At 35.9% G+C, this 72089-nt stretch overlaps 3 protein-coding genes across 3 annotated transcripts; all 3 read right to left on the minus strand.

Annotated features, from left to right (window-relative positions):
- Positions 1–15280: 15280 nt before the first annotated feature.
- On the minus strand, positions 15281–16219 carry LOC113896599 (olfactory receptor 2L8-like). The gene has a single exon (XM_027548829.1). The coding sequence runs from the start codon at positions 16217–16219 to the stop codon at positions 15281–15283; it is 939 nt and encodes a 312-aa protein (XP_027404630.1).
- An 18704-nt stretch (positions 16220–34923) lies between these two features.
- On the minus strand, positions 34924–35862 carry LOC113896600 (olfactory receptor 2L2-like). Its single transcript, XM_027548830.1, has one exon. It carries the CDS (start codon positions 35860–35862, stop codon positions 34924–34926), a length of 939 nt encoding a protein of 312 aa, XP_027404631.1.
- Positions 35863–53020: 17158 nt separating this feature from the next.
- On the minus strand, positions 53021–53977 carry LOC113896286 (olfactory receptor 2L2-like). The gene has a single exon (XM_027548524.1). It carries the CDS (start codon positions 53975–53977, stop codon positions 53021–53023), a length of 957 nt encoding a protein of 318 aa, XP_027404325.1.
- Between the last annotated feature and the right edge of the window lie 18112 nt (positions 53978–72089).

Raw genomic sequence — 72089 nt, forward strand, 5'->3', positions numbered from 1 at the left:
AAAATATGAATGTGAGCTTATACACATTGAAATTCTATGCTAATATGTCATAATGTTGTGTTTAACGAAAGTTTTACTACTGGTGTTTTACTAACACACTTAAGTTATTTCATGACTGGGATTATGTAGGAGTTAGTTTTAATGATTATAGGGGAAAAAAGGCTTAGAAGAGTCCCTCTCCCACAAATTCTCCATTTGCTGCCCAAGTTTAAGCTCCCAGGATCTTTTCCTGGTCTTTTTAAATTAAATTTCTTCTCAAGTGTTTAAATTTTAAATTAAATTTAAATTAAATTTCTTCTCAAGTGTTTTCATGACTCAAGTCCATTTCAATTATAAAATATATCCTACAATTTCCCAATCAAGTTAGTTTCCTAAAATATATATATATATATATATATATATATGAAAATGTCATTCCACAATCTTTGGTTTACTATTGTATTTACAAAACTTTCTAATCTCAAATTCAAGCTCAGGTGCTTTTAAAACGCATATCAAATCTACCTTTACCTGTGTCTAACATCCAGCCTACAGACTTAGTGCCAGAATTCCTTTAGACCTCCAGTTTGCCCTTGTAGCCGTCTATTCGTCTCCACGTCTGAAATTTAGCTTGGGTTATTTCCCACTTCTGGAAAGTTTTTCTTCACCCTTTAAAAATATGTTTATTTATTTGTTTTACTGTACTGGGTCTCCATTGCTGTGCAGGTGCTTTTTCTAGTTGCAGCAAGTGGGGGCTACTCTCTAATTTCAGTGTGCTGGCTTCTCATTGTGTTGGCTTCTTTTGTTACAGAGCACAGGCTCTAGAATTCAAGGGCTTCAATAGTTGTGGTGCATGGGCTTAGTTGCTTTGCAGCATGTGGTAACGTCCTAGACTAAGGATTGAACCAGTGTTCCCAGCATTGCAAGTCAGATTCTTAAACATTGGACCAGCAGGGAAGCCTTCAGATTTTTATTTATTTATTTATTTATTTTTGAAAAATTTTATTTTATTTTTAAACTTTACAATATTGTATTAGTTTTGTCAAATATCGAAATGAATCCGCCACAGGCATACATGTGTTCCCCATCCTGAACCCTCCTCCCTCCTCCCTCCCCATACCATCCCTCTGGGTCGTCCCAGTGCACCAGCCCCATGCATCCAGTATTGTGCATCGAACCTGGACTGGCAACTCGTTTCATACATGATATTATACATGTTTCAATGCCATTCTCCCAAATCTTCCCACCCTCTCCCTCTCCCACAGAGTCCATAAGACTGTTCTATACATCAGTGTCTCTTTTGCTGTCTCGTGTACAGGGTTATTGTTACCATCTTTCTAAATTCCATATATATGCATTAGTATACTGTATTGGTGTTTTTCTTTCTGGCTTACTTCACTCTGTATAATAGGCTCCAGTTTCATCCACCTCATTAGAACTGATTCAAATGTATTCTTTTTAATGGCTGAGTAATACTCCATTGTGTATATGTACCATAGCTTTCTTATCCATTCATCTGCTGATGGACATCTAGGTTGCTTCCATATCCTGGCTATTATAAACAGTGCTGCGATGAACATTGGGGTACAGATTTTTTTTTAAGACTGCCAATGTGAGTTACACTTTTATTTATATATAACACAACATTTTCTTCTCATCATCTTATTCAGTTAATATCTTCCTCTCCCACACCTGCGCTCCTATAGTGCTATGGAAGTACTTGTCAGTAGTGACTCTGTTTTGTATATCAGGACTCTGTCTGGTAAAATATGGAACTGTACTAACCCTGATAACTGGCAAATTAACATGTTACTTGCTGAGGAAGAGCCTTCTAAGAACTACTGTTGAGAAAGGTATTTCTGAGAACTGTACAAAAATGTGGTGTTCTTAATAATGAGGGAAATGTCTTCGCAAGGGAATAAGTTGTAAAAGAAAAAATAATAGCCTCCAGTTGTAGCTCTTGGCAAACAACTTGTGAAACCTATTGTACTCTATTTTTCCTTTAAAAAAAAAGAAAAAAAAAATCTTTGACTCCAAAACTGGACACTGTTTTGTTTACTGCTGAAATCTGTGTTCCCCAAATTGCTTTTCTAAGACCCCAAATAAGTGCATTTGTTTTAGAGACTGTCTTTTTTTTCTGATGGCAGTGCTTATGATAACATATTTTACTGAATCTTATTCTTGTCTGTGTCCATACTTGTGTCCTTTTAGATTTAAGCTCATTGAATATAGTAATATTTAAGAAAATAATGCCAGTTAATATTTAGCAATTACGACCCCTTCTGCAATACTATGATTCTGTTATTTTCTCCACTTTGAGTGAGCACAGGGAGGTTTGGGACAGCAATAAACTCTCCATCAGGTCATAGAGCTAGGAAGAGTAAGTCTCAATTTGGAAAATAGTTTTCTTTGAATCAGAGCTTTAAATTCGTTGCCTCTTCATTACCCTGCATGAATAAGAGTCTTGCCATTTTGATATGGGTTTTGGTAATTTTTTTATTTACAAAAAGATACATATATTTGATATTCATTTCCTCCATTCCTGGCACAGAGCCCGTAAAACACTTAGAGTTTCTTAAGGGACTAAAAATACAGTAGTCTTCTTTTGTGTAAATAAAGTTATGCAAAATAAAGCTATGTAAATAATGTTCTTGTTAAATAAAGTTTGTTATGTAAATGAGGCAACTTTGAAAAAGGCTCTAAGTATCTGGTTGCAAGGGGAATAAAACTTGTAATTAAAGGGTTGAAACATTCAGTCTTACTCCCTAGAGGCCCAGAATGAGGAGGTGAACGAGAGTTGATTCACCAATGACCAATGATTTCATTAACCATGCTGATGAAATGATGAGCTTACCTGATGGCTCAGATGGTAAAGAATCTGCTTGCAATGCAGGAGACCTGAGTTTGATCCCTGGGTCTAGAATATCCCCTAGAGAAGAAAATGGCAACCTACTCCAATATTCTTGTCTGAAGAATTCCATGGACAGAGGAGCCTGGTGGGCTACAGTCCATGGGGTTGTAAAGAGTTATACATGACTGAGCAATTAATACACACACTGATGAAATAAATATTCACATTTTCAGGCAAGACAAGAGAAGTTTAAACGTAGAATTTTTTTTCTTCACTTTGTCATTCTCTTGTACCCATCTCACATGCTAACAAAGTAATGCTCAAAATCCTCCAAGCCAGGCTTCAACGGTACGTGAACCATGAGCTTCCAGATATTCAAGCTGGATTTAGAAAAGGCAAAGGAACCAGAGATCAAATTGCCAACATCTGTTGGATCATAGAAAAAGCAAGAGAATTCCAGAAAAAAAAAATCTACTTCTGCTTTATTGACTATGCCAAAGCCTTTGTGTGGATCACAACAAACAGTGGAAAATTCTTAAAAAGATGGGTATACCAGACCACCTGACCTGCCTCCCGAGAAATCTGTATGCAGGTCAAGAAGCAACAGTTAACAACTGCACAAGGAACAGCAGACTGGTTCCAAGTCAGGAAAGGCGTACATCAAGGCTGTATATTGTCACCCTGTTTATTTAACTTACATTCAGAGTACATCATGAGACATGCCAGGCTGGATGAAGCACAAGCTGGAATCAAGATTGCTGGGAGAAATATCAATAAACTCAGATATGCAGATGATACCACCCTTATGGCAGAAAGCAAAGAAGATCTAAAGAACCTCTTGATGAAAATGAAAGAGGAGAGTGAAAAAGTTAGCTTTTTAAAACTCAACTTTCAGAAAACTAAGATCATGGCATTCAGTCCCATCACTTTTGGCCAATAGATGGGGAAACAATGGAAACAGTGAGAAGTTTTGTTTTGGGAGGCTCCAAAATCACTGCAGATGGTGACTGCAGCCATGAAATTAAAAGACACTTACTCCTTGGAAGAAAAGTTATGACCAACCTAGACAGCATATTGAAAAGCAGAGATATTGTTTTGCAACAAAGGTCCATCTAGTCAAAGCTACGGTTTTTCCAGTAGTCATGTATGGATGTGAGAGTTGGACTATAAAGAAAGTTGAGCACTGAAGAATTGGTGCTTTTGAACTGTGGTGTTGGAGAAGACTCTTGAGAGTCCCTAGGACTGCAAGGTGATCCAACCAGTCTATCCTCAAGGAAATCAGTCCTGAATATTCATTGGAAGGACTGATGCTGAAGCTAAAGCTCCAATATTTTGGCCATCTGATGTGAAAAACTAACTCATTTGAAAAGACCCTGATGCTGGGAAGGATTGAAAGCGGGAGGAGAAGGAGACGACTGAGGATGAGATAGTTGGATGGCATCACTGACTTGATGCACATAAGTTTGAGTAAGCCCCAGGAGTTGATGATGGACAGGGAAGCCTGGTGTGCTGCAGTCCACTGGGGTCAAAAGGAGTTGCACACGACAGAGTGACTGAACATAACTGAATTTCCTATACTGTGCCTTGTGCATCTGCATCATGAGTTAACCAGACCTCTCTAATGGCAGAAAAACCTGCTCAACCATAAAGATAAAATTTTCTCATTCTGGTGCCAGTCATGAAATTTCTTAAATAATAACATTCCTTTCTATATCCTGTAAGGGGTCTTGATCATCTTCACTCACCTTGTGCATGCAGGCATCTTTGTTGAACATGTATGTATAATGCCAGTATAGAATTTCCCTTAAAGACAGTGATTGGTGCAGAACAGACTGGTCAGACAACCTGAGGAGAGACTGAGTCACACTCAACAAGTTTCTTAGCTCAAATATTTACTTATTGACCATATTAATGTTACAATCTATATTATTTGCATTTATACCTATTGGACAAAAATATTGTTTCCTGCATTGGCAATAAGTCACTGAGCCTCAGAGAGAATTAATGATTAAGCAAGTTGAAACAATTGATCAAATATATAGTTATATAATGGGCTTTCCCCTGTGGCTCAGCTGTAAAGAATCCAACTGTAATGCAGGAGACATAGGAAATGTGAATTCAAACCCTGGATTGGGAAGATCCCATGGAAGAGGGCATGGCAACATACTATTCTTGTGAGAAAAATCCCATGGACAGAGGAGCCTGGTGAGTTATAGTCATGATAGACTATAGACTATAGAATTGGACATGACAGAGTGACTGAGCTTAGTTATATAATATCAGTGACAGTAACTGTGTAACTCTAGGTCTGGGAAGAAACAACAAGAGGGAACCATTTCCTAGATCATAACAGATATTAAGTAAGTTCCAGGCAGTTTGAAGGCTTTTGGTTACAGTTAACTGCAAGGAGATCCAACCAGTCCATTCTGAAGGAGATCAGACCTGGGATTTCTTTGGAAGGAATGATGCTAAAGCTGAAACTCCAGTACTTTGGCCACCTCATGCAAAGAGTTGACTCATTGGAAAATACTGTAATGCTGGGAGGGATTGGGGGCAGGAGGAGAAGGGGACGACAGAGGATGAGATGGCTGGATGGCATCACTGACTCAGTGGATGTGAGTCTGAGTGAACTCTGGGATTTGGTGATGGACAGGGAGGCCTGGCGTGCTGTGATTCATGGGGTCGCAAAGAGTCAGACATGATTGAGCAACTGAACTGAACTGAACAGGGCCTGGTCCAGTAATGGCACTTTGAGTGGCCTATCTGTGAAATCCTCCCCTCACCTGAGAATGAGCATTCCTAGTGCCATGGAATATATTTAGCACAAAATTCCTCCAAAACTTTGGTCAAAATGAGACTGAAAGGGAAGGGAATTGTTTAAAAAAATAAAAGGAAAAAGATGTTGTTCACCATTCAGATCTATAAGAATCATGACATCAGCCATTGCAGTTGCTGATCTACAGCATACCCTGGAAAGAATTTAGAGTGAAAATCAGGATGAAGCATTCCGTTCTCCCAGAAAATTGGCAGAACAGATCTTTGCATAGGTATTTTCAAGACTTTTTTTTTTTTTTTATGAACCTGAATCCTTGGATCTTCCCATACTTAGGAAAGCACTAATACCATTAACTAAGCTGTCTGTTCCTCATGACTAGTAGTAACCTTCTATCCAAATGTGTGTTTCACTTTTTTTTTTTCTCTTAAATTGTAGTGACTTAGAAGGATGGGATTGGAGGAGGGGGTGGGAGGGGGGCTCAAGAGGGAGATGATATATGTATACATGTGACTGACACACTTTGTGCTATGTCAGAAAGTAACATAGTATTGTAAAGCAGTTATACCCCAATTCTTAACAAACAAACAAACAAAAAAACACATTTTGATAGAAGCTTGCTTCTCCAAGGGATCTTCCTGACCCAGGGATCAAACTGGGGCCTCTTGAACTGCAGGCACATTCTTTACCAGCTGAGCTACCAGGGAAGCCAGACACAGTCCATAGGGTCACACAGAGTCAGACATGACTGAAGCGACTTAGCAGGCACCTGCACACCTTAGAGATGCAAGAGTTCTATCTGGTGTACTCTGTGAGCTCTAACCAAAACCTTCTCCAATTTATAAGAAAAAAACAAAACAGAAAACAAGCAAACAAAGAGGACAGAGGACTTTTAGAACACAAACTGGTAAGAGGACTCTCTTGCCTAAACTCTAATTAAAGATAGCCTCCTTGGGAATTCCCTGGTGGTTCAGTGCTTAGGACACAGCACTTTCACTGGCCTGGTTTCAATCCCTGGTTTGGGAACTGAGATCCCTCAAGCCACACAGAGTTGGGGTGGGGTGGGGGAGCAGGTGGGAGGGGAAGCAACTTACTTAAAATTGTTTGCCAAAGGCAAGTACAGATTTTAAAGTCCTCTCCAAAAATAATAAAAGAATCTGGCCATCTGCAAGTAGACTTAATTGGTTTCAGGTGTTATTTGTAACCTAGTGAGTGGTGTGTTGTACTTGATTCATGAATTAAAGTATGTGTGTGTGTCAGTCTTTCTGTACGTTCATATGTCTATATATGTACATTATAGATATGACATTTATATACCTCTAAAGACATTGCCAAATTTAATTTCTGAAAGAATTGTATCTAATTGACTTAAAGAAAATTAAGCACTTGTACAAATTCCCCAAAATTTAATAAGAACAGACTCAAATGTTAAGTCCATATGATCTTTACTAAGTAAAACCTAGTTTAAGTCTATTAGCTTAATCAACATGAACATGTCTTAGGAGTTATCAACATTAAATTCAGTTTGGTCGCTCAGTCATGTCCAACTCTTTGCAACCCCATGGACTGCAGCATGCCAGGCTTCCCTGTCCCTCACCAACTCACAGAGTTTACTCAAACTCATGTCCATTGAGTCGGTGATGCCATCCAATCATCTAATTCTCTGTTGTCCCCTTCTCCTCCCACCTTCAATCTTTCCCAGCATCAGGGTCTTTTCAAATGAGTCAGCTCTTTGCATCAGGTGCCAAAGATTTGGAGTTTCAACATCAGTCCTTCCAATGAACATTCAGGACTGACTTCCTTTAGGATGGACTGGTTGGATCTCTGTGCAGTCCAAGGGACTCTCAAGAGTCTTCTCTAACACCACAGTTCAAAAACATCAATTCTTCAGCACTCAGCCTTCTTTATAGTCCAACTCTCACATCCATACATGACTACTGGAAAAACCACTGTTGGCAAAGTACTGTCCTGCTTTTGAATATGCTGTCTAGGTTGGTCATAACTTTCCTTCCAAGGAGTAGGCATCTTTTAATTTCATGGCTGCAGTCACCATCTGCAGTGATTTTGGAGCCCCCCACATAAAGTCAGCCACTGTTTCCACTGTTTCTCCATCTATTTGTATTGAAGTGATGGAACCAGAAGCCATGATCTTTGTTTTCTGAATGTTGAGCTTTAAGCCAATTTTATCATTCTCCAATTTCAATTTCATCAAGAGGCCCTTTAGTTCTTCTTCACTTTCTGCCATAAGGGTATGTCATCTGCATATCTGAGGTTATTGATATTTTTCCCAGCCATCTTGATTCCAGCTTGTGCTTCATCCAGCCCAGTGCTTCTCATGATATACTCTGCATATAAGTTAAATATGCAGTGTGAGAATATACAGATTTGATGTCTCATTTTACTATTTGTTACCAGTCTACTGTTCCATGTCCAGCTCTAACCGTTGCTTCCTGACCTGTATACAGATTTCTCAAGAGGAAGGTCAGGGGATCTGGTATTTCCATCTCTTGAAGAATTTTCCACAGTTTATTGTGATTCACACAGTCAAAAGCTTTGGCGTAGTCAATAAAGCAGAAAAAGATGTTTTTCTGGAACTCTTGTTTTTTCAATGATACGGCAGATGTTGGAAATTTGATCTCTGGTTCCTGTGCCTATTCTAAAACCAGCTTGAATATCAGGAAGTTCATGGTTCACGTATTGCTGAAGCCTGGCTTGGAGAATTTTGAGCATTACTTTACTAGTGTGTGAAATGAGTGTAAATGTGTGGTAGTCTGAGCATTCTTTGGCATTGCCTTTCTTTGGGATTGGAATGAAAACTGACCTTTTCCAGTCCTGTGGCCCCTGCTGAGATTTCCAGATTTGCTGGCATATTGAGTGTAGCACTTTCACAGCATCATCTTTTAGTATTTGAAATAGCTCAACTGGAATTCCATCACCTCAAATAGCTTTGTTCGTAGTGATGCTTCCTAAGGCCCACTTGACTTCATACTCCAGGATGTCTGGCTCTAAGTGAGTGATCACACCATCATGATTATCTGGGTCCTGAATATCTTTTTTGTACAGTTCTTCTGTGTATTCTTGCCACCTCTTCTTAATATCTTCTACTTCTGTTAGGTCCATACCATCTCTGTCCTTTATCGAGCCCATCTTTGCATGAAACGTTCCCTTGGTATCTCTAATTTTCTTGAAGAGATCTCTAATCTTTCCCATTGTATTGTTTTCCTCTATTTCTTTGCACTGACCACTGAGGAAGGCTTTATTATCTCTCCCTGCTATTCTTTGGAACTCTGCACTCAGATGCTTATATCTTTCCTTTTCTCCTTTGCTTTTTGCTTCTCTTCTTTTCACAGCTATTTGTACGGCCTCCTCAGATGCCATTTGGCATATTTGTATTTATTTTTCTTGGGGACGGTGTTGCTCTCTGTACAATGTCATGAACCTCAGTCCGTAGTTCATCAGGCACTCTATCGTATCTAGTCCTTTTAATCTATTTCTCACTTCCATAGTATAGTCATTAGGACTTTGCCCTGCTTCATTCTGTACTCCAAGACCAAATTTGCCTGTTACTCCAGGTGTTTCTTGACTTCCTTCTTTTGTATTTCAGTCCCCTATAATGAAAAGGACATTTTTTTGGGGGTGTTAATTCTAGAAGATCTTGTAGATTTTCATAGAATCGTTCAACTTCAGCTTCTTCAGCATTATTGGTTGGGGCATAGACTTAGATTACTCTGATATTGAATGGTTTGCCTTGGAAAAGAACAGAGATCATTCTGTCATCATTGAGACTGCATCCAAGTACTGCATTTCAGACTCTTTTTTTGACTGTGATGGCTACTCTACTTCTTCTAAGTGATTCTTGCCCACAGTAGTAGATATAATGGTCATCTGAGTTAAATTCATCCATTCCAGTCCATTTAGTTCATTGATTCCTTAAATTTCAACCTTCACTCTTGCCATCTCCTGTTTGGTCACTTCTAATTTGTCTTGATTCATGGACCTAACATTCCAGGTTCCTATGAAATATTGCTCTTTACAGCACCGGACCTTTCTTCTATCACCAGTCACATCCACAACTGGGTGTCTTTTTAGCTTTGACTCCTTCTATTCATTCTTTCTGGAGTTATTTCTTCACTGATCTCCAGTAGCATATTGTGCACCTACAGACCGGGGGAGTTCATCTTTCAATGTCCTATCTTTTTGCCTTTTCATACTGTTCATGGGGTTCTCAAGGCAGGAATACTGAAGTGGTTTGCCATTCCCTTTTCCAGTGGGCCACATTTTGTCAGAACTCTCCACCATGACCCATTCATCTTCAGTGGCCCTACACGGCACGGCTCATAGTTTCATTGAGTTAGACAAGGCTGTGGTCCATGTGATTAGATTGGTTAACTTTCTGTAGTTGTGGTTTTCATTCTGTCCATCCACTGGAAGAAGCACAAGCTGGAATCAAGATTGCTGGGGGGAGAAATATCAATAACCTCAGATATGCTGATGACACCACCCTTATGGCAGAAAGTGAAGAAGAACTTAAAGCCTCTTGATGAAAGTGAAAGAGGAGAGTGAAAAAGTTGGCTTAAAGCTCAACATTCAGAAAATTAAGATAATGGCATCTGGTCGCATCACTTCATGGGAAATAGATGGGGAAACAGTGGAAACAGTGTCAGACTTTATTTTTGAGGGCTCCAAAATCACTGCAGATGGTGATCGCAGCCATGACATTAAAAGATGCTTACTCCTTAGAAGGAAAGTTATGACCAACCTAGATAGCATATTCAAAAGCAGAGATATTATTTTGCCAACAAAGGTCCGTCTAGTCAAGGCTATGGTTTTTTCAGTGGTCATGTATGGATGTGAGAGTTGGACTGTGAAGAAAGCTGAGCACTGAAGAATTGATGCTTTTGAACTGTGGTGTTGGAGAAGACTCTTGAGAGTCCCTTGGACTGCAAGGAGATCCAACCAGTCCACTCTAAAGGAGATCAGCCCTGGGTGTTCATTGGAAGGACTGATGCTGAAGCTGAAACTCCAATACTTTGGCCACCTCATGCAGAGTTGACTCATTGGAAAAGACCCTGATGCTGGGAGGTATTGGGGACAGGAGGAGAAGGGGATGACAGGGGATGAGATGTCTGGATGGCATCACCTACTCGATGGACATGAGTTTGAGTGAACTCTGGGAGTTGGTGATGGTCAGGGAGGCCTGGTGTGCTGCGATTCATTGGGTCATAGAGTGAGGCAGGACTGAGCAACTGAACTGAACTGAACTGATCCTATGCTGGAGAAGGATAAGAGACTTATGAAACCTTCCTGATGGAATAGACTGACTGAGGGGGAAACTGAGTCTTGTTCTTATCCGTGGGGCCATTCTCAGTAAATCTTTAATCCAATTTTCTCAGTCCTGAATGTTCATTGGAAGGACTGACATTGAAGCTGAAACTCTAATACTTTGGCCACCTGATAGGAAGAGCTGACTCATTTGAAAAGACCTGATGCTGGGAAAGATTGAAGGTGGGAGGAGAAGGGGACAACAGAGGATGAGATGGTTGGATGGCATCACTGACTCAATGGACATGAGTTTGAGTAAACCCCGGGAGTTGCTGATGGACACTGAGGCCTGGCATACTGCAGTCCATGGGGTGACAAAGAGTCTGACATGACTGAGTGACTGAACTGAACTGAATTGAAATTATGGTTGAGGTAATGAAGATAATGGTGACCTCCCTCAAAAGATATTAAATATAGTACTTAAATGAAGGTTGAAAGTGAAGTGAAGTTGCTCAGTCGTGTCTGACTCTTTGCGACCCACCCCATGGACTGCAGCCTGCCAGGCTCCTCTGTCCATGGGATTTTCCTGGCAACAATACTGGAGTGGCTTCCATGTCCTTCTCCAGGGGATCTTCCCAACCCAGGGATCAAACCCAGGTGTCCCACATTGTAGGCAGATGCTTTTACCATCTGAGCCACCAGGGAAGTCCCTTAAATGAAGGGACTTCCTTAAATGAAGGTTGAAAAGAAAGTGAAGTCGCTCAGTCGCGTCCGACTCTCTGTGACCCCATGAACACCAGGCTCCTCCGTCCATGGGATTTTCTAGGCAAGAGTACTGGAGTGGGTTGCCTTTTCCTTATCTAGGGAACTTCTCGACCCAGGGATCGAACCCAGGTCTCCTGCATTGTAGACAGACGCTTTACTCTCTGAGCTCAAATAACCTTGTACTCTCTCTTAAAAATTTTGGCAACCAGAAAAATCACTTAGGATAATGGTTGAGGTTTTCTAATGTCCAGTGAAGAGTTATTGACTTCTGGGGGGAAAAGATAATCTAAACATGGTTTTTTTTTTTTTTTTTTTCCTCTAATTTTATTTTATTTTTAAACTTTACATAATTGTTTTAGTTTTGCCAAATATCAAAATGAATCCGCCACAGGTATACATGTGTTCCCCATCCCGAACCCTCCTCCCTCCTCCCTCCCCATACCATCCCTCTGGGCCGTCCCAGTGCACCAGCCCCAAGCATCCAGCATCATGCATCGAATCTGTACTGGCAACTCGTTTCCTACATTACTAAAACATAAATAACGTTTTAGTGTAATTTTTAGCAGTAATAGTTTTATAGTACATCTAGTGTACTTATTTTCCCAATTATCTCTGGTTAACTTAAACTCTTAGATTTTAGTAAGTTAAGTTAAATATCAGTTAAGTTCCTTTAATATCTAGATTATTTCCTTAAAAGATGAAATAATGAAACATATATTACTGAACATGGGCTTCCTTTTACAGAGAAACTTAAGATATTTAGGACTATTAATAGATACTTTTGGTACCACAATGAGAAATTTTCTATGAGAAATCACATTCCAGAAATTATAAAAAGTGCAAGTTTGCCAATCTATAGAATGCTAATGTAAAGAAAGAGAAAGTAAAAACAGTTTATATTTCATACATTTTGGTTTTCTCCAGAAAGTAAAGTTTTCTTGAGGTTAAAAAAGTCCTAATATATGTGATTAAAGTTACTAGATAGATAAGAGAAGCATCTTCATATGCAAGGAAAGTAGGATGTATGTTTTCGGTAAGAGATTTATGGAAAAAGATTCTGGAAAGAAATGTTATGTGTGTCCAGAAATAGATATGATTGAAATGAATTTAATTAAGTTGATGATTTTTAATGTAAAAAGTAAACTGGTATAAAACTGGAGATTTTTTCTCTCTGTTAAAAGACAAAAAAAATTTATTTTCCTATTCACTTGGTCTTAATAATAAGAGATTATTGGAAGGAATGATGCTGAAGCTGAAAATCCAGTATTTGGCCACCTCACGTGAAGAGTTGAATCACTGGAAAAGACTCTGATGCTGGGAGGGATTGGGGGCAGGAGGAGAAGGGGATGACAGAGGATCAGATGGCTGGATGGCATCACCAACTCGATGGACATGAGTTTGAGTAAACTCCGGGAGTTGGTGATGGACAGGGAGGCCTGGAGTGCTATGATTCATGGGCTCGCAAAGAGTCAGTCACGACTGAGTAACTGTACTGAACTGAACTGAACTGATGAAAGGTTTTCCTTAAGCCAATCTGCCTAGTAATTAAGCTACCTAGAAAATAAACAAAACAAATGAAGATCTTCAGTATAGGAACCCAAGGGACTGGTTATTTGAAACAGGGGTCAAGGAAGGTGGTGATGACAACAGCTACTGTAGGTTCAACAACAATGGTGAATGGGTTACTGCCTAGGAGACACTAGGGACTTTGTCTGTTAGGAGCAATTATTTGTCAGTAAATTATTGCAAACTAAGAGTGCACAAATTATCATTCCAATAAAGCATATCAGGGAATTATCAGCATTCATCAAAGAGTAGAGAATATATGGCCTTAAAAACTACTGAAACTTCAAAAAGCAAATATCCATAAGCTTAGAAGTAGAAATGGTATTTAAAAATTATTTAAAGATATAAAATTAGTTATAGTGAAAAATTAGCGATGGAAAATAACACTTTTTTCCTGTAAAGTTTCAGAAAACAATTATTAACAAAAAAATTTAAAATCAACTTAATTTGTAAATAAAGCTATACTGATAAAATGTGTGAATTGGCATTTGAAACACAAAGCCACTTCTAGTTTCTTATACTAAGTTCACAAATTACCAGAAATTTGACAGAAATCAATAAAGAACCATTGATTAATTTATATTTAAAATTTAAACTTAGATTTACATTAAATTGACTCAGAATTGATGGGTTGAAAATGCTTCTTGAGATTAATCTTTTTATAAAAAAATTCTTCTTGAGAGTCATCAAATCTTTCTGTCTAAAAATATATATTTTGATTTAATTTATTAATTTTAGCTCAGTGTTTTCACAAACTATTAACATTCCGAATAGCTCCGATAACATAGGCAGAATGATTTTTTTTAAAACAAAACAAAACAAAAAAAGAAAATAATAAAAATGTAATCACAAGTGGCTGGAATCACTTTCAGTTATGTAGATAGATAATAAAGTTTCTAAATTATAAATTCAGATGAAAATTCAGGAAAAAGTGGACCCCCCCAAACCTTACAATCAATAAATATATCACATAAATAAATATCTATGTCATTAGATAAAAAATTCTGACACAAATGTGTTGTTTATAATTTTTATTGCATTTTATAATGCAACATGCATCCGCCACGGGTGTACACGTGTTCCCCATCCTGAACCCCGCTTCCGCCTCCCTCCCCACACCATCCCTCTGGGTCATCCCCAGTGCACCAGCCCCAGGCTTCCTGTAGAGCTGATGGATTTTTATTTAATATAGTGGGAAACCTGTTTAGGAAATTAACCTAATCGTAATATGAATGGCTAAATTTGATTCGAAAGTTAACTTTCTCCAACCTGGTTTGATAGAATTATGTGACAAAGTGAGTGGATAATAAAATCTCGTTTGAGAAACATTATCTAATATAAGAACAGTAGGAGCAACTTAGGAGGTAAAATATTCCAAGTGTGGGGATGCTTGCAAGAAGGACCTTGCTATTTTTAAGTTTCACTAATTAGACTAAATCATTGAAACCATTAATTCTATAATTAACTTCCATTTTCTCAGTCTCTATTGGCATATCCTCGTCCTTATTTTTGATCCCAGATATGCTGGATATTAAACCCACCACCCTAAAAGAAATATAAACTTGCCATTTTCCACTTACAGCAGTGCAAAGACTTGAGAATGTCTGTTTAAATCTCAGAAACAAAGTTTCCTCATATTGAAGGAAAAAAATAACTGTTACTGGTAATTACAGAAATACTATGAGAAGAACAAAAAGTCTTTTAATTTGATCAATACATTCAGAAAACATGTTTTAAAAATTTAGTAAAATAAATGGTAAACATAACTAATGCTGTTGAATAATAAGTTCAGTTAATTAAAATCATTTCCATTTTTATTACTTAATGACAAAGAAAAATTTTAATTGAAAACATAGGGAAGAAAAATATTAGAAACTGATGGGAAACAACACCATGGAGAATATAAAGATTAAGGCTTGATATTCTATATATGCAAGATAATTTTGTTGAAACATGATTGACTTTCTTCACCTCTATATTAATTTTATACTTGGCATTTAATTGAAAAATACTCTTTTAAATTATTGAATGCTGATGATAAATGGATTTATATGCAAGTACTAACATTCACACCAAAACTTTGTCTACATTTTTACAGAGCAGATTCTCTGAATTGCTCTTCTCAGGGCTTCCATCACCTCCTTGTTTTTCAGGCTATAGATAACAGGATTGAGCACTGGGGTCAGGATGGTATAGAAGACAGCCAGAACCTTGTCTTCTGTTGGAGATCTGAGATATCTTGGGCGTAGATAAGTGTAAACAAAGGGAGCATAGTAGAAAGTCACCACTGTGAGGTGGGTGCTGCAAGTTGAATAGGCCTTCTTCTTCCCTTCTGCTGAGTTCATGTGATGGACCACACGGAGAACACGGCCATAGGAACATACAATACCAATGAAAGGGCATAAAAGGAAGAGGGTGGTACTCACAAACACTGTGTACTCATAGACCCAGGTGTCAATGCAGGCCAGAGTCAACATGGCTGGGACATCACAGAAGAAATGATTGATGGCCCTGGATCTGCAATAAGGGATATGGAGGGCATATGTGGTGTGGGCACAGGAGTTGATAGAGCCCATTATCCAAGATCCTATTATCATCAACACACACACTCGTCTGGTGATTTTGATGGAATAGTGAAGAGGAAAGCAAATGGCCACATATCGATCATAAGCCATAGAGGCCAAGAGCAATGCTTCTGCACCTGCTAAAGTCAAGAAAAAGAAGCTCTGTACCCCACATCCAATGAATGAGATTGATTTATTTCCAAACAGATAATTGTAAGCCATTTTGGGGACAATGGTTGAGATGTAATTTAGGTCAATTAGGGATAGTTGACTAAGTAAAAAATACATGGGTTTGTGAAGATGGATGTTCAGAAAGATAAGAAGGATCATGGAAAGGCTGCCAAATAAAGCCAATAAGAAAATGAGAACAATGAGAATAAAAAGAAACAGGCCAAATCTTGATGAGGGAAACAATCCCAATAAGATGAAATCAGTTGATGTTTGATTACAGTTTTCCATGAGGCATTCATATAATTTTTCCTAAGGGCAGACAGAAGAGTAAGCTAGGCTTAAAACAAAAAGGTATTTTTAATTTATTATTTTAACCAAAATATATTATTTAATATTTTTCACCTCTTAAATTAAGAACTGAACTCATCAATTTTATAAAAAATAGTCTTATTTTAGAGCCAAAGATCAAAATATAAAGATACAAACATTTTGAACAAAATGTTTTCCAATAAATTTTTAATGTTATAAAGCCATTTAATTATGAGATCATTAGAATACAAATGTTGTAGTGCCCTATCCAATCTCAAGTAATACCAATCTCAGATACCATATTCAAAATATATTCATAGGAAATCAATGTAAATTCAAGCACTGTATAATATTATTAGGGATAAGTATTTACTACTACCAAGATATGATTTCTCTTTCATAGTTCATCTCTAAGTCTTACCTCTAAAACCAGCAACCTATCAAATATGCTGAGGAGCTATTTTTTTTTTTTTTAGTTTTGTTCACTTAGAAATGTCAAACCAAGGTTCTTTGAAATCAAATATTATTTTGATCTATCTTTTGTGAAATCTAAAATGAAACTTATTGTCAGGTATAATTTAAAGGAGTCACTCTGTTCTGTCTCTTCAGTGAGTTTCTCAGTGCTATAATTAAAGTAAGCCTTTGCCTGAATACCTACACATTGCACTCCTTGTATATTGTTGAATCTGTGCAAGCACTTTTAAAAAGCATGTGTAATATCTCTCTGCTTCCCTGATATTTATATGATAAGTATTTTTTAATATCTGTCATAGTCTGAATGAGGTTTTTTTTCATAGAAATATAAAAACACAGCCTAAAATTTTTTTGAAATCCTAGGGTATTTATATAACAAAAAGCATCTTATAAAATAATTGGATAACTGCTGCTGCTGATGCTAAGTTGCTTCAGTTGTGTCCGACTCTGTCGGACAGCAGCCCACCAGGCTCCTCTGTCCACAGATTCTCCAGGCAAGAATATTGGAATGGGTTCCCATTTCCCTCTCCGATGCATGCATGCATGCTAAGTCACTTCAGTCGTGTCCAACTCTGTGCAACCCCATAGACGGCAGCCCACCAGGCTCCTCTGTCCACAGGATTCTCTAGGCAAGAATACTGGAGTGGGTTGCCATTTCCTTCTCTGAATTGGATAACTAGCTGTTTCTTATTTAAAATTTGCCATAGAACTATGATGATTTTAAGATTGTAGTACTGGCATGAAGATAGACATAAACCAACAAAATAGAGAACCATAAAAAATGCATAAATTTGAGAGAAGATTTTTCATAAGTGTCTCAAAGCCATTCATTAGAGATCTTTTCATCAAAAGTTGCTTGGAAAACTGGATTTACTGGTCCAATTAATAAAACTTGGGTGATTGCCTTAAATCATATATGAAAATTAACTAAAATAGATCAAAGTACTAAAGAGTCCCTTGGACTGAAAGGAGATCCAACCAGTCTATCCTAAAAGAAATCAGTCCTGAATATTCATTGGAAGGACTGATGATGAAGCTGAAACTCCAATACTTTGGCCATCTGATGCAAAGAACTGACTCCTTAGAAAAGACCCTGATGCTGGGAAAGACTGAGGGCTGGAGAAGAAGAGGACGACAGAGGATAAGATGGTTGGATGGCATCACCAACTCAATGGACATAGGTTTGGGTGGACTCCAGGAGTTGGTGATGGACAGGGAGGCCTGGCATGCTGCAGTTCATGGGGTCGCAAAGAGTCGCCACGACTGAGAGACTGAACTGAATACTGAATAGAACTAATGACAGGGAGAAAGTTAATGACATAAAATTTAACTGTGCTTTCTTGGATATGAAAAGCGTATGTGACCAAAAGCATATATATATATTGATATATTGAACTTTATTAAAATTAAAAACTACTGTGCATGGAAGAAATTTATCTGGAGAGTGAATAGCAAGTCATAAAATGGAAAGGTATTTGCAAAATATATATCAGATGATGGACTTATATAGGGAATAGATAAAGAACTACACAACTCAGTAACAACAGATAAACTAATTTAAAATAGGGAAAATTCTTGAATAAACATTTCTCCAAATAAGATATTCAAATGGCCGATAAACACAAGAAAAGATGTTCCACATCACTAATTATTAGGAAAATTCAAATCAATACTATTATGATATAGCACATCTCACTTTTGTGAGATGTGCTATCGTCTTTTTATTTTTAAAAGATTATTTTTTAAGAATCTTCTATTTTTTAAAAAGCAAAGTGTTGACAAACGTGAAAAGAACTAGAACATGTGCAAATGTAATGCTGGTGGGAGTGCAAAATGATGTAACCACTTAGGAAAATGTTATGGCAATACCTATAAAAGTAACAGAATCACCATATGATTCAACAGCTGCCCTTTTGAATGTATGTCCAAAATAGCTGAAAGCAGAGTCTCTAAGAGATATGTTTATACCTATATTCCTAGAAGCTTCTTCACCATTACTGAAAAGTTGTAACAATACCAAAAAATTCATTGATGAGTTAATGGATAATCAGAACATATATAATTTAATCTTAAAAAAGAAGAAAATTCTACTACATGCTACAACATGGAAGAAGATTAGAGATACTATGCTAAATAAAATAAGTCAGGCATGAAAAAACAGATTCATGATTCGACATATATTAGTTATCCAGGGTAGTCAAATTCATAGAGATGAAAATGGAATGGTGGTTGTTAAGGACTGTGATGTGTGAGAAATGGAGAGTTAGAATTTGATGAATATACAGTCTCATTTGAACAATATAACAATATTCTGGGGTGATGTTGGTAATGTCTGTACAGTACTGTCGATATACTTAATGTCAACAATAATTACACTTAAAAATGGGTAAAATGGTAACTTTTATAGCATATAAATTTGCCCCAACAAAGAAGCAAAAAATACAACATAAATGTAACTGCAATTATTTCATATTTCTATTCCAAATATATTGTGCAAACCTATGGCGGGGTCTTGAACGTTTACGGAGGAATTGATCTCCAATATATGTGGTCTATTAAAACTTTCTATGGAAAATTTCAGATTTCTTTTTATACATAATATTTGGATTCAAAAGTAAATAGGATATTAGACTATACCATAGTATGCAATTTATATTGGTCATTTAATTATTGATAGATTAAAAACTTAGTATTTGAAACTATAAAAGAAATTATTGTGATTATTATCATGTATATTTTATATAGGGATGTCTATTAAAAAAGTGTCCTTTGGGTAATTTTATCACACTCTCAACATGAAAAAATGATCAATGAATGGAAATAATTAATGGTACACCATATCCTGAGATTTGAATCCATGTATTATAACTGACAATGGAGCATTTTCCTTTGGTTATTCATGTTGCACTGTTCTATATTATAATATTTTCACATGATATTATATAAAAGCCCTCTGTGTCTTAGAGGTAAGCAAAATCAATTGTTGAATATATCAGCCTTGAATACTACAAAGTCTAATGTAAGGAGGATATTTTTTTTCTAGAGGTAAAAATAAAACCAAATAACTTATTTTTCTATTTGGTTTTCTTTTATCTACTGGAAGAACAATAATCTATTTCAATTTATAAAACATTTTCAATCTCTTTATATTCTAAACTTCTTGAAAAGATTCTAATTGTGCATTAGCATTGATGATATCAACATAAGATGAAAGAGCTAGCAGGAAAAAAAAAAAGTCTTATGATGTTTTTTTGCTGGGGAGAAAAAGTAAGCCTTTATCTGGAAGAGAAATGGAGAGACAAACTTTTTGATTGTCTCCATAGGTTGTCATGTAAAGTGTGTCAGGATGTTTTAGAATTAAATTATATTTAATCTTTACCACTCTCTATTGAGTTTGAAATCACAACTGATGTTTTTTAAATAATAAAATTGTGATTCAGAGATTTAAAGTGACTTTATCTTAAAATACATAATAGTTGGATAGCTGGATTCCAGATTGTTCTACAATATATTTATCTCCATCTATCTCAAAAATACACCCTTTATCTATTCTATCTTATCTTATAATATTAAATATTTTAAAGTAATGCATCTGAAACAAGGGTGTGTCACTTTTTACTATTCAACACAAAAAATAAATAAAAGGTGAGAAAGAAAAAAACAGAAATTAAATCATTAAAATAAAAGATCTATACAGTTGGTAGAAGGACAAGAATGTATGTGAAAAGTTTTTTAAAACATAAATAATTATTTTAATGTTTACTCATTTTAATGTGTTCTTCTATATTCTCATATATACCGACTTTAATGCATTTTCACTTTGCCCAGCACTACAGATATTATCTTGCAAAAATGATATCCCAAAATCTATAAATAGAATCCAATTCCTGTCTAGCCCTCATTACAAAATTGTCCCTACTTAGGAGACACATATATAGAATATATTAAAGAATCATTAAAATGAGGTGTTTTTCAGTATTTTATGTTTAACTATAAACATAGGAATAATATCTGCAATTAAACTGATGCATATTGACTCCAAGAAATGGCCTTACATAATTCATTTTGACATGTGGGCAGCATTTGAATGGTTTTATTCATCATACAGAATACAGAAATCTGAAATCTGAATAGACAGCAGTTAATATGGATGATCCTTTGCAAGTGAATTCTCCTAAGGATGGGGAATACGTGTATACCTGTGGCGGATTCATGTTGATGTATGGCAAAACCAATACAATATTGTAAAGTAATTAGCCTCCAATTAAAATAAATAAATTTATTAAAAATATATATTGTATATATATTCTAGAACAAATAGTTTTTAGATCTATAGTTAAACTATTAAAAAAAGTTTTAAAAACCTGAATTATAGATATGAAGTGAGTCATTCAAGGCTGTATAGTATAGTGACTTAGTGATCAACTTAGAAAACATGGAAGAGTATTCTCTAAATTCTGATAATGCAGAATTTTGCACTGATGCACACTTTTTATATTCTACACTATCCTCAGTATTCATCAAAGTCGATCTCAGAAATCATTCTTGATTACAAAATAAAGCTGGTATGAGAATTCACAGAGGAATAGCAAGACTGTAGATTCACCAAAGAAGTCTACTTGGATTGGCTTTGCTGTGAGTGTTATAGGAAATCTCAGATTAGATTTGTTAAAATTTGTAAAGCATAAAATTCTCTCCAACAAGTTTTCAGAAAATTTGATCACTTCCTGTCTTCCTGCTGCTACTGCTGCTAAGTCGCTTCAGTCGTGTCCGACTCTGTGCGACCCCAGAGACGGCAGCCCGCCAGGCTCCCCCGTCCCTGGGATTCTCCAGGCAAGAGCACTGGAGTGGGTTGCCATTTCCTTCTTCAAAGTGTGAAAGTGAAGTTGCTCAGTCGTGTCCAACTCCTAGCGACCCCGTGGACTGCAGCCTACCAGGCTTCTCCGTTCATTGGATTTGCCAAGCAAGAGTACTGGAGTGGGGTGCCATTGCCTATCTTCCTAGATCCCTAAAATCTCCTGATATGTTGGACCTCTCCAAACTGATTTTCCTTACTCATATGTAGGGTTGAGAAAACAGTAAACCAGGTTAGCAGTTCAATTATAATGAGAGTCTTCTAAAACATTAGTTTCATGAAATCAATTCTAGTTCTTAAAAACTGACTAGGTTTGCCTGGTAGGCCAGCTGGTAAAGAATCTGCCTGCAATGCAGGAGACCCCAGTTCGATTCCTGGGTTGAGAAGATCCCCTGGAGAAGGGATAGGCTACCCACTCTAGTATTCTTGGGCTTCCCTGGTGGCTCTGACTGTAAAGAATCCACCTGCAATGTGGAGACCTGGGTTAGATACCTGGGTTGGGAAGATCCCTGGAGAAGGGAACAGCTGTCCACTCCAGTATTCTTGCCTGGAGAATTGCATGGACAGAGGAGCCTGGCAGGCTACCCCTGGTAGGGGTTGCAAAGGTCTACGTCAATCTAAATGTCTACAAGATTATTTTGCATGGCCATCAGTCATTTTCATCAGTGTTGTAAAATGACTTACACAGAATCAGAATCAAATTATCCAGAAATGTGTCTTCTAGTATCTAGACAAACATACTAGTCTACAGTATCCATACATGGAAGCCTACATAGCATTCTACATTCCTTAAAGTGTTTCTATAAATTCTACTTGTAGGGAAGTAGTATTATAATTCTAATATGATAAGCTTTAATTCTAGTATAATTAGTTCAACATCTAATATAAATAATTTTAAAGCTAAACTCTTTCTGGTCTACTTGTGTAATGAAGGAGAATAAATATATTCTTATTGCAAAACAAAACATGAAGGACATATACTTATTATAAGTTTCATCTTTCAGAATATCTGTATACCTAATTATTTGTTTAGTAATACTGATTCATTATTGCAAAACTTTATTGAACTATATTCATTAGAAACACACACATATACACACATAGAAATAATCACTATATGCTTCATATCTCTTATGCTATTAAAATTATGGTTCCCAAACTGTATAACTTCAAAAATTGAAAGCACATTACTTGATTATTAAATACTATCAGTAAAATTCCTAAGTCAGTAAATGTATATCAGCCATTATGAAATCTTTGTCTCTTCTTTAGTAGAACATGTAGAAACACTTAAAGGAATGTGGAATGTTATGTAGGCTTCCATGTAAGGATACTGTAGACTAGTGTTTGTCTACACACTAGAGGACACATTTCTAAGGTAATGGGATTCTGATTCTATGAAAGTCATTTTACATCACTATTTAGATGACTGATGGCAATGCAAAATAATCTTCGTGTAGACATTTAGATTTACATAGATAATTCTAATAGGTAATGTAAGGTTAGAACAAGGAATTTATCTGAACATGCATCTTTTCTGTAGAACAGATTTAAAGAAACATGAGATATTAAAAACGATCCATTAGATAAAATATGAAAATAGTACATACCTGGGGTTAAATATAATTGGAAAGTAGTTACAAATTTTAGCACTTTTATCAGTCACTGTTGTCACCATCATGTACACTCACTTTTACACTGTTGTCATCCATCACAATTGCATGATGATACAGTTTCCAATTGTCTCTTCGTGCTATGCCCATTTGATTCAAAAAACCTCTGCAGAGTGTTTTTTTTTTTTTTAGATATTATTTTCCTTCACTGGAAAGTTATTGATGTATACAGGAAGTAAAAAACAAAATGCAAATATTGACAGCATAACATACTTCAATTCACAAGATTTCTGTTTTAAAATAAAAATGGTTAGCTATACTTAAACATAGAGACTTCCCTGGTGGCTCAGACGGTAAAGCATCTGCCTATAAAGTGGGAGACCCAGGTTCAATCCCTGAGTAGGGAAGATCTCCTGGAGAAGGAAATGGCAACCCCTCCAGTGTTCTTGCTTGGAAAATCCCATGGATGAAGGAACCTGGTAGGTTACAGTCCATGGGGTCGCAGAGTCGGACACCACTGAGCAACTTCACTAGAACTGGAACTATACCTAAACATATGGTTTGTTACCTGAAATATTTCTAGAAGTTATCCCTCAAATTATATGTGTATAATTATAAACACTTATATGTATATACATACAAAGTAATATTAGCCATTATAAACTTTACAATATACTCCATTTAATATTTTCATATAAAATCCATATAAATAATTTCTAGATATTAGAAAAAGTGGATTCATGGAGGAAAAAAGAACAAGGTAGGAAGCAACATTAAGATTACCATGAAGATTTGATGCTTTTGAACTGTGGTGTTGGAGAGGGTCCCTTGGACACTAAGGAGATAAAACTAGTCAATCCTAAAGGAAATCAGTCCTACATATTCATTGGAAGGACTGGTACTGAAGCCGAAACTCCAGTACTTTGGCCACCTGATGCAAAGAACTGACTCACTGGAAAAGACCCTAATGCTGGGAATGATTGAAGGTGGGAGGAGAAGGGGATGACAGAGGGTAAGATTGTTGGATGGCATCACCAACTCAATGGACATGAAATGAGCAAGCTCCGGCAGTTAGTAATGGACAGGGAAGCCTTGAGTGCTGCAGTCCATGGGGTCGCAAGGAGTCGGACACGACTGAGAGACTGAACTGAACTGAACTGATTATTTAACCACTCTTAATTCATTAAAAAAATTATAATAAATTGGAAATAAGAAAGTCTTCCATATTTCTTAGCACTGATATCCTTAAGTGTTAAATTTATTCTTTGTCACTTGAACACATCCAAAGTATCTTCCAAGACCTTCATCTCATTTCCCATCAAGAAAATCACATTTATGAATCAACTCCAAAACCACTTTCTTTTGTCCATTTCATATGCCACAATCACTACTAAACTATATAGTAAGAAGTGCAGCTGCTCCTGGACCTCAAACTTCTTTTAAAATTCTTTGCTTCCTATGTCTTACATAGAACACATTAAACATTTCCTAAACTGACTATCTTAAATCCTGAATAATTTCAATATGTATAATAGCCAAACTTCCAAAAGGGTTAATACAATATTAACAGAATCAGTACCTGTGCCATTACACAGTGTACTTTCATGAACATTTCTCTGCCCCTAAAGACTGGATAACTATGTTGCTTACAAACTTTCTCTACTTTGCTGCAGTCTTTCCCTTCTCTAGAGGACATACAACAGGCTATAGTATACACACAATAATGAATCCTCCCATCTTTAATAAATATTATTTATCCTTCAACTTCCTTTCTCCTATACAGATCTTTTTCTGATTAAGGTCAAATAAATTCTTCTAATAGTTGAAGTGCAATTTTAAAGAATGTAAAATCTTATTACATACTGCATAATAGAATATCATAATTATATTCAGTGATCTTTCAAGAATTGGTGTAGTTAAGAGTAAGGCCATTCAGCATAAGTCCAGAACAGTAGTTCAGACAATAGCAACAATTGCCTTTATTACTGATTTTGCTAGGTTTTATTTTCATTTCACAATCATTCTCAATCAGATCATTTACTGGAATTGTATGACAGGTTTCAGGTTTAAAAGAGCTTTACATCTTAAAACACATGACTATATGTTCGAGCAGTTCATTTATTTTTTTTTAATATTTTTAAGGATATATATTCTAGTATATGTATTATTTTAAACAGTTTCAGTCAAATACAGCTTTCTTTTTGGAGTTCTCTGGCTAATGAGATACCTGAATGGATTTATATCTTATTATAAATGTTAATTGGAGAAAGGAATGGCATCCCACTCCAGTATTCTTGCCTGGAAAATCCTATGGACAGAGGATCATGACAGGCTACAGTCCATGGGGTAGCAAAGAGTCAGACATGACTAAGAGACTAACACACATAAACATAAGCATTTAATTCTGAATAAATCTCTGAGTACTTGCTGAAGAGCCCATCTTACTGTGGAGTGAATAAAAATAAAAATAAAAATACAAAGAGTATTAGTACCTTTAATTATATCTGCACTTTCATTCACTCACTGGCTTGATTAGCTGCAGAGGTCCAAGGGTCATCATATAAACAAAGTTGTTTCCTCAGTAAAATCTTTGAAAGCTTTCTAAATGAATGTATTTATATATACATTAATATTTTATTTCTCTATAGTTGACATTTTAAATACCTCCATGGAAACTTAGGAGCACCAATGATTCTAGAACTTTGTTACCTGAAAGTTTATTCTAATACTTTTTTTTTTTTTTTTTTGCTATCGACTTAGGAATGTCCACTGAGATTTAGCAAATGTGGGTTAAGTTACTAATAGCCTAGGATGGCCAGATGCCAAAGTTGGGAAAGACGTTTTAAGGGTCACTTCAATGGGGAAATAAATGACTTATTTATTCAGATTATTCCCATATTATTATGACTCTAAACACTTTGGGTCATATACTTTATATATTGCTTTTCAGGAAGTCACATTAATGATATGACTGCAAGTTGTTGTTCAGTCACCAAGCTATGTCCGACTCATTGCAACTCCATGGACTGTGGCATGCCAGGCTGCCACATCATTTCCCAGTTTGCCCAAGTTGACGTCCATTGATTAAATCAGTGCTGTCATCCAAGCATCATCTCCCAGTTTGCCCAAGTTGATGTCCATTGATTAAATCAGTGCTGTCATCCAAGCATCATCTCCCAGTTTGCCCAAGTTGATGTCCATTGATTGAATCGGTGCTGTCATCCAAGCATCATCTCCCAGTTTGCCCAAGTCGATGTCCATTGATTGAATCGGTGCTGTCATCCAAGCATCTCATGCTCTGTCACCTCTTCTCCTCCTGCTTTCATTCTTTCCTAACATCTCAGTCTTTTCCATTGAGTTAGCTGTTTGCATCAGGAGGCCAAAGTATTGGAGCTTTAGCTTCAGCATCAGTCCTCCCAAAGAATATTCAGGGTTGATTTGATTTACAATTGACTGGTTTGATCTCCTTGATTTCCAAGGGACTCTTCAAGAATCTTCTCCAGCATCCTAGTTTGAAAGCATCAATTCTTCCATGCTCTGCCTTCTTAATAAAAGCATACCAGCCAAACTCTTAAAATATCAAATATATGGGAGTTTACTTTAAGTAATAAATATTTTCAGTGGTTTCCATTTGGATAGAAATACATATTCTGGAGAATTCTATGGACAGAGGAGCCTGGTAGGTTACAGTTCATAGGGTCACAAAGAGTCAGACCTGACTACATGACTAACACTTTCACTTTTTCACTTCACATATTAAAATATAAAACAATTTTCACTTATTAATCAAAATAAAGAAAATGATATTATTGTGATTCAATATTCAGAAAATAGAGTGAAGTAATTTTATTGCAGATAATACATTAACATTGTTAAATTTATCATAGTTACAACTAATTATACATTTTACTTATGAAGATATAATATTGGAGTTCTTAAATTTGTTAAATATAATTTTCAAAATATTTGAGTTTTTTTTTTACAATATGTCTCAGTAAAGACATTTTTGCATTTAAATTATCTTCAGTTGCTTATTTTCATGGATCTGGATGTTTATTTCCCTCTTCACATTTGGGACATTCATGTCATTATTTTAAATAAGTTTCCTCTCCCCTTTCTCTTTGTCTGCTCCTTGTGGGATAATGTTTATATTGTTTGTTTATAAAACTTCATAAATTATATTAGATTTTTCACTCCTTTGTATTCTGTTTTTTTTTTTTTTTTTTTTTTTTTTTTTTACCCTCTACCCAGATAAGTTCAAATAATCTTTCTTTGGCTTAATTACATCCACTGTTGAGCCTTGATTTTTTTTTTTTTTTCCTAGTTCAGTCACTACATTCTCCAGTTCTAGAATTTTGGTTTGGTTCTTTTAAATGTATACATTCTTTTTTTTTTTCTTGATCTTCTTATTTAATTCAGATATTGATTCTCTGATATTGTTTAATTGTCTGTATTCTGTTTAGTTCACTAAACTTCTCTATGATAAATATTCTGAAAATTTTTAGGTAGTTTTTAGCTCTTCAATTCTTTAGGGTCCATTACCTATACCTTATTTTGTCCTTTGATAGTACCCTCTTGCAAACATGTGAAACTTTTGTTCTGATTTTTTTTTGTTTTCACATTTGAATAAGTCACAATGTCCAGTCTTATTAGACTAGATTGGAGAGAGACAGCCTTTATTTGGGTCAGGCCAACAGACAGATAACATGGGTGTGATTGCTTACAGGGTCCATGGATGAGTGGGCTTGATGTTTGTGTCTATATTAAAATTGCAGGTTCACTTGACTTTCTTTTTCTCATTAGAGAACTCTAAAGGAGAAATCTCTCTGCCCTGTACTTCATGGTATCAGGGAACCAGTGACTCAGAACAAAACTGTCTTTTCTATCCTCTTCAATGTATCTTTCCCATTTCTGTGCTCCATCTGAGTGCTGTAATCTCTCATCTGGGATCCAGAGCTCTAATGACATTATGTTTGTGCATGGATAGTTATTTATGTTCATGTTTCCATGAGGGATGAAGTTTATAATCTATCCCACCATCTTTCTGACACAATAACCATGTGTGAACACCATGGCCATGTGTTTAGTCAAAGAAGTACTAACATAGACACACGCAGCACATTCCATGCCTCAACAAGCCCACTGAATAATTTGATTCTAAAATAGTCATTTTAATTCCAAGAGTACAGGGGAAAGTGGGGAGTACTGAGTATCACTTATCTCCCTTGAAAATGGTACAAAACCAAGCAGAGCATGGAATCATGGATTTCCTTTACCCTAAGAAAGAAGAATATGGAAGTTGAACAATATCCTGAGTTGTGTATTTTTTCAAAGGATTTGAAAAGTTTCTCTGCTCAGTAAAATTATTCATTAAATCACACAATTATAAAGAAATATCACATTTACTTATTTTGAAAAAGAGGTACCATTCTCTGTTCCCAAATAGAAAAATTCAAGTGATAAATATTTTCACAAAAAATTCTTGAAAAAAATAACAAGAACTCATAAAGTAAAATATCCACATGAAATAAATTATATGATTGATGGATGTCTTCATAGTCTTTCTAAACTGACATACATATGGTGAAATATGATTTACTAGTAAATCGATCAAAATGAATATTAGTTTCTTTCTCCACAAATATTTTCCAAATTGCATACAATCACACTAAAAATCTCACGTTTTGGTGAAAACTTTTGCAAGCTAATTCTAATAATTACATGGAAATTCAATAGGCTGGAAATAACCAAGACATGATTTGAAATGTATATATTTGAAGGCAGAACAAATATTCAATAAATAGAATCTGAGCATATGAAGGAGAAAAGAACAAACTGGTGATGTTTAACAGTATGTATATGTTATATAAAATTATATAATTTTACCACCTGTACTTATTTATTCAGTTTCAAGCAATTGTAGGCATTGCTTACATTTTAGAGATATAATAAGACCCATACTTTTAAATGACAAAAAAAAGAATGTAAATTTTCTTCTAGTAGTTTTGGGGAATATTTATTTTTAGAAGTTGATAATAATTACTATTGTAAAATGTTCTTTGTATTAGTGATAAAATGGCATGGAATCTTCCATTCATCCATTTTATTGTCAATAACCACAACATATTTCCCTTTACTCTTCTCCCTTTTCCAGGAATTTTACCTCTCAGAGTACTAATCAGGCATAGTGACAAGTGCTTGAATCTTAATCCATGACAGCTCGAGCCCTCCTAGCTTGGTAAAATGGCATGCTAAGGTCTCCAAATTTTTGTGCTGCTCTTCTATCTTCATAGTTTGTCAACTCCAAAGCTATCAGTGATGACGTGATTTAGTCACTAAGTCATGTCTGACTCTTGCCACCCCATGGACTGTAACCCACTAGGCTCTTCTGTCCATGGGATTCCCCAGGCAAGCATACTGGATTGGGTTGCCATTTCCTTCTCCAGAAGATCTTCCTGACACAGGGATTGAACCCAGGTCTCCTGGATTGCAGGTGGATTCTTTACTGATTGAGTGACAAAGGGAGTCCAAAGTGATCAGAGAAGTGGACAACTGCATGTCTTTATCTGAACTCAGTACTTCTTTTAACTTTCTAACTCAACCTTCAGGCTCTAACTGGGTCTCAGCAGTCAGCCAAACTGCCCAAACTAGGGGCTACAACACTCTGGCACTGGGTAGTTTCTCTTTTGTTAAAGTTTGTTACATGAACAAGAACGAGTAGGAAAGCCTGGCATAAGGGAGCAACACCATTACACAGGTTTCAAAAAAAATCTGACATATGAGCTATTCTTTACCACACAGAAGTTGTTGGTCAACTTGAAATTTCCATCATGAACTTTTCTTTCCAAGATTCTTTAATGTGATCTCTCAGCTAGCTCATTAATTGTTGGTTCATAATTCTCTTCTGTATATTCAGGGCAAGGAGAGGCTAACAAAAGAGAATGACCCCTTGTGGGAGAGAGCAAATTAGCCAAGATGGCACATTCAAGCTCTCTCACTCCACATTTTGTAAATAATGACTATGTAATAGCTGAGATCGCTTATCACTGTGCATGCATGTCATGAGGGACTCACTTTGTCACGGGTTGTGTGTTGTAGGGATACGCAAGCTCCATCTAGAAGCAGCAGCATTACTGCTGCATCACGGCTGTGTCTGTGGGGTCAGCTATGAGAGGAAAGAATACAGTGTGTCTACTGCTACGGCTACTGCATCAGCCAGGAGAGAATAGATGTGTCTGCAGTTCATATGGCTCCTCAAGTCTTCTTCCAGCATTTTAGCTTGTGCCTTGCCTACCATGGGTTCAATGAACAGTGCACACAGTGAGATACAGCTAGATAGTCGGCATCATGAACAGGATCAGCAATACACCCCTCCAGATTGGTTGGTGATAATTTTGATAATCTTGTCTCAGGGAAGATTTACCTTGTCTGATAACAATTATGTTCCACCAAAACCTCCTTGGTTCTCAGAGTTTATGTATCCTGCTTTTCAAATATCATTTGAGTTTATCATCAAAAGCCTCACTTACAGAATAATGGTTTGCTGCTGCTGCTGCTAAGTCACTTCAGTCGTGTCCAACTCTGTGCGACCCCATAGATGGCAGCCCACCAGGCTCCCCGATCCCTGGGATTCTCCAGGCAAGAAAACTGGAGTGGGTTGCCATTTCCCTTTCCAATGCATGAAAATGAAAAGTGAAAGTGAAGTCACTCAGTCGTGCCCAACTCTTAGTAACCCAATGGACTGCAGCCTACCAGGCTCCTCCATCCATGGGATTTTCCAGGCAAGAGTACTGGAGTGGGTTGCCATTGCCTTCTCCTACTTATTATTAAACTCTAAGCTTTTCTAATGTGTTTGCCTCTGGTCAGTTTTGAGTCACCAGCCATATGCTGACTTTCTTTCTGGCAATGTTTTGGCCCGATCTATGGAGGCTATGGTTAAGTCAATGGTGACCTCCAAGAGAGTTTATGCCAAAGGGGACCTTGCCAGACAGCTGTTTCCACTCCCCCACCCCATCCCTGTTGTAAGCCCCTGCTGACCCATGTCTCCACAGGACACCGTCCAACACTAGCAGGTAGTTTTAGTTGAGTTTCCTGTGGAATCACTGCTCCTTTCCTCTGATTCTCTGTGCACACAAGGTTTTGTTTGTGCCCTCCAAGACTGGAATCTGTTTTCCTCAGTCTGTGGAAGAAACAGAGACCCCACAGAGACTGAGGCAGAACTGTGTTTGAGTATCTCCTGTGGAGGTACAGGTCAGCAGTGGACTGCCACAGAGGTAGGAGCTCTGAGTGCAGCAGACTTGGGAATGGCTGGGTGCAGCAGACTTGGGTATGGCATAAGTCTTCTCGGAGAAGGATGCCAATAATCCCACCATAGAGCTGCCAGAACTTACATCAGATCAGATCAGTCACTCAGTCGTGTCTGACTTTTTGCGACTCCATGAATCGCAGCATGCCAGGCCTCCCTGTACATCACCAACTCCCAGAGTTCACTGAGACTCACGTCCATCGAGTCAGTGAGGCCATCCAGCCATCTCATCCTCTGTCGTCCCCTTCTCCTCCTGCCCCCAATCCCTCCCAGCATCAGAGTCTTTTCCAATGAGTCAACTCTTAGCATGAGGTGGCCAAAGTACTAGAGTTTCAGCTTTAGCATCATTCCTTCCAAAGAAATCCCAGGGCTTATCTCCTTCAGAATGGACTGCTTGGATCTCCTTGCAGTCCAAGGGACTCTCAAGAGTCTTCTCCAACACCACACTTCAAAAGCATCAATTCTTTGGTGCTCAGCCTTCTTCACAGTCCAACTCTCACATCCATACATGACCACTGGAAAAACCATAGCCTTGACTAGATGGACCTTTGTTGGCAAAGTAATGCCTCTGCTTTTGAATATGCTATCTAGGTTGGTCATAACTTTCCTTCCAAGGAGTAAGTGTAGGAAATTAATTTTATATAATGCTAAATCTTCATTTTCTAGGCAGTTACTTAAGAAGTAAATAAAATTGTTTCCAGTTTCTTTTAAAGGGCAGAACAAAATATATTGTTTCAGGACAGAAATAGATTGATGTCTCCTGATTCCTTCTATTACTCACTACCTAAAATGGGAAGGAGTCTGGAATACATTTGCCTGCTTGCTTCCACACTTTCTTAGGATATTTCCAATGACAAAAACTGACATCCACATCATTTTGCTGGTTTTACATGATGTCATCCCCTTTGTATTTGTTCAATCTACATTTCTCAAAGCATAGAGCATGTGTGCTTACATACGTTCTCATACTCAGATAGTAACCTTGCTTAATTATTGCTCTGCTGCCATTTGGAAATTCTTAATTTTATCACTGAGTACACACGTGAGCAGAGGATCTATACTGGGTGGCGGCATTAATATGCAGTTTCAGTCCAGCAGCAGGACTTGTACACATAAGGGCAAGCAACATGGACATGAAGCAATATGCCTGGCCTCCCCATGTCCACACATGCATTAGTGTTCAGGGCACTACAGGACCCCAGGGAAGTGGCTGGGTGGAGCTTGAACCCAGATTGGTGGTAGTGGTGACAAGAGCAAATATAGATACAACAACAGTGGTGACTAGGCCACCACCTAGGAGAGAGAAGATTTACTTGGCTGGAGAAATGACTCTTATGGAGATGGGGGCTGACTTATTTTTCCGTTCAGTGTTAATCTCTGTGTAATCTACTAAATTATTAACAATCTCACCCAAGTGTTAGAACAGGAAATGATAGGTTTAGGGAGTAAACATTTCCAATAAATACTTACAAAAGTGTACAAATAATCATTACAAAAGATCATATCATGGAATTATTATCAGAGTATAAAATTTATGGTTTTAAAAACTGTTGAAATATTGTAAAACAAATATCCACAGGCTTAGAAATAATATTTAAAGCTTGCTTAAAGATTTAAAATTAATTTGAAAGATCAGAGGTGGAAAAGCATACCATTTTCATGTAAACTTTCAGAAAGCACTTATTAAAACATTTTAAAAATTAATTTTCTTATAATTGAATGTGTAGTGATAAAATGAGTGAGCAGATAATTGAAACATCATTCTTATACAAAGTCAACTAATTGTCAGAAATTGAAGATGAATCATTAAAATGCCATTGACTAAATTTATATTTAAAGTTAAATTTAGACTTATATAAAATAGATTTGTATTAATTGATAATTTGAAGCTGCTTCATAAGATAAATACTTTTAGAAAACATTTCTTCTCCTTTTGAATCATCAGATATGTGTGTACTAGAATTTATATTTAATATAATTTATCAAATATACAGCCTGATATTCTCCTAAACTATAAGCACTCCTAATAGCTCCAGTAACATAAGCAGAAAGAATCTTTTAAAATTTAAATATTAAAAATCATCACAAATTCATTGAAACTTAGTATTTATCACCAGATGCTGAAAACACTTTAATTATATTAACTGAGAATAAAGTTTATAAAGCTTTAAATTGAGTGAAAATAAAGTGGAAAGGATTGATCTCCCAAATCTGATAATGAAGCATTATGTTTATATGCAATATATATATATATATATATATATATATATATATATATATTGGAATGTGTAATTTCATTTCACAACTAAAGAATTAATTTTGAAGAAAAAACTACATTTGAGCAGCAATAATCTTTTTTTTCAGATTTTTGAGCAAGAGTCTTCATATGTTCATTTTGGGATTTGCCTTACATATTATGTAGAATATGAATCTCCCCTTCTCTGCCACATGTGAGAGGTCAAGTGCATTTCTGCATTGATCACTAATGGATAACAATTTGCATGGAAATTTACTTGAACTGATGAATTTTTGTTGATACAGTGATGAGATCTGTTTAAGAAAGTGATCAAGCCATCATATGAACTAAGAAAATTAGTTTACAAAGTTAACTTTCCCAGTAAAACTATGGGATGTAGTGAGTGGAGAATAAAAACTCATTTGAGAGACATCATCTAATACAAACGTTGTAATGGCAACTTAGCAGGTACACAGTATGTTTTGAGAGTAGCTGTTTGCATGGATTTCCTCAACAATTTTAATTTCCACTAATGAGACTAACTGCTGACCCACTTGTATAATTGTCTTAGCAATCTCTTGTGGCATTTTCAAGGCCTATTGTTGATTTCCAGGTATACCTAATATGATAGATGCATCACCCTGTAATTAACATAAACTTCTCAGTTTCTGTTCAGAGTGGTATAAGCACTTCAGAATTCTCAGCTAAATCTCTAACAAGAAGTTTCCCTATATTGGAATTAAAAAAAAAAAAAGTGTTACTGGTAATTATGGTTATACTATAGGAAGAACAAAAAGTATTCTGTCTTTTAATTTTATCTAAACATTCAGAAAATGTGGTTCAGACCTATTGAAAAATGTATTGAAAACTGTGGAACTGTTATGGTGAATGATATTCTGTTATTCAGTTAATGTCTGTGTTTTCTACTAAATGACAGAATTTTTCTAGTTGACAGCCTATCAAAAAGCATTTGAAATTGATTTAAAAAAAAGAGACAAGAAATAAGATTGAGGTTTTTCAAGATATGAACTATTTTCTTGTCCTCTAGATCAGTTTTACTCTTTTCATTTAATAAAAATATTTTTAATGACTATAGAGTTATAAACAGATTTATATCATATATATATGTATATATATATATATATATATATATATATATATATATATATATAACTCCTGGTATTCATGAAAAAATTTAGTCTACATTTTCATAGGGGAGATTCTCTGAGTTACTCTTCTCAGGGCCCCAATCACCTCCTTGTTTCTCAGGCTGTAGATAATAGGATTGAGCATCGGGGTAAGGATGATGTAAAAGACAGCCAGAACTTTGTCCTCTGTTGGAGTACGCAGAAATCTTGGGCGTAGATACGTGTAAACAAAGGGTGCATAGTAGAAAGAAACCACAGTGAGGTGGGTGCTGCAGGTTGAATAGGCCTTCTTCTTCCCTTCTGCTGAGTTCATGCAATAGACAGCAAGGAGAACACGGCCATAGGAAAAAGCAATACCAATGAAGGGCAGCAAAAGGAAAAGTGTGGTGCTCAGAAACACCGTGTATTCATAGACCGTTGTATCAATGCAGGCTATTGTCAACATGACTGTGACATCACAGAAGAAATGATTGATGGACCTGGATTGGCAATAAGGGATAGAGAGAATATATGTGGTGTGGGCACAGGAGTTGATAGAGCCCATTATCCAAGATCCTGTTATCATCAATATGCACACTTTTCTGCTGATTCTGATGGGATAATGAAGAGGAAAGCAAATGGCCACATAACGATCATAAGCCATAGAGGCCAAAAGCAATCCTTCTGCACATGCCATAGTCAAGAAGAAGAAGCTCTGAATCCCACACCCAATGATGGAGATAGACTTGTTTGCAAACAGAAAATCATAGGCCATTTTGGGAACAGTAGTAGAGATGTAGTTCAGATCCATGAGGGAGAGCTGGCTAAGCAGAAAATACATGGGCTTGTGAAGACGGATATCCAGAAAGATGAGAAGAATCATGGAAAGGTTACCAACTAGAGCCATTAAGAAAATGAAACCAATGAGAATAAAAAGGAACAGACCAGTTCTTGAAGAGGGAAACAATCCCAATAAGATGAAATCAGTTGATGTTTGATTATAATTTCCCATGGGTCATTCATGTAATTATTCCTAAAGGCAGACACAAAAGTACATAATTCAAGTTTAAAACAATAATATATTTCTATAGTATTATTTTAGTCAGGCTGAATATTGTTTAAAGTTTTACTACTCTGTAATAAAGAACTGGAGTTATCTATATTTGAAAAATTGTAATAATAATGAAGTTAAAATTATAAAGAATAGCATTTTAAGAACTTATATATTTGAGTGACTGTACAACATGAGCAGAATACAGAAAACTAAATAAATATTTTATTAAAAAGGATTTTCTTCTAAAATTCTTAACATCTCTTGAAACATTTTCTTGAAATTCCCAGTATCACCTTAAAGTTTCTTGACTGTGAAAAGCAAAATAAGAGGAACTATTTATATGGAAAGACTAACTAAAATATAAGATTTTATAGTAATTAATATTTTTCTACTTTAGCAATGTATCCTAGAAGATGGAAAAGTGTTCTCAACCTAACCATCATAGACACAAAGTGGGATTTAACTATGATGGAAAGAAGGGAAAGATAAAAGGTAGTTGGAGGCAGTTATATGTGGAAGGGGAAGGTCTCCATCCACTGTGGCCAGAGTGGATATAATCAAGAGATGATACTTAATGTTTAGTAATTAAGCATGAGACAACATATGAAAAAGCAGAAAAATTACTTTGACAACAAAGGTCCATCTAGTCAAAGGTATGGTTTTTCCATTAGTCATGTATGAATGTGAGAGTTGGACTATAAAGAAAGCTGAGCACTGAAGAATTGATGCTTTTGAACTGTGGTGTTGGAAAAGACATTTAAGAGTCCTTTGGACAGCAAGGAGATCCAACCAGTCCATCCTACAGGAAATCAGCCCAGAATAATCATTGGAAAGACTGATATTGAAGCTGAAACTCCAATACTTTGGCCACCTGATGCAAAGAACTGACTCATTTGAAAAGACCCTGATGCTGGGAAAGATTGAAGGTAAAGGCATATAAATGGGGTAAAAATGGAAACAGCGAAGGACATTATTTTCTTGGGCTCCAAAATTGCTGTGGATGGTTACTGTAGACATGAAATTAAGACACTTGCTCCTTGGAAGAAATGCTATGACAAACATAGACAGCATATTAAAAAGCAGAGATATTACTTTGTTGACAAATGTCATATAGTCAAAGCTATGATTTTTCCAGTAGTCATGTATGGATATGAAAGTTGGGGCATAAAGAAGGATGAGTGCCAGATAATTAATGCTTTTGAGCTGTGGAATTGAAAAACACTCTTGTGAGTCCATTGGACTGCAAGGAGATCCAACCTGTCCTTCCAAAAGGAAATCAGTCCTGAATATTCATTGGGAGGACTGATGCTGAAGAGGAAGCTCCAATACTTTGGCCACATGATGTGAAGAGCCAACTCATTGGAAAAGACCCTGATGCTAGGAAAGATTGGAGATAGGAGGAGGATGGGATGACAGTGGATGAGATGGTTGGATGGCATTATCGATTCAATGGATATAAATTTGATCAAGTTCCGGGAGATGGTGAGGGACAGGGAAGCCTGGCATACTGCAGTCCATGGGATCACAAAGAGTCGGGCATGCCTGAGTGACTGAACAAACAAAATAAAAACAACTCAACAACACCCAATTAAAAAATGGGCTGAACAACTAAATAGACATTTTTTTCTAAAGAGGAAATGCAGATGGCCAGTGTGAACATGATAAGATGTTTAACATAGCTAATAATCAGGAAAATGAAACTCAAAACCTCAGTGAGATATTATTACCTTACAACTGTTAGAATGGCTATCAGTAAAAAGAACACAAAAACCAGAAGGGAAAGAGACACGTGTACCCCAATGTTCATCGCAGCACTGTTTATAATAGCCAGGACATGGAAGCAACCCAGATGTCCATCAGCAGATGAATGGATAAGAAAGCTGTGGTACATATACACAATGGAGTATTACTCAGCCATTAAAAAGAATTCATTTGAATCAGTTCTAATGAGGTGGATGAAACTGGAGCCTATTATACAGAGTGAAGTAAGCCAGAAGGAAAAACACCAATACAGTATACTAACGCATATATATGGAATTTAGAAAGATGATAACAATAACCCTGTGTACGAGACAGCAAAAGAGACACTGATGTATGAAACAGTCTTATGGACTCTGTGGGAGAGGGAGAGGGTGGGAAGATTTGGGAGAATGGCATTGAAACATGTAAAATATCATGTATGAAACGAGATGCCAGTCCAGGTTTGATACACAATACTTGATGCATGGGGCTAGTGCACTGGGACGACCCAGAGGGATGGTATGGGGAGGGAGGAGGGAGGAGGGTACAGGATGGGGAGCACATGTATACCTGTGATGGATTCATTTTGATATTTGGCAAAACTAACACAATTATGTAAAGTTTAAAAAAAAAAACACAAAAACAAAAACAGTAAATGTTGGCAAAGCTGTGGAAACAATGTTGGAAAGGATGTGGAGAAAAGGGAACCATCCTAACTGTTGGTCGGGATGTAAATTGGAGAAGCCACTGTGCATAACACTACTGATGTTTCTCACATGGTAATAATAAAACTACTAGACATCCAGCAACTCCATTCCTGGGTATACATCTGAAAAATCCAAAAATACTCATTTGAAAAGATACATGTACCTCACTGTTCATTCTGAATTATTTACAGCTGCCAAGATATGGACGTGAGTTAATTGTCCATCAACAGATCAATGGATAAAGAGGAATGTTATGTATTCATTGTTAGGCAGATTATGAAGTGAAGTGAAGTGAAAGTGAAAGTCCCTCAGTCATGTCCAACTCTTTGTGACCCCAAGGACTGCATAGTCCATGGAATTCTTCAGGCCAGAATACTGGAGTGGGTAGCCTTTCCCTTCTCCAGGGGAATCATCTCAACCCAGGGACTGAACCCAGGTCTTCCGCATTTCAGGCATTTTCTTTACCAGCTGAGCCACAAGAGAAGCCCAAGAATACTGGAGTGGATAGCCTATCCCTTCTCCAGCAGATCTTCCTGACCCAGCAATCAAACCAGGGTCTACTGCATCACAGGAGGATTCTTTACCAACTGAGCTATGAAGGAAGATCAATAGGCAGATTATAGATCTTCATTCATTACTTTATGAACCTTGTAAAACTTGTAGTCTTATATTTTTGCATTGGTGTTCTCATATTTGGATAAGTATTCAGTAGTTACAATTTTTATAGACTCAATCTGAGACAGAAAGCTTTTAACCAGTAATGCAGCCAGAGAATTTGGGCAGGTAAGTATCATGAACCAAGGGTAGGTATAGTCACAGGGTTCTGGGCCATTGGGCTTGATATTTGAGTATATATGAAAATTGGATGCTCACTTGACTTTTGCTAACTCATGGGAGAATAAATCTCTCTCTGCACTGTTCTTCAAGTTACTGGGGGAAAGAGTGACTCAGGTAGAGTTAAACTGTCCTTCCCACCCAATATAATATGTCTGTTCTCATTTGTGTGCTCCACATGAGTGCTGTAATCTGTCACGTAAAATCCAGAGGTCTAGTGAAGTTATGTCTGTGCCTGGATGGTTATTTATACCCATGTTTGGGCACAAAAGGATGCAGGCTGTAATATTCTGTTCTATTTCACCACATCCTTCAGACAATAACTAAGTGTAAACACAATAAACATCTGTTCAGTAAGAAAAGCACTGAATCTCTCATAGAACATTTCATGTGCTGGCAAACACAGGGAATAAATTGATGCTGAAATAACAGTATGTATTCCATAAAGAGTGCAGTGAAAAGTTTAATAGGTATTGAGTGTCACATACCTCCAGAGGAGGCACACAAAAGAAGAGCATGAAGCCATGCATTCATTTATCCTAAGAGAAAGTGAAGAATATAGAATTGAAATCAAATCTGCAAAAGAGACACTGATGTATAGAACAGTCTTTTGGACTCTGTGGGAGAGGGAGAGGGTGGGATGATTTGGGAGAATGGCATTAAAACATGTATAATATCATATACAAAATGAGTCGCCAGTCCAGGTTTGATGCACGATACTAGATGCTTGGGGCTGGAGCACTGGGACGACCCAGAGGGATGGTCCAGGGAGGGAGGAGGGAGGAGGGTTCAGGATGGGGAGCACGTGTATACCTGTGGCAGATTCATGTTGATATATGGCAAAACCAATACAATATTGTAAAGATAAAAAAATAAAATTAAAAAAAAAACAAATCTTGAGTTGTGTATTATATTTTTTCCCTAATTTCAATCCAATTTGATTATTTTTTAAATCTCATAGCTCTTAATGAATAATAACATTTATATATTTTGAAAAACATGTTCCATTCTGTGTACCCCTGATGAAAAATACAGGTGAAATATTGTTATAAACACTATAGAATATTCATGAATCATAAAACATTGCTATAAAAGGTAATAGAATATGGATGAGTCTTTAGCTTTATAAATTGACATATATGTGATAAGACTTTTTGCTAATAAATTGAGCTAAAATTTAAAAAAGAAATCAACAGACTCATAGCCATAGAGAGCAGACTTTTGGTTGCCAAAGAATATTGGGACTTATGAAAAAGAGAGAAAGGATACAACTTTTTTTACATAAATTGAACCTGATTTCAAATTTTAGAACATTGAGAAATGTGATTTATCCAGCCAAAGGATTTTATGTTAGAATACTGGACAGTAAATTGAAGCTACAGGAAGTTGTATACTTGATTCATTGTGACTTATCACATTTTTAAAAGCAACTACCTTCAATTTAACATGAACAGAATATACACTTTTAGGCAGGAAATTGTTCTGTGATCCTGTGGATGTAGGGATGCACCAACTGAAAGGAAGTGATTACTTATCACATTGAGGAAAATAACATTATCAACGTCAATTTTAGTTAAATAATTCCAAGAAGAATTTCAAGTCAGTCTGGGTTTTAAAAGGAAATAGAAGAGAAAGACACTGTAGTGCTGGGAGACTACAGTCATAGAAACACAGTCATCTTCAGATTCTTCTACTCTGTGATAGTAAAAGACAATGACAGTTGAGATCCTCCCCACAAAGTCACCTTTCCAGAAATGTGAGAGATGCAGGGCCTTTGAGATGACAAAGAGAGTGAAAGATTACCATGTATTATAGCCACCACATTGTGCTTATTACTGAATTGTAGTGATGGCCTTTCTATACAGCTCCGTGTCACATTAGATCATCAGGTCCTAAAGGCACTAATGCTTGTGCACCAGTTTCAAAATTAATGATAGGTGTCTCTTTCTCTGTCTTTGTCTGTCTCTTCTACCTTTCACCCTGTCTGTCAAAACAGGATCAGACAAATTATTTATGGGCCAATCAAAGAATAAAGACCAAATTATGTTTACTTTCTGCACCTTCTACATCCTTTTATCCAGACATTATATTAATATCTTAAAAAAAAAAAAATCTTCTCACGTATCCCTTTTTCTCACTGATAATGACCTGAGTCATGGATAATAAGGGATCACAGGACCCCTAGTTAAGCACAAAATTTAGAACCCATTTATTATTTTTAAAAGGATTTTCTTTTGATATTTCTTAGAAAGCAAATGTTTCAGTATCTGTGATATATTACAAATATTCACTTCCCTGCCTGACTCATACCTTCAACCAGGATGTAAGCCTACATTATATTTGCATGCTTTAACTTGGAAGCGGGTAGCTCAGAGAACTGGTATAAGGGCACAATCTCTTAGTGAACGTGGATACAACATAAATGCACTTCTGAAGTTTCTGGAGAAGCCTATATTGTGATTCTGATGCTGTAAATGACACCCAAGAGGGAAATAGTGCTATCTTCACTGATCCATTCTGAGGCTCATTTTAGACATGTCTCATAACTGTAGAGTTTTCTGTCATAATTAATTTCTGAATCAATTTTTCTGTTTCTAGTTAAGAAACCTAGCTTATCAGATACAGAAAGATATAAATACATTTTACATGATGCTTGTGATTTTTTTTCTGAAGTGAAACACAATAAAAATTATCTCTCTAGAAACGCTTAAGCTCAATAATTCAGAGGAAGACAAATATCTACATATGAAAATATAGTGCAACTGTATATCTGATACAACAGTTTATTAAGTGGTTAAGAAGATGTAAGGATGATAGTACTGATACATAAATATAAACACTCCTGCTGTAACATCTACACATAAAAAACTTTTATGATAAAACAACATTGGGGACACATAAAATATCTAGGGAAAATAATGATAGACCATTTAAAACTTATGAGATGTTTAATCAGGGCATAAACACAAAAATTTATAATTAGCAGCAGAAAGCAATACCTGCACTTCAATCAGCAGTACAGAGTCTGTTTTCTTTGTGTGATGTTAAGCACTTCCTCTTCGAAAGCTAATGCTTTCTCCTGAAACTTATGTCATTGCATTAATGTAGTCATAGTCACAGAAGACTACTTAAATGATGTTTAACATCTAATCTCTCTCATGAACTTAGGTTTAACAGTAGGGAAATATTTTTGCAGTCTTTTATTGGCACTTTTATCTTTACCAGACATCTGAAAACTGAGAAATGCACAGTGTGTATTAAAGTCAATCAGTCATTACTTTGTGTAAAGATAAAACTGAAGTGAAAATTTAAGTTTCTTAACATTTATGTTGCTTGGGCTCTTTCCTGTGGACCAAAGCAAAGGATATGATTTTATTTCAGACTATGGAAATCTTGAGTGAAAAAGGGAAGTATTCACCCACTTGAAGCAAGAGTTGAAATATGACTCTGTGACTAATCAGCTGTCTTACACCAACAATTTCCATTCTATAGATAGGATTTGAATTGTTGGTGGATCAAAATCATCTGCCACATTATGTTACAAGGAGCCATTCTTGCTACCAGCTTTTTGTATGTAAACATCTTAATATCCATAAAATCATATTCACTTACTCACCAAGAAAGATACATCAAATATCCAATGAGTCATGAGTCATTGCCTCCTGACAAAAGCATATAGTCTCTGGATAGATTTAGTCCTCTCTTTCACAAACAAATGTGGTTCTTGCTCTAGTCGTGGAGATTTATATATAATATTCTATTGTGGTTTACCATAAGATATTGAATGTAGTTTCATGTGCTACATAGTAAAAACTTGTAGATTATCCCTTCTATATATAATCATTTGCATCTACTAATCCCAAACTCCCCATACATCCCTTCCCTAGTCCCCCTCTCCCTTGGGAACCACAAGCTTATTCTTGATTTCTGTGAGTCTGCTAATGTTTCATTTTTTATCACATTTTAGATTCTATATATAAGTGATATCATAAGGTATTTGTCTTTCTGATTTACTTCCCTTAGTATGATGATCTCTAGTTGTTTTCATGTTGCTACAAATGGCATTATTTTCTTCTTTTTTATGGCTGAGTAATATTCCATTGTTTATATGTGTACCATATCTTTATCCATTTATCCATTCATCTGTCAATGGACATTTAGGTTGTTTCCATGTCTTAGTTACTTACTGTGAATAGTGCTGCTATGAACATGGAGGTACATATATCTTTTCAATTTAAATTCTATCCTGATATATGACCAGTGGAATTTATGGAAAATGTGGTAATATTATTTTTCATTTTCTGAGGAACATCTACACTGCTTTCCATTGTAACTGCACTGACTTAAATTTCCACCAAAGTGTATGAGGATTTCCTTCCCTCCACAACTTTTCCAGCATTTTTTATTTTTTTTATTTTTTTATTTTTTTTGGTTATGGCCATTCTGAATGCTGAGGTGATACCTCATTGTAGCTTTGATTTGTAGTTCTATAATAGTTAGTGATGCTGAGCAATTTTCCCGTGTTCTTGGCCATCTGTATGTCTTCTTTGGAGAAACATCTAGTTAGATGTTCTGTTCATTTTTTAAATAGTTTTTTTCTTCTTCTATTACTGAATTGTAGGAGCTGTTTAATTTTAATTTTTTAATTAAATCTTTGTCAGTCACATTATTTCTAATTTTTTGTCCTAGTTCATAAGTTGTCATTTTGTTTATGGTTTCCTTTGCTATGCAAAAGGTTATAGGTTTGATTAGACGTCATCATTTTTTTTTAATTTTTTATTTTTTACTTCTATTTCTGTGTCTTAAAAGACTGACCTAAGAAAACATTGGTATGATTAATGTCAGAGGATATTTTGCCTATGATCTGTTCTAGGATTTTTATAAAGCTGTGTCTTATATTTAAGTATTTAAATTTTGAGCTATTTTGTATTTATTTTTGCATATGTTGTGAGGATATGTTCTAACTCCACTGATTTAAATGTAGGTGTGAAACTTTTCCAGCACCACTTGCTGATGATTTGTCTTTTTCCCATTTTACATTCTTGCTTTGTTTACAAAAAATTGGCCATAGGTGTGTGAGTATATTTCTGGGTTATCTATTTTATTCCATTGATTAATATGTCTGTTTTTGTTGCAGTACCACACTATTTTGATTATTGTAGTTTTGTAGTATTGATTGAAGCCTGGGAGAATTATGACTCTTGCTTTATTCTTTTTCCTCAGGATTGCTTTGACAATTCTGGTTCCTTTACATTTCCACAGAAATTTTAGGACAATTTGTCCTAGTCTTGTGGAACACATCACACACAGTTTGATAGGGATTACATTAAATCTGTAGATGGCTTTGTATTTTAACAAAGTTAAATCTTCCATTTCAAGAGTATGTTATATCTTTCCATTTCTTTGAATCATCTCTTATTTCCTTTATTAATGTTTTATAGTTCTCAGTGTATTGGAGAAGGCAATGGCACCCCCCTCCAGTACTCTTGCTTGGAAAATCTCACGGAAGGTGGAAACTGGAAGGCTGTGCAGTCCATGGGGTCGTTGAGGGTCGAACACAACTGAGCTACTTCACTTTCACTTTTCACTTTCATGCATTGGAGAAGGAAATGGCAACCCACTCCAGTGTTCTTGTCTGGAGAATCCAAGGGGTGGCGGAGCCTGGTGGGCTGCTGTTTATGGGGTCACACAGAGTCGGACACGACTGAAGGGACTTAGCAGCAGCAGCAGTTCTCAGTGTATAACTCTATCACCTCCTTGGTCAAATTTATTTCTAAGAGTTTTATTTGGGGGTGTGTGATTTTAAAAGCCATCATGGTCAAAAAAAGGGTTCGAAATGCAATACTTGGATGCAATCTCAAAAACGACAGAATGATCTCTGTTCGTTTCCAAGGCAAACCATTCAATATCACAGTAATCCAAGTCTATGCCCCAACCAGTAATGCTGAAGCTGAAGTTGAACGGTTCTATGAAGACCTACAAGACCTTTTAGAACTAACACTCAAAAAAGATGTCCTTTTCATGATAGGGGACTGGAGTGCAAAAGTAGGAAGTCAAGAAACACCTGGAGTAACAGGCAAATTTGGCCTTCAAATACGGAATGAAGCAGGGCAAACACTGATAGAGTTTTGCCAAGAAAATGCACTGGTCATAACAAACACCCTCTTCCAGCAACACAAGAGAAGACTCTACACATGGACATCACCAGATGGTCAACACTGAAATCAGATTGATTACATTCTTTGCAGGCAAAGATGGAGAAGCTCTATACAGTCAACAAAAACAAGACCAGGAGCTGAATGTGGCTCAGATCATGAACTCCTTATTGCCAGATTCAGGCTGAAATTGAAGAAAGTAGGGAAAACCACTAGACCATTCAGGTATGATCTAAATCGAGTCCCTTATGATTATACAGTGGAAGTGAGAAATAGATTTAAGGGCTTAGATCTGATAGATTTAGAGTGCCTGATGAACTATGGACTGAGGTTAGTGATATTGTACAGGAGACAGGGATCAAGATCATCCCCATGGAAAAGAAATGCAGAAAAGCAAAATGGCTGTCTGGGGAGGCCTTACAAATAGCTGTGAAAAGAAGAGAAGCGAAAAGCAAAGGAGAAAAGGACAGATATAAGCATCTGAATGCAGAGTTCCAAAGAATAGCAAGAAGAGATAAGACAGCTTTCCTCAGTGATCAATGCAAATAAATAGAGGAAAACAAGAGAATGGGAAAGACTAGAGATCTCTTCAGGAAAATTAGAGATACCAAGGGAACATTTCATGCAAAGATGGGCTCGATAAAGGACAGAAATGGTTTGGACCTAACAGAAGCAGAAGATATCAAGAAGAGGTGGCAAGAATACACAGAAGAAATGTACAAAAAAGATCTTCATGACCCAGATAATCATGATGGTGTGATCACTCACCTGGAGCCAAACATCCTGGAATGTGAAGTCAAGTGGGCCTTAGAAAGCATTACTACAAACAAAGCTAGTGGAGGTGACGAAATTCTAGTTGAGCTATTTCAAATCCTGAAAGATGATGTTGTGAAAGTGCTGCACTCAATATGCCAGCAAATTTGGAAAACTCAGCAGTGGCCCCAGGACTGGAAAAGGTCAGTTTTCATTCCAATCCCAAAGAAAGGCAATGCCAAAGAATGCTCAAACTACTGCACAATTGAACTCAACTCACACGCTAGTAAAGTAATGCTCAAAATTCTTCAAGCCAGGCTTCAGCAATATGTGTACTGTGAACTTCCAGATGTTCAAGCTGGTTTTAGAAAAGGCAGAGGAATCAGAGACCAAATCGCCAAATCCGCTGGATCATGGAAAAGCAAAAGAGTTCCAGAAAAACATCTATTTCTGCTTTATTGACTATGCCAAAGACTTTGACTGTGTGGATCACAATAAACTGTGGAAACTTCTTCAAGAAATAGGAATACCAGACCACCTGACCTGCCTCTTGAGAAGTATGTATGCAGGTCAGGGAGCAGAAGTTAGAACTGGACATGGGACAACAGACTGGTTCCAAATAGGAAGAGGAGTACATCAAGGCTGTATATTGTCACCCTGCTTATTTAACTTCTATGCAGAGTACATCATGAGAAACCCTGGGCTGGAAGAAGCACAAGCTGGAATTGAGATTGTCGGGAGAAATATCAATAACCTCAGATATGCAGATGACACCACCCTTATGGCAGAAAGTGAAGAGGAACTCAAAAGCCTCTTGATGAAAGTGCAAGAAGAGAGTGAAAAAGTTGGCTTAAAGCTCAACATTCAGAAAACGAAGATCATGGCATCTGATCCCATCACTTCATGGGAAATAGATGGGGAAAGAGTGGAAACTGTGTCAGACTTTATTTTTTTGGGCTCCAAAATCCCTGCAGATGTTGACTGCAGCCATGAAATTAAAAGACACTTACTCCTTGGAAGGAAAGTTATGACCAACCTAGATAGCATATTCAAAAGCAGAGACATTACTTTGCCAACAAAGGTCCGTCTAGTCAAGGCTATGGTTTTCCCAGTGGTATGTATGGATGTGAAAGTTGGACTGTGAAGAAAGCTGAGTGCTGAAAAATTGATGCTTTTGAACTGTGGTGTTGGAGAAGACTCTTGAGAGTGCCTTGAACTGCAAGGAGATCCAACCAGTCCATTCTGAAGGAGATCAGCCCTGGGATTTCTTTGGAAGGAATGATGCTAAAGCTGAAACTCCAGTACTTTGGCCACCTCATGTGAAGAGTTGACTCATTGGAAAAGACTTTGATGCCAGGAGGGATTAGGGGCAGGAGGAGAAGGGGATGACAGAGGATGCGATGGCTGGATGGTATCACTCACTCGATGGATGTGAGTCTGAGTGAACTCTGGGAGTTGGTGATGGACAGGGAGGCCTGGCGTGCTGCGATTCATGGGGTCGCAAAGAGTCGGACATGACTGAGTGACTGAACTGAACTGAAAAACTTGTAATCCCTTCCAGGTTGTCCATTTTATTTATTCGAAGTTGCTTGAAGTAGTCTCTTATGATCCTTTGTTTTTCTTCAGTCTTGGTTCTAATTTCTTCCCTTTCATTTCTAATTTTATTGACTTGAATCTTTTCCTTTTTCTTCCTGATGAGTCTGGCTAAGGGTTTATCAATTTTGTTGATTTTCTCAAAGAACCAGCTTTCAGTTTCATTGATCTTTTCTATTTTTTTAAATCTCTATTTGATTTATTCTGCTCTGATCCTTATGATTTCTTTCCTTGAACTCAAGTGGAGCTTTGTTTGTTCTTCTTTCCCTAATTGTGTTAGGGAAAAGGTTAGACTGCTTATTTGAATTTTTTTGTTGTTATTGTTCCTGAGGTAGGATTGTATTATCAGAAACATCTGTTTAGAACTACTTTTTTAATGTGTTCCACAGGTTTTGTGTCATCATGTTTTCATGTCACTTATCTTTAGTTGTTTTTTTTTTTTTTAATTTCCTCTGATTTCTTCAGTGGCCCATTGGTTGTTTAGTCTCTATTTGTTTGTATTTTTAATAACATTTTTCATGTAATTGATTTCCAATCTCCTAGCATTGTGGTCAGAAAAAAAAGATACTTGATATGATTTCAGTTTTCTTAAATTTATTGACTAACCAACTAACCCTTGCTATCTGATGCCAGGATACTGTGTTTTCCACGTCGAGTCTCCTCCGTGTGCAATGATGAGCAGTGGCTGTGATGGCTCATGGCTTGATGGTGGACATCTTGTTTCCATCCTGAGTTTCCTCAAGGCTCACCTTCTGGGGTTGCTGCAGTGTGATAATTTGATGGCTGCAACAGTCTTTATTTACTGATTTGGCAGGCAACATTTTTCATTCATGTTTCCAAATATCCCCTTACCACAAACCATCACAACTTTATTTTTACATTCATATTCTTTCTTCTGTTTTTATTTTTTCCCATTCTGAAATAAGAAGCATCACTCTAGGATAAAAGCTCTTTCTTTTACCTCAACAAGGAAATATATTTTTATTTCTCTTACCTTTTTCTACAAACCACATTCATTGTACTTTCCTTGCACACTGGGATGTTTCAATTACTATATCTAAAAAATTTAAACACATATATTAGACTTAGCACCCTATGGTTTGGTAAATGTAAATATATTTTGTACACCCTTAGAAACATATTTTCTCATAGAATGATCTTTTCTTAGTGTTGCACAAAACATATTAACTAATCATCTCAACTGTCTTTTTATCCTTTGTTAAAGAAAGCCAAGAGCAGACATAGATTTAAGTTCAGTAATACTTGCTTCCATATTTAATCATATTTGAAAATAGTTTTAATATTTAATAAATTTGCATCATTTAACTAAGCAGAACTCTAAGGTTTCAAGCTACTAAAAGAGTTTAGAATTTGTTGTTGTTGTTGCTGTTGTTTTATTTTAGAAAGCATTTTTAGGTAGATATATTTCATAAATACTCATCATCTTTAAAATGTTTTTATAAACTTTTGCTCTGTTTTCTTCTATTTAATTTACTTGTCATCAATAATTATGCTTATACAACCCACAAAAAAAAAATTTATGGGCCATCAGACAAAGTCAGCCATCATCCCAAATTATTTTTCTTGCTGATGGATTTGATAAAAAAGATTAACTTGACCTTATTTTACTAATAAACCCAAGTAGAATAAAACTTCATTACTGCATTATACTCAGTGTTGATAACTAAAAAAAATACATTTTTTAAAATTAAAGCAAAACCCAAGAAGAAACAAAAACAAGTTAGCTTTTATTTTTGTAAAACATTTGAGTTAATTTTTATTACGTTTGTAAGAGTTTTACAACTCCTTAATTCATATAAGTGGTTAATTTTGTTCAAGTCAATTTAAAATAACTCTTTTACAAATTAATTTTGGCAATACTATCCAAAGGTTAAAATATATCACACACTTACAACACCCATAGGTATATATAAACATATGTCAACTTACAGAGCAATGTAAAGTGTCCTTATGTTTCAAAATTTAATCTTCAAAAAGGAAATTATGTCTGTTTAGATAGCTAAGATTTTTACTAGAGTTTGGGCAGAGGAGCTTGTATCCATGTTCTGGATTTAGGGCTGTTAGTTTTTAAACTGTAATAATAAAATTTTCTACAGTGGCTTCAGAAGGCTTTTTTTTTCTTCCAGGTACTGGTAAATATTTCTGGCAGTATTGAACAAACGAGAGGGTGAAAAAGGTATTTTATTTGCTTCATCTACTGCTACTAGAGATGAAGATCTGGGAGAGTTGACTTATTAAACTCTCACCATTATCTAGCTTCTTCCAGTTTCTCAGTATCTCATCTGCATGCTCCAAGTGGAATTTACAATATGGCATATAATTCTGATATCTACCATAATTTTGTAAAGTTTTTCATTAATTTTTATTTCCCTTGATTATTTAAGAGTATAACAACAGCTTACTGGAAAATCCTTCAGGGTCTAGTAAACCCTAGGAGTGGCTCATATCTAGCCTTCTTTTGAGAGCAGATATGAAAGACTTCTCTGATAACTCAGTGGTAAAGAACCTGCCTGCAATGCAGGAGACCCAGGTTTGATCTGTGGGTTGGGAAGATCCTTTGGAGGAGGACATGGCAACCCACTCCAGTAATTTTGCCTGGAGAATTCCTGGGAGAGAGGAGCCTAGCTGGATACAGTTCATAGGGTCACAAAGAGTCAGACACTACTGAGTGACTAAACACAGCACATGAGGTATTGCAAGATGCTAACTTGGCATACTTTTATGGTCTTGTTCCAAAATACAGCTATGGTCACAAGTTCAGTCAGACCAGTTTGTCTTCATCTTATTTTCTGCCTTTTTATCAATTCACTAATTTCAGGAAATTATATACTTACAAAACTTTTTGACAATTCTTGCTGGGTTTTGGAAATTTAAAACTATGAGTCTTATTTTCACCTTTGATGAAGGGGTGGATGATAGCTAAAGGAGACTACCTATAACCTTTTTTAGGTGGGCCATGGTGTGTCAGAGTCAACAATGGATTCGCATCTCCTGATCCCCACTGTTATTCAACACCTGAACTGGATAAGGAACCTGGAATGGACATCTATGTTCAACTCCACACTTCCTTAGATTATTTCCAGTGATAACTAACAAAAAGAATAGATATTACTATCATGTTTCTGGTTTGCATAATGTCATTCCCTTTCTATTCCAACCCCAAGCTCCTTCTCCCATACCTAAAATTACCCTACTTCTTTATTCCATAAATATCTATCTGTGTGTGTATGCACTCAGTTGTATCCAACTCTTTATGAACCCATGGACTTGAGCCTGCCAGGCTCCTTTGTCCATGGAATTTCCCAGGCAAGAATACTGGAGAAATGGAGCAGGATACCATTTTCTCTAGCCCCTCAATTTTGGGGAAGTAAATGTAAAACATTTTCTCCCCTCTCTCTCTTGGCTGCCTTGTGGATGAACTCTTTGTTTTCTATAAACGTATTGGTTTCAGCATTTGACTGTCTGAGTGTCATGCAAATGATCCTGGATCAGTAACAACATCTTGAAATACTTAGCAATTTTACTGCCGAGGATTCTTTTGAGCAAAGGAGCTATAGATAGGGTGGTAGAATTATCATGCAGTTTTGACCCAGAAGCAAAGCTTGTACATGTGGACTCAGACAGCATGCATATGGAATCACTGGCCTGGTCTCATGTTTACATATACATCTGTGTTCAGTACCCCAGGGGAGTAACTGGGTTGTAATTAAGACTTGAACCAGTGGTGGTGTTGATGACAATGGCAGCTGGAGACAAAACAACGATGATCAAAGTTTTCACCACCTAGGAGAGAGGAGTTTTGCCTGAAATGAGCAGTGACCCATGGTGGGAGTAGAGACAGATTACTGTTCACTTGAGCTGATAGATTTTTATTGGATGTAGAGATTGGGACCTATTTGGGAAAGAAGCTAAGCTATAGAATGAATTGCTAAAATTGGTTGATAAAAGTTGACTTCTGCCAACACATTTTAGTAGAAATATGGGATATAGTGAGTGGAGAATAAAATCTCATCTGAGAGGTATTATCTAATGCAAGAAATATGGCCACTTAGGAAGTAAACTGGGTATGTCCTGAATGTGAGGGATAGCTGCAGGAGTGTCTTTAATGTTTTTGCTGCTGCTGCTGCTGCTGCTAAGTTGCTTTAGTTGTATCCGACTCTGTGCGATCCCATAGACGGCAGCCCACCAGGCTCCCCCGTCCCTGGGATTCTCCAGGCAAGAACACTGGAGTGGGTTGCCATTTCCTTCCCCAATGCATGAAAGTGGAAAGTGAAAGTGAAGTCGCTCAGTCGTGTCTGACTCTTAGCGACCCCATGGACTGCAGCCTACCAGGCTCCTCCATCCATGGGGTTTTCCAGGCAACAGTACTGGAGTGGGGTGCCATTGCCTTCTCCCCTTAATGTTTCTAATTTCCACTAATTAGTCTACATCTTGACTCACTCATCTTATAAATAACTTCACAATTTACTTGATCTCTGTTGGCATCTCCAGGTTCTGTTGTTGATCCTCAGATACAGCTGATGTTAAGTCACATCCCTAGAATCCAGAGTGATACAACTTGAGAATCCTTTATTCAGAGTGCTATAAGAACTTGAAGTCTCAGCTAAAATTGCTTCAGTCGTGTCTGACTCTGTGTGACCCCATATACTGTAGCCTACCAGGCTCCTCTGTCTATGGGATTCTCCAGACAAGAATACTGGAATGGGTTGCCATGCCCTCCTCCAGGGCATCTTCCATACCCAGGGATCTAAACCATATCTCTTAAATCTAATCTGCATTGTCAGGTGGGTTCTTTAACACTAGTGCCACCTGGGAAGCCAGTTCAACCATAAGTTTCCATAAATTGAAAAAAAGAGTAACTGTTACTGATAAATTATGTCTATTATGAAAATAACAGAAATAATTCTTATTTTAATTTGATCTAGATATCCAGGAAACATTTATATTTATGCGTTAAGCATATTGGGAAAATATTTGGGAACAGTGGAATTGTAATACTGAATGACCAGTTAAACAGCTTTCATTTTTATTACCACATGACAAAGAACCATTTGGTTTACAACATGTCAGCAAAAAATAAATAAATGCATTTGAAATCAGTGGGGAAAAATTGAAGAAAAAAGAATGACACTTGAAATTACATATATACATATGTATATATATACACATATGCATATATACAAATATATATTATAAATTTGTCTAGACATAATTTTCTTCTTCTCCAGATTAAACGTAGTCCTTGAACATAATGATAAAGTAATTTACATTTCTGTATATTGATGAATGAGTTTATACTTAAGATGTGGGTACTCATGCCAAAATATTTGTTGACAATTTCACAGAGCAGAATCTATGAATTAATCTTCTCAGTGCTCCAATCACCTCTTTGTTTCTCAGGCTATAGATAACCGGGTTGAGCATTGGGGTCAAGATGGTGTAGAAGACAGCCAGAGCCTTGTCCTCGGTTGGAGTACGAAAGGATCTTGGGCGGAGATAAGTGTAAGCAAAGGGCATATAGTAGAAAGTCACCACAGTAAGGTGGGTGCTGCAGGTCGAATAAGCTTTCTTCCTCCCTTTGGTTGAGTGCATGTGATAAACAGCAAAGAGGACACAACCATAGGAACATGCAATACCAATGAAAGGCAATAAAAGGAAGAAGATGGTACTCATAAACACGGTATACTCATAGATCCAGGTGTCCATGCAGGCCAGAGTCAACATGGCTGGGACATCACAGAAGAAATGATTGATGGCCCTGGATTTGCAATAAGGGATACGAAAGGCATATGTGGTATGGGCACAGGAATTAATAGAGCCCATTATCCAAGATCCTATTATCATCAACATACAGACCTTTCTGCTGATTTTGATGGGATAGTGAAGAGGGAAGCAAATGGCTACATAACGATCATAAGCCATAAACGTCAAGAGCAATGTTTCTGCACCTCCTAAAGTCAAGAAGAAAAAGCTCTGAATCCCACATCCAATGAAGGAGATAGACTTGTCTGCAAAGAGAAAATTGTAGGCCATTTTGGGAACAATGGTGGAGATGTAATTTAGGTCAATGAAGGAGAGCTGACTAAGAAGGAAATACATGGGTGTGTGAAGATGGGTATCCAGAAAGATGAGAAGGATCATAAAGAGGTTGCCAAACAGAGCAATTAGGAAAATTAGAAAAATAAGAATGAAAAAAAATTTGCCAAATCTTGATGAGGGGAACAACCCCAATAAGATGAAATCAGTTGATGTTTGATTATAATTTTCCATTGGTCATTCATATTATTTTTCCTAAAGGAAGACACAAAAGCAAATGAGTTAAGTTTAAAACTATAAGATATTTTTGTTATTATTTTAATCGGACTCTGTATTACTTAAAATGTTACAGTTCTTAAAAATGAACTGATTTTATTAATTTTACAAAACCAAAACCTTAATATTTTGAGCCAGAATTAAAATTTGAAGATGCAAACATTTTTGGTCAAAGTGTTTTCCAAATGTTCCAGAGTGTTTTCTATTAAGTAATCTAAAAATATATGTATTACAACATCATTAGGATAAATATGTTTGACTGACCTACACAAACTAAACTAACATTAAAAATGATGTCATTAAAAACATAAAGTATATGCATAGGAAATTAATGTAAGTGCATGCACTATAGAATTCCACTATTAGTAAATATTTATGACAAGGAATTTTTTTTTCACATTTAAGTTAGGTAGCATTAGCTGAATTATCTTTTGTGAAATCTAGAATGAATCCATATGTCATGTAACATTTAAAGGATCATTTCTTCTGCTTTCTTAGAAGAAATGTGTTTCTGAATGCTATGGTTAATGTATTAACAAAATCTATGCATCACACTCCTTATAGCTTTCAAGAGTCTGCTGAAAGTCTCCCAAATGGCATGTGTTTTATGACTTTTATGTGTTAGAGAAACAGTGTTCAATTTCACTTTGGCTTACTCTTTCAACTTTTTACTTTTTATTTTCTTATATCTAAAACTTTCCAATTATAAATTAGTATACAAACTTAATCACATATATTTAAAATATCTCCCTATTAAATCCCAATTCATGACAACAACACATAGATATGTTATAAATTAAAAGAAAGCAGATGAATGCAAGGCAGAATAAGAGATGAAATAATTTAGGACCTTTGAAGGGATTGCACAGAGTAATGCTCAGTCACTTAAAAGGAAAAAAAGAAAAAGGAATCTTTTCATGGAGATGGAAAGAATTCTCCAGAGACATAGTAAGTGGAAAATTTTCACAGATTATGTAATGATCTAGTGGTGACTTCCCTGGTGGCTCAGACGGTAAAAGCACCTGCCTACAATGCGGAACACCCAGGTTTGATCCCTGGGTTCAGAAGATTCCCCTGGAGAAGGAAATGGTGACCCACTCCAGTACTCTGGCCTGGAAAATCTCATGGACAGGGAAAATAGCTATTTCCTCTGGTAGGCTACAATCCATGGGGTCACAAAGAGTCGGACACAACTGAGTGACTTCACTTCCTTCCTTTCTAGTCATAGTTTAAGAGCCAAATGTTACCAGATTTTAAGGAAGTTCTTATATGAAAGATGAAGATACATACAACTGCACATACACATACACAAATAGAGATGCATATTCACACTCACATAAACAATAAGTTGTTGTTAGTGGTTATAAATCATGTCTGACACTTTGTGACCCCATGAACTGTAGTCCACCAGGTTCCTCTATCCATGTGATTTCCCAGGCAAGAATACTGGAATGGGTTGCCATTTCCTTCTCCACGGGATCTTCCCCACCCAGTAATGGAACCCACGTCTCTTTCACTGGTGGGGAAATTCTTTATCACTGATCCACCAGAGAAGGCCCATAAGCAAGATACAATGAGGTAAAATGTTTGGAAAAATATAGAAGTGAACATGTTTTCTTTTAAAAAGGGCTTGCGTCTCAAACGTGTATGACACATTTTCATTCCACCTCAAAAATTTCATTAGATATGTAAAAGAAAGTGTCTGGTAATAAGCTGTCTTGCAAACTGTAAAATAATAATTGATAAAAGATTTAATAAAGTGTTATAGACAAAATGAAAGCAATTTAAAAAAATTAAAAGAAAAAACTGTGAGAAAATTACATTAATACTGTCACTTAAATTGATAGAAGGCTTAAAGAATTAATATGAGGGAAGAAATGCATGTTTATTGGAATTAATAGAAATATATACAGCAAAATAATAGTACAGTTAATAATACCAAAAAACCTATTTTTATCAGAATTGATACATATGCAACACAATATTCAAAAAGTATAAACATAATACTTAAAAATAAATGTGAACTGTTGTTGGAATTGCTTCCATGAAAATTCTAAATGTCTTTGGAAAATATTTTTGGACAATTTTCAACACCATACACAAAAATAAACTCAAAATGGATTAAAGATCTAAACATAAGACCAGAAACTATAGAACTCCTACAGGAGAACATAGGCAAAACACTCTCTGACATAAATCACAGCAGGATCCTCTATGACCCACCTCCCAGAATATTGGAAATAAAAGCAAAAATAAACAAATGGGATCTAATTAAAATTAAAAGCTTCTGCAGACCAAAAGAAACTATAAGCAAGGTGAAAAGAGAGCCTTCAGAATGGGAGAAAATAATAGCAAATGAAGCAACTGACAAACAACTAATCTCAAAAATATACAAGCAACTCCTACAGCTCAATTCCAGAAAAATAAATGACCCAATCAAAAAATGAGCCAAAGAACTAAATAGACATTTCTCCAAAGAAGACATACAGATGGCTAACAAACACATGAAAAGATGCTCAACATCACTCATTATCAGAGAAATGCAAATCAAAACCACAATGAGGTACCATTTCACTCCAATCAGAATGGCTGCTATCCAAAAGTCTAGAAACAATAAATGCTGGAGAGGATGTGGAGAAAAGGGAATCTCTTACACTGTTGGTGGGAATGCAAACTAGTACAGCCACTATGGAGAACAGTGTGGAGATTCCTTAAAAAACTGGAAATAGAACTGCCATACGACCCAGCAATCCCACTGCTGGGCATACACACCGAGGAAACCAGAACTAAAACAGACACGTGTACCCCAATGTTCATCACAGCACTGTTTATAATAGCCAGGACATGGAAGCAACCTAGATGTCCATCAGCAGATGAATGGATAAGAAAGCTGTGGTACATATACACAATGGAGTATTACTCAGCCATTAAAAAGTTTGAATCAGTTGTAATGAGGTGGATGAAACTGGAGCCTATTAAGCCAGAGTGAAGTAAGCCAGAAAGAAAAACACCAATACAGTATACTAACGTATATATATGGAATTTAGAAAGATGGTAATGAGAACCCTGTATGGGAGACAGCAAAAGAGACACAGATGTATAGAACAGACTTTTGGACTCTGGTGCGGGGGGATGATTTGGGAGAATGGCATTAAAACATGTATAGTATCATATAAGAAACAAATCACCAGTCCAAGTTTGATGCAGGATACAGGAAGCTTGGGGCTGGTGCACTGGAATGACCCAGAGGGATGGTATGGAGAGGGAGGTGGGAGGGGGGTTCAGGATGGGGAACACATGTACACCTGTGGCGGATGCACGTTGATGTATGGCAAAACCAATACAATATTGTAAAGTAAAAAAAAAAAAAAAAAAAAAAGACAATTTTCAATATTTCCATAAATGTGTGATTCAAAGTGCCTCTATTCAATACTCTGAAAAGAACTATATGGGAAAATATTCTAAAAAAGAATCGACATTAAACTCAATATTCAAAAAGCTAAGATCATGGCATCCTGTCTAACATTCATGGCAAACAGATGGGGAAAAAATGGAAACAGTGACAAACTGTATTTTTTTGGAATCCAAAATCACTGTGGACGATTGCAGCCATGAAATTAAAGGAAATTGCTCCTTGGAAGAAGAACTATGACAAACTTAGATACATATTAAAAAGCAGATACATCACTTTGTCAACAAAGGTCCATATAGTCAAAGCTATAGTTTTCCCAGTAGTTATGTACTGACGTGAGTATTGGCCCCTAAAGAAGGCTGAACGCGGAAGAATTCGTTCTTTTAAACTGTAGTACTGGAAAAATCAATCCTGCTTATTCATTGGAGGGACTAATGCTGAAGCTGAAGCTCCAATATGTTGGCCACCTGACGCAAAGAATTAATTCACTGGCAAAGATCCTATTGCTGGGAAAGACTGAGGGCAGGAGGAGAAGGGGACAACAAAGGATGAGGTGGTTGGATGGCATCATTGACTCAATGGAGTAAATTTGAGCAAATTCTGGAAGATAGTGAAGGACAGGGATGCTTGGCATGCTACAGGCCCTCACAAAGAGTTGGACACAGCTCAGCTACTGAACAAAAACTATGTATATGTATAGCTGATTGACCATGCTGTACAGTAGAAATACAATATTGTAAATCAAGGATACTCTAATAAAAATTTTTAAAAATAAAATTTATTTTTTTTTACCAAAAAAAATTAAAAAAATAAAATTTAAAAAAGTGTCTTAAAGAAAATACTACTAATAAGAAAAAGTATTTTATAGCAATACCAACTAAAATATTCTTAGGTCTTAAAATACTGTGTACTTTTTGTATTTTAGCATATACTATATAATGGTGAAATAGTCAACCTTGCCTTCCCAGACACAAAGTGGGGTGTAACTATGCTGGAAAGATGGGAAAATAGAAAAATCACTGAAGGTTGTGATGTATGGAGGAGGGAAGGTCTCCATCCACAATATTCACAGCAAAGAACCAAGAGATAGTATTTAATATTAATAATTAAGCACTAGAAGATAAGCATATTGGTGAAAAAATATGAATAATATGGGAAAAGTATCAAAATCATATAAAGTATTTTCTTTGGACATCAGGATTGGGTCATGAAACCAATTTTTGTCCTGTAGACACTCAAGATCATGTTCTTGCTTTATTTGAATTATATATTCACTTGATAGAAAATTGATGGCATGATTAAAATTGAACACACAACTAAGATTGTATTCAATGGTGAAAGACAAAACACTTTTCCTTTAAGAAGATAAAGGGCAAAGATGTCCACTTTGACATTTCCAATTTGCAGAGCATTGCATAAGCTTATATGTGTAAAATTGTAAAAAGTTCACCAAAATATCTGTTAGAACTAACGAAGAAATTCCACATGGTTGCAGAATATATTTCTATACACTAAATAATATATAATACTAAGAGGTATTCAAGAAAACAACTATATTTGCAGAATTTGAGAAAAGAATAAAAGCCCTAGGAATAGATTTAACAAAAGAGGTAAAAAATGTGTTCATTGAAAATCACCAAAAGTGGCAAAAGAAATTGAAAGGACAAAATGAAAAGCATTCTATGCTTATGTGTTGGGAAACTGAATATAGTTAAGATGACAGTACTACTACAAGCAAACTACAGATGCAATGAAATGTCTATCATAACTCAAACGATAGTTTTTAGGTAGAAAGATAAAAATACATCCTAAAATTCTAATGAACTCTCAAGGACTTGGGATAGTGGGAAAAAATCTTAAAAAAGAATCAAAGAATGCAATGTCTCTAATTCAAAACCTATTGCAAAGCTACAGTAATAAAAACAGTGTAGTACTAGCATAAAGACAGATGTAAACCAACAATATAGAAATATCAGGAAAAAAAGCACTTCACATTATACGGTCAGTGAATTTTACAAGGGTCTCGCAGCCATTTCATTGGGTTGCCATTCCATCAAATATTGCTGGGAACATGGAATATTAATATGCAATCAATAAATTTGGGTCTTTGTCCTACACCATTTGTAAGAATTAACTAAGATAGATCAAAGAGCTAAATATAGGACTAAAAGTATAAACTCTTAGATGAAACCATATAGGAAAAATTTCATGCCATTGAATCCATCTGTGTTTTCTTAGACATAACAATAAAAACATGTACAAGAATAACAATATTAGATAAATTCGACATTATTAAAAAAAAAAACAAAAACTTTGGGGCATTGAAAAATGGAGGGAATAATCAACTCACCAAATGGAAAAAATATTTGCAAAACATGTATTGGGTAATAAATTTATAAGAAATATATGAAGGACTATACAAACTAAATGACAACAGAAAAACAGTTTAAATTGGGGAAAGCACTTGAATAAATATTTACTTGTAAATATTTATACAAATGGCCAATAAACACAGAAAAATATCCTCCACATCACTAATTCTTAGGGAAATTCAAGTCAAAACTACAATGAGATACCACATCTCACCCTTAAGTAATAGTTTCTATTTTTTAAAAAAGAAAAAAAAAAGTGTTGATAAGGCTGTGAAGAAATTAGAACACTTCAGTCAATCCTGGTGAGAATGCAAAATGGTATAACGACTGTAGAAAATCCTACCATAATTTTTCAACATAGTAAACAGAGAATTACCACCTGATCCATTAATTGCACTTCTGAGTATACCTCCAAAATAACTGAAAGCAAAGTATAGTACAAGTATTTGTACACCGTTGTGTTTAAAAGCTTGTTCTGAAAAGCTAAGCGGTGTAAGCAAAACAAATGTCCACACCTACATACACATGTATATGCAAATAATTATATATGTTTTTATATGTAAACATATATGTATATACATGCATATTTATATACATATATTCACATATACATTATATATGTATATATATATTACATAAATATAATTTTATTCAGTCTTCAAAAGAAAAGAAATTCTCCTAGATGCTAATTAATAGTCAAAAATAGTATTTAATGTAGCTAAAAATATTTCATATTTGGAACTCTATGTTGTACAAAACCTACATCAAAGTCCTTAAAGCATGCAGAGAAATTGATCTCCCAATAATGGCCTGTAAAAACTTCCAAAGAAAATGCAGTACAGCAAATTTTTTTTTCCTAAATGTAGTTTGGATTCATCAGGATATAGCAAGTTAGACTATACCAGAATATAAAATGTACATTAGTGATTTAATTATTGACAGCAAAAATATAATTTTTGAAATTATCAATAAAATTATGATCACTACAATGTCGTGTATTTTTTATAGGGCTTTCTTTGAAATTTTTTCATGAGATCATTAATATTATCAAAGTCTAAAGGTAATAATAGTAATAATAGTAAGGGCCAAATGTTTTATCCTTAGGTAAAAACGATTCTAACTAGTCAATTTTTCCCTTTAATTTTGTTTTTATCTACTGGAGGAACAATAAATAATTCATTTCAACTTACCAAATATTTCCAATGTCTGATTTTCAAAATTTCTTTGAAAGCACTGCAATCCAAGCAAAGGGTATAATAGTGTATAATAGAGGAAAAAGCAGAATATAATTCTGACTTGTTTTTGCAGGGAAATTAAGCTTTAAATCTGGACACTTACATAAAAGAAAAGGCAAAAAGTGTAAAATTTTATTGATAAATTTCATAGGATGGCACATGAGATGTGTCACAATATGTTCCAGGATTAAATTGTGTCTAATCTTGACCAAGATAACTTGATAAGTTGAACTTGAAATCACCATTGATGTTTTATAGATGATAAAATAAGATTCAAATATTTGAAGTGTTTACATTAAAAAACATATTTGCAGCTGGTTTCCCATGCCTATGTATCTATGTATCTATCTAATCATCTAAAGGTACCTTCTATCTTTCCTATCGTGTACCTCAAATATTAAATACTTGGAGTTAATGAATCTGAAATAAGTGTGGGTCTCTCTTTGTCCACAAGCGCACACACACACACAAAATTACTGAAAATAAGAAAGAATAAAAAGGAAAGTGAAGTCATTAAAACAGAAATTTTACACATTGGTAGAAGGTCAAGAATGAATGTGTTTTAAGACTGTCTCTTAGAGCACATATAAAGTTACTTCAATATTTTGTTTATTCATTTTAGCGTATTCTGTTTAATCATATAATGGTTTTAACATATTTTTACTCACCCTCACGACAAGCACACACAGTATATTACAAAAGTGTTCTCTTAAAGTCTCTAAAAAAAATCCAATTCATGTTTTAGCCCCAATAAAAAATTGTCCCTGTCTAGAATACACTTGCAAAGGAACAATCACATTATAGGCTGTTCAACTGAGATTGCAGATACACATATTCTATATGATGACTAACTTGAACTTGCTGTGCTGTGCTTAGTCTTTCAGTCATTCAGTCATGCCCAGCCTCTTTGTGACCCATGGACTGCAGCCTGCCAGGTTCCTCTGTCCATGGGATTCTCCAGGCAAGAATACTGGAGTGGTAGCCATGCCTTCCTCCAGGGGATCTACCCAATCTGGGGATCAGACGCAGGTCTCCCACATTGCAGGTGGATTCTTTACCATCTGAGCCACCAGGGAAGCCCATATGATAACTAAAATCATATACAAACATGCCTGTATTTCAAAATGAATTACATCTGACCATTTTTTCATGTTGCTATGTATCCATTTCACTGCTGACCTTTTCACCATGTTTATATTTAGAGATGAAAATAAAATACTAAAGATATCTCATTTTAGTTATCAATACATTTTACAGAAAATACAATTTTTAAATCTATAGTCTTATTATTAAAAAGTAAAAAACCAAATCATGAAGATACAAAGTGAAATATTCAAGACATAGTAATCTAGTGTTAGATTTAAAAAACGTTGGAAGAGTGTCCTCTAGAATCTAGACAATGCAGAATTTCCCACTGAAGCACAGATTTTAATACCCTATACTCACTTTTGATCAAAACTAATCTCAAAGATCATTCTTGATTACAAAATAAAACTAGTGTGAATCTTTATAGAGGTGCAGCAAGAGTATAGATTCACCCAAGAAGTTTTTGAATTGGCTTTGCTGAAAGTGCTATAAGAAATATGATTACAGTTTTAAAATTGTCTAAACCACAAGACCCTCTTCATCAGTTTTGACAGAAATACGTATCACCTTTCTTGGGCTTCTCTGGTGGCTCAGATGCTAAAGCATATGCCTGCAATGCAGGAGATCCGGATTGATCCCTGGGTCAGGAAGATCACCTAGAGAGTTGAATAGCTACCCACTTCAGTATTCTCACCTGGAGAATTCCCTGTACAGAGGACTCTGGTGGGGTCCATGGGGTCAAAGAGTCAGATATGACTGAATGACTAACACTTTCATTTTCCTCTTAAGATCTTTGAAATATCCTAAAAGTCTGGATCTCCCCAACTTAACTAGCCTTTCTGTTATTAAAAAAAAAAAAAAAAAAGTTGTTTCCATTATTTACCTAGAATGACAGATTTGTAACATAGCTGTGAATAAGTATTTGAGTAGCTCATATATATATATACACACACATATATATATACACACACATATATATATCTACATATATAATCTACATATATATGTACATATATATATGCATATATATATATATTTATTTTTTTTTTGAGAAAGAAAGAAAAGAAAGTGAAGTCACTGAGTTGTGTCCAACTCTTTGTGACCCCATGGACTGTAGCCTACCAGGGTGCTCCATCCATGGGATTTTCCAGGCAAGAGTACTGGAGTGGGTTGCCATTTCCTCCAGGGGGAAGATATATTTTATTATAGATTATATCACTTGTTTAAGCAAACTTCACTACAATAAAATTTACTTTAAAGGGTTTCCTGGCTAATGAGATGCCTGGATGTATTTATTCTTTATTATAAACAAAAGATCTGAATTATGACTAAACTTCTCTTAAGCACTTGTTGAAGAGTCTTTTTTTTTTTTGGTTTTTTCTCCAATTTTATTTTATTTTTAAACTTTACATAATTGTATTAGTTTTGCCAAATATCAAAATGAATCCGCCACAGGTATACATGTGTTCCCCATCCCGAACCCTCCTCCCTCCTCCCTCCCCATACCATCCCTCTGGGCCGTCCCAGTGCACCAGCCCCAAGCATCCAGCATCATGCGTCGAACCTGGACTGGCAACTCGTTTCCCACATGATACTTTACATGTTTCATTGCCATTCTCCCAAATCTTCCCACCCTCTCCCTCTCCCACAGAATCCATAAGACCGTTCTATACATCAGTGTCTCTTTTGCTGTCTCGTACACCGGGTTATTGTTACCATCTTTCTAAATTCCATATATATGCGTTAGTATACTGTATTTATGTTTTTCCTTCTGGCTTACTTCACTCTGTATAATAGGCTCCAGTTTCATCCACCTCATTAGAACTGATTCAAATGTATTCTTTTTAATGGCTGAGTAATACTCCATTGTGTATATGTACCACAGCTTTCTTATCCATTCATCTGCTGATGGACATCTAGGTTGCTTCCATGTCTTGGCTATTATAAACAGTGCTGCGATGAACATTGGGGTACACGTGTCTCTTTCCCTTCTGGTTTTCTCAGTGTGTATGCCCAGCAGTGGGGTTTCTCCAATGAATAAAGAGTCAAAATACAATTACTACTAGTACCTTTTACCATCTCTGTATTTTCACAAAATCATTGGCTTGATTAACTGCCAACAGTGCAGTAAGCTTCTTTGAAAATTGTCCAGACAAATGTACAGGTTAACTTTCTTCTCTACAGCTGACACTTTAAATATCTCATGGAAACTCAGGAGTATCAATGGTTCTAAGAATTCTTTACCTAGAAATCAGTTGAAGGCTTTTTTTTTTTTTTTTGGCATTCAGTTAGCAATTTCCGCTGAGAATGAAGGTTAACAAGATCAGGATGGCCATATGCCAAGGCTGGGTAAGAAGCTCTTTAACTTCTTTAGATATTTCCACAAGTGGGTTAAAAGTCTAATCAGTGGAGACATAAATAAATATATTTATATTCTTCCAATATCATTATGTAGCTAAACTTTTAAAAATCATATATTATATATGTATATATAGTTATAATTGGAAGCTAATAATATATTTGCATATATTAACTTATTTTAAGTATTTAATATGTTGCTCAAAATGCAATAAATTAAATTTAATAAATTAAATTAGTTTTGTATATAAGCAGAAATGTGTTGTGTGTTATACACATCAGAGTTATCATTCACTGATTCCATTCTGTTTGAAAACACATTAAACTATAAAACAATTTTCACTTGTTAAACAATAAAAATGATGATACTTTGGTGCAATGATATTTAGAAAACATTCATTAATGTAATCTTATTCCATATAATAATTTAAATGATCTGACATTACAGGTAGTTTTATAGTAAGTGAATTAGCTACATCTTTTACTTGGACAGTGGTAATATTGATTCAGCCTAAATACTTACAAAATTATTTTAAGTATTTTTAATTTTAGAATTACAATGTGCCTCAGTAAAGATATTTTTATGTTTATGTTATTGAATTCTTTGGGCTTCATGAATCTGAATGTTCACTTCTCTTCCCAGATTTGGGAAATTTTGGTCACTACTTTGTATTTTTTTTTTATGGGTTTATTTCTGTACTTTTAATTCAGTTTTTTATTTTAATTTTTTAATTGAAGGATAATTTCTTTACAGAATCTTGTGGTTTTCTGCCATACACCAACAAGAATCAGCCATAGGTACACCCATGTCTCCTCCCTCCTGGACTTCCCCACCCTTCAGTCTGTCGCAGAGCCCCTGTTTGAGTTCCCTGAGTCATACAGCAAATTCTCAGTAACTCTCTTTCTTACACATGGTATTGTAAATTTCTATGTTACTCTCTCCATACATCTCCCCTTTTCCCTCCTCTCCTCCCACTTTGCCCATAGGTCTGTTTCTCCATTGCTGCCCTGAAAATAAGGTCGTAACTTTAAAAAATATGCTTTCTGTTCACTTTTTCTTTCTCTGCTCCTTCTGAGATTACCATAATGTATGTACTGGTTGCTTATGAAATCCTATAATTTCTGCAGGCTTTGGATGGCATCATCAATTCAATGGAGATGAGTTTAAGCAAACACCAGGAGGCAGTGAAGGACAGGGAAGTCTGGCCTGTTGCAGTCCATGGCGTTGCAAAGAGTTGGACATGATCGTGCGACTGAATAGCAACATACACTGGTTGTTTATGAAATTCTATAAATTCTGTAGGCTTTTAAAACTAAGTTTTGCTTTTGTATTATTTGTGTTCTTCTGATTTGGTAGTTTCAAATAATCTGTCTTTGAGTTCACCCATTCTTTCTTTGGGTTAATTAAGTCTGCTTGTCAGTCCTCATTGATGTGTTGTTGTTTTTTCCGGCTTAGTTTTCTTCAGTTCTAGAATTCTGTTTGGTTCATTTATATGGTTTAAAACATTTTGTTGAACTTCTCATTTTGTTCAAATACTGTTCTGAATTTGTTTAGTTCTCTGTGTTCTCATTCAGCTCTCTTACGCTTCTTTAAGATACATATTTTGAATTATCTGTCAGGTAGTTTTTAGATCTCCATTTTTTTATGTGTCAATTGTTTGTGCTTCAATTTTTAGTTTTGTAGTGTCATGTTTCTCTGACCCTCATGAAACTGTTAGCCTTGAATTGGTATTTGCATAATTGAAGTAGTTACTATTGTCAGTATTTATTGATGAGATTTGACAGGGAAAGCCATTCACTAGTAAGCCTAACCAGATTTTGGGCAGGGCAGCATGCAGATATCAAGGGCAGATTGCTCACAGGTTCCACGGGTCAAGTGGATTTGATGTTTGGGTCTATATTAAAAATTTATAAAACCAATACAATATTGTAAAGTAATTAACCTCCAATTAAAATAAATAAATTTATATTAAAAATACTATGAATAAACAACAAGGAAAAAAATTATGCTTCTCTCTCTCTTTTTTTTTTTTTTTCATTGGAGTGCTCTAAAAAATAGTAGCTTATCTTTTCCATGTGCTTCATGGTACTGGGGAAGGAGTGAACAGTTAAACTATTTTTCCTATCCACTTCTATATGTCTTTTCCCCTTTCTGTGCTCCACTTGAGTGATATAATTTCTCATTTGGAGTTCCTTATTTCGAATACATGTTTCCAGGAAGGGATTCAAGGTGTAATTTTCCACTGTCTTCCTGACACAATAATCATGTGTGAACAGGTCAATATACCTCTGTGTTGAGTCAGAACAATACTGAACTAGTCCCTCATAGCCCACCCCCTAGAGTATGAGTTGATTTTGAAATACCTCTTTATTCCCCAAGAATACATCAAAATTGGTGGGTACTGAGTGTCACATATCTCCCCCAAAAGACACTACAAAACCAGTAATACAGATTACCAGGTCAATTTAGGGGGAAGGCTTTGATTGCTCTAGCTACATAAGGCAGTCACAATTTCTAAAAATTGACCTATCATACAACACTCTAAATGTCTATAATAAGAATTGTTTTGCATTGGTATGAGTTATATAGAACTGACAGCATTGCAAAATAGCTTTCAGAATCAGAAGCAGAATAGCAAGAAGTATGTCCTCTGAAGTTCAGAGAAGCATGGTTTTCCACAATAAGCTTACATGGAGGCCTGTGTGAGAGTCCACATTCCCTCAAGTGTTTCCACAACAGTCTTTAGTAAAGAAGGACAATGACTGCATAATGGCTTAAACTAATTTACTGATCTGGAATTTTATTGATAGTATTTAATGATCAAGCCAAGTGTATTTTCAATTTTTGAAGCTGTACAGTATGAGAACCATTAATTCTTACTGTATAAATATAATTTATTAATATAATACACAGTGAATATTTGTGTATACAGGTTTGTGTGCATCTCATTCATATAATCCCTTGAAATTTTACAATGGCAAATCAGCATAATAAAAAGGTAATATATTGTGCAGCAACTATATTTTTAAAAATGAATAATATTATAGAAAGACATATCAGATTTCTAAAAGTTTCATATAATTTCTGAAACAATATCTACACAATGTAAAGAATGCCTAGTATTTTTATTTGATAACTCTTCTGAAGAAATTAATATCAAACTAGACCAATTAATTTAATGTTTCTATTTTTTTAAATGTGAGAGAATAAAATCTTTTGGGATATTAGAATATACTTATGTGAAATCCTTAGTTTAAAATGAAGTAAAAAATCTTATCTAGTATTGATTTGGGGAATATGTCAAAAAGTATTAAAATATTTTATAACACTTGGTCAGGTAAAATTATAAATCACTGTGAAAAACTACTTAGCTATCTATTTAACTTTAATGACAATTAATTAATGATTTTGCAGGTAAATACAGACTGTCAAATATTTGTTAAAAAAAAAACAACAACTTAGCCCTTTTAATAGAGAAGGCTTATTTTTCTCAAGTAATCAGAGATCTAATGACATCTAAGCTGCCAGAGAAGACAAGTTTCCCTAGATGGGGGGAAAAAAAAAGAGGGCTCAACTAAGAGAAAAATAATTCACAGATGGTAAAGGCAAATATAAAGTAAAAGCAGGAAATCATTCACACACAAATATGATATCAAAACCAGTAATCATGAGGAGAGTAAAAATAAAGCAAATGGGAACTGCATCTGAAATTATGAGACTAGTAACTTGTATACATACAAAAACAAGAAAGGACGCTACATAATTATAAAGGGATCAATCTATGAAAAAGATACAAAAATTGTAGGTGCTGCTCAATATATAAGGTAAATACTAATAGCCAGCATAAAAGTGGAAATTGATAGCAACACAGTAATAGTAGAGGGCATTAAAACCCCACCTAACAGCAACGGACAGATCGTCCAGACAGTAAATCAATCAGGAAACACAAGCCTTAAATGACATATTAGAACAAGTAGACTTAATTGATGTTTACAGAATGTTCCATTTGAAAGCAGCCAAATATACTTTCTTTTCAAGTGCACATGGAACATTCCCCAGGAGCGATCACATCTTGCATCAGAGATAAGACTTGGTAAATTTAAGAAAATTGAAATCATATCAAGCATTTTTTCTGACCATGATGCTACAAGATTAGAAAATAATTATAAGAAAAATACTATAAAAATACAAACACACAAAAGCTGAACAATAGGTAACTAAACAACCAATGAATCACTGAAGACATCAAAGAAGGATTCAAAAAATACCTAGAGAGAAATGACAATAAAAACACAATGACTCAAAACCTATGAGTTGCAGTAAAAAAGTTATAAAAGGGAAGTTTATAGCATTACAATCCCACCTCAGGAAAGAAGAAAAAATTCAAATAAACAATCTAACCTTACACTTAAATAAACTAGAGAAAGAAGAACAGCAAAAACAAAACTTCAAAGTTTATAGAAGGAAATAAATCATAAAGATCAGAGTAGAACTTATTGTATACCACAGGAAACTCTACTTAATGCACTATGGTCACCTGAATGAGAAGGAAGTATGAAAGGGTGGGGATGTATGTATATTTATGGCTGATTCATTTTGCTGTATGCAGTAGAAACTAACACAACAATGTAAAGCAACATCTTCCTTATATTAAATGGCACATGATTTCAAACTTGAGAACAATGAGAAATGTAACTATTCAGTCTAAGAACTTCATGTGAGGATAGTGGATTTTATATGGAAGATAGTATATCTGATACAATTGAGAATATAACATTTTTAGGCAGAAATGTGTGCTGTTTGATACTGCATATGTAGGGATGTACCAGCTAAAGGAGTTCTGTGGCTAGGTCATGTCCGACTCTTTGCGATCCCATGGACCACAGCATGCCGAGCCTCCCTGTCCTTCACTATCTCCTGGACTTTGCTCAAACTCATGTCTTGGAGTTTTCTCAAATTCCTTCAGCAGTGATGCTAAAGGAGGTGAGTGCTTACCATACTAAGGAAAGTAACGTCATCAATTTGTATCTTGGTTAGATAACTTCAAGAGGAATTTCCATCCAATCTGGATTTGGAGAGATAGAAGAGAGTGAGAGATTTAGGAAACTACATTCGTAGTAAAACAATCATCTCCAAATTCTCCCAGATTGTGAGAATAGGTGAAAATGGCAGTTGAGATCCTCCCCAGAAGGCATAATTCCAGAGAATCTGGAAGATGCATAACCTTTGAGATGTCAAAAGAGTGAGAGATTTTCTGGTATTGTTTCTTATATTGTTTCCACTACTTTAGTTTATTACTGAATTATAAGGATGGCTTTTCTATACAGCTCTGAGTCACATCAGATCACCAGGCCCTAGAGACCCATATGCTTGTTCACCAATTTCACAGATTCACAGTAAGCTTCCTCTTTTCTCTCTATTTCACTCTCCTTCTCCCTTTCCCTCTCCCTCTTCAATTTCTTTATCAATCTCTCTGCTTCTTTTCATCAATTGGACCAGGGTCAAAAAATTAATTGAGGACTAACCAAAGAATACAAACCAAATAATTTTTACTTTTTCCACCTCTCAGGTATTTCCCCATTGTACATGAAACAATCTTCTAAAATATTGTCTTATCTCACAGATAATGACCCCAAGTTGTAGATAAATGAGAGACCACTGGGTTTTTGCTAAGCTAAATCCTCTTTTAACTTTTCTTAGGTAGCAAATATTTCAATACCTCTGAGAAAAACCAAATGCTCACTTTCCCCCCTGACTTATACCTATAGCAAACATATAAGCCTGAACTATGCATTATACTTTTTATTTGAAGAATTTAAGTTGGAAACAGGTACTCAATAAACTGGGGTAAGTGCTAAATGTCTAAGGGAATACAGATACAACATAAATAAACTTACTAAATTTCAGTTTCTAATGCTATAAATGGCAACAAGAAGAGCCAAAAATAGCTAATGCACAATGCTCTTGTTCTTGTTCAACAGCTAAGTCATGTCCAAATCTTTGTAACCCCCATGAACTGCAGCAGGCCAGGCTCCCTGTTCTTAACCATCTCCTGAAGTCTGTTCAAACTCATGTCCATTGAGTTGGTGATGCCATACAACATTCTCATCCTCTGTCATCCCCTTCTCTTTCTCTCAATCTTTCCCATCATCAGAATCTTCCAATGAATAAGTTCTTTAAGTTACATGACCAAAGTATTGGAGTTTCAGCTTTAGCATCAGTCTTTCTGATGAGTATTCAGGACTGATTTCATTTAGGATTTATTGGTTTGATCACCTTGCAGTCCAAGACCCTCAAAGTCCTCCAGAACCACAACCGAAAGCATCAATTCTTCAGTAGTCAGCCTTCTTTATTGTCCAACTCTCACATCCATACATGACTACTGGAAAAATAAAACCTTTGACTGTATACTCCTTTGTCAGCAAAGTAATGTTTCTGTTTTTTAATATACTGTCTAGGTTTATCATAGCTTCTTTTCCCAAAGAGCAAGTGTTTTCAAATTTTGTGGCTGCGGTCACCATCTGCAGTGATTTTGGAGCCCAAGAAAGTAAAATTTGTTACTGTTTCAAATTTCTCCCTGTCTATTTGCCAAAAAGTCATGGTACCAGATGCCATGATCTTCACTTTCTGAATGTTGAGATTTAAGCCAGCGTTTTCTTTCTCCTCTTTCATCTTTCTCAAAAGGCTCTTAGTTCTTCACTTTCTGCTGCTAGTGTGGTATCCTGCATATCTGAGGTTGATATTTCTCCAGCAGTCTTGATTCCAGCTTGGGATTCTTCCAGCCCCACATTTCACATGATGTACTCTGCATATAAGTTAAATAATCAACGTGACAGTATACAATCTTGACGTACTCATTTCCCAAATTGGAGCCTGCCCTTGTTCTATGTAAAGTTCTAACTTTTACTTCTTGTCCTGCATACAGATTCCTCAGGAGACAGGGAAAGTGGTCTGGTATTACCAGCTCTTTAAGACCCCACCCCCCCTTTTTTTTTGTAATCCACACAGTCAAAGGCTTTAGCATAGTCAATGGAGCAAAAGTAGATTTTTTTTAAAATTCTCTTGGTTTTTCTATGATCCAGAGCATGTTGGCAATTTGATCTCTGGTTCCTCTGACTTCTCTAAATCCAGCTTGTACATCTTCAAGTTCTCGGTTCATGAACCGTTGAAGCCTCACTTGAAGATTTTGAGCATTATCTTGAGTGAAATTGTATGGAAGTTTGAACATTCTTTCACATTCTTTACAGTCCTTGGAATTGGAATGAAAACTGACCTTTTCCAGTCTGATGGCCACTGTGGAATTTTCTAAATTTGCTGGCATATTGAGTGCACCACTTTTACAGCATCAGCTTTTAGAATTTGGAATTCCATCACCTTCACTTGCTTTGTTCATAGTGATGCTTCCTAAGATCCACTTGACTTCACATTGCAGGATGTCTGGCTTCTGAAGAGTGACCACACCATCATGGTTATCTGGGTCTTTGGTGATGGAATTACAGCTGAGTTATTTAAAATCCTGAGTTTTTAAGACTTTCTTGTATAGTTCTTCTGTATATTTTCGCTACCTCTTAATCTCTTCTGCTTCTGTTAGGTCCTTGCTGGTTCT

This window comes from Bos indicus x Bos taurus, chromosome 7, assembly GCF_003369695.1.
Source record: "Bos indicus x Bos taurus breed Angus x Brahman F1 hybrid chromosome 7, Bos_hybrid_MaternalHap_v2.0, whole genome shotgun sequence".
Classification (NCBI taxonomy): Eukaryota; Metazoa; Chordata; class Mammalia; order Artiodactyla; family Bovidae; genus Bos; species Bos indicus x Bos taurus.

Excerpts from the sequence above, each read along its gene's own strand:
- LOC113896599 (XM_027548829.1), bottom strand. The coding sequence starts at position 16,219 with ATGGAAAACTGTAATCAAACATCAACTGATTTCATCTTATTGGGATTG.
- LOC113896600 (XM_027548830.1), bottom strand. The coding sequence starts at position 35,862 with ATGGGAAATTATAATCAAACATCAACTGATTTCATCTTATTGGGATTG.
- LOC113896286 (XM_027548524.1), bottom strand. The coding sequence starts at position 53,977 with ATGGAAAATTATAATCAAACATCAACTGATTTCATCTTATTGGGGTTG.